Raw genomic sequence first — 71729 nt, 5'->3', positions numbered from 1 at the left:
GGTGCGTACAATATTTAATGGGTAAATCTCTGTGATATTATTATAAAACTTGTTCCGAATTCGACAAACTCAGAAGGAAAGTAAAAGAAGAAGTTAATAGTATTTCCTTTTTATTATGGCTAGTTCTTAAAAATGAAATATTTCAGTTCGAAAAGATAAAATAGAAGCTATCTAGATTTAAAATAGACCAAAGAAGCTAAGATCACCCAAAAAGCAAATAATAGTATTTAAAATCAGCGTATATGTTTTTAACAAGATCGGCACCAACTAAAATCAGCCTTATTTACAAAGTGTACTGTTGTGTTGCATAGCTTTTATGCATATAACATGAAGTGCTGCCATGGCTAAAAACAGACGAAAAGAAGAGAAAAAGACTGAGGGGCTAAAGAAGAGCCGACAACTATTACTTTCCCGAGCCATAGAACATGCATCGCATTTATTGACTTTGTCCAAATAAAGCTAGAGATTAAATTTAATTTTCTACAAAGACGGGACACGTACATTTTAGTCGCATAGGAATTTTAAACCCTTTGCCTACCATTCCACCAAAGCAGGGCACAGTCGCGCCTTAATTTGTGGCAGTGGGGGCGGCGGCGATATTGCCCCTCTTCCTCTTTCTACGCTGTAACTAAAGTTACTATGTGAACCCAAGATTTAACATAAGAAGATTGGCACATTACCGCCAGTACAATATCACACTGTTAAAGTACTTGAGAAATTTTTCATTATAAAAAGAATTTTTTTTACTTAATCAACACAAATAGAAAGTTATACATAACTCGCTATTGAGTATTGACAAATCTAAGAATTATTTTGCCACCTAATTGGAAATTGTACTAAAAGCAAACAGGAGAATTTCATAAGAATTTTATGTACCACTGAACAATTAATGAATGATTTAACTGTTTACCCTAAAAATTGAGTAACATCTAAACTAATATTGTGGTTTTAAGGATATGTGATTTAAACCAGTACCAATTGATAAACAACGAATTAAATTGACAACTTGAACAATAAAATAAATCAAATCAGTCCGCAAACAATATCTCGACCTCGATTCGAGATAGTCTTGAGGTTAGTTAATAAGAACAATGGAGTATGGAACAAACGACGATGAATAATAAGTAAAGCAAAGAAAGCAGCGTATATGTATATTCTTCTCAGTGAATCCTATCTACAAATGATTGGACCTTCTCTTTATAAAGTAGAGGAGACCTAATTATGGTATGTCTCTTATTATAGAAGGAAACCGTATAAACAACTAGTTATCCGCTTCAGATTTGGTTCGTTCCGAGATTCACGCCGTGATCTTCGACCGATTACTGATATCTCGCTATTCCGTTATTATGCTCCCTTCGAAGTCGGTCATACTTGATCTCGATTGTTGCTGGCCTCGGTCGTACACTTCGATCTCTAGGCTCGACGTCTCATCTTCGATCCCTGATCCGATTTATTACGAGCCTACCCCCCGATGCAACTCCCTTGTCTTGATCAAACAGCAAAATCGGACAGGCCCGATTTTGACTGTATACAGATAGTCCCCTCATTTCTTAAAGTGTAACGAGAAGAAACGAATTTGAGACTTCGATTTAATGACGTCAACATCGTGACGTAAGCGACAGAAGCGACTGAAGCGTCGCGTCTGCACAGTTTCCAAAGTCATTAATTAACGCCAGTTGATGGTCGGCCACTAGTGCTTTCAAACCGTCAAAGTGGCTATTATAAATAGACCACCTTCATAATCTTCTCAAACTTTAGTTTCAAACTTCTTCTAATCTTCAAAAGCTCTTCTATCTTCTTCAAGTTCATCAATTTTGCCGGTTTTCGTTTACCAATCTCTTATTAAAACACAGATTCCGCCTTCTTCTTCCTTAAACCTCATATAACAATGACAAAAACATCAAAGACCGTTCCTCAAGAAGAAAAAGCCTCCTCATCACGGTCGGCCGGTGACAAAACACCGATGGAGCCAAGTATCGAAGAGTGCATCCCCGGGCCATGTGAACTTACTTCCGACTTTAAAGTCGAAAAACCCACTTCGGTTCCCGGCCGATGCGAGCCCATGTCTAGATACATCTATTCGATATCCGAAGGCGATCTCGAGCGTATGAAAAAGGACTGCCACTGGGAGAATAAAGAGGTAGTGATTCCTACCCCTGAAGAGGACATCACCACTCATGTGAAAGGGTTCTTAAGTGTGTATACTTACTCTTTCACACTAGGCTCCGTCGATTCTGTCATAATTAATTTCTGCCGCCAATACCGGGTAATCCTAGGCCAGATCTACCCCTCTTTTTAGCACATTGTCATTTTGCTCAGATTCTTCTCGAGTAAGATCGAGGGGATGTCTTTCACCCTCAATCATCTCATTAGGTTATACAACCCCCATTTTTATCGGGGTGGACTGATAAGGCTTCAACGCTGAGCCACGAAGGTGCTATTCTCGAGCATAGACGAGGACAAGGACCGAGGATGGATGTGCCGGTTTGTCTGAGTCAGGACCACCGATTTAATCCCCGCCTAGAAGATGTCATTCCCCAAAGAATGGAACATGAAGCATAAGTAAAACTTCACCGATAACGTTTGATTACTTGTTATGTTTCCTTTAGCTCTTCTCATCTATATTCTTCTTTATGGTGTAGCTTCCCCCTGGTTTCCTGGTGCAGTCCCGGACCTTGCAGTTTGGGTTCGACAACTGGTTTCAACTTCTTCGTATGCTGAGCGCTCGTGGCATGATTTGGCCAAGGGTCGATGGGAAGCCAAAAATCATGGTAAGTTCCCCCTCCGTGTTTGATGCTTTCCTGTGAAATACTTCTTTTTAACTTGATTTCTTCTCATACAGGTCTTGGATATAACGTCGTTATGAGGCCGCTTCCCCTCGGGGAATAGGTGGTCTCGAAGCCGACCAAAGACAAGAAAAGGAAAAGGGCTTCGCCACCAGATACCCCAAGGCCCAAGAAAAGCAGGGCTCGGAAGTCGAAGACTGATCTCGTTGTTCTGTCTGCCGATGTAGTCCAAATGATACGAGATGAGGATGAGGAGGGAGAAGATACCGACTACATGCTGGTGGCTCGGAAGAGGGAAAGCATCGAAGCTTTGAAAGCTGCTGAGCCGGTGACGGTCGAAAGAGTTCAGCCGGGGAAGGGTCCGAGTAGAATCCCCGAATCATCGGGTGTTGATGATGCCTCCTGTCGTGATGAGCAACCGACGGGTATGCTCGAAGGGTTTAGTTCTAAGGCCCTTCAAAAAGAAGAGAATGCCCCAAGTGACTCGCTCGGGGTAATTAATATTGACAATTCGCCGCTCGGCCCCACGTTCTCCGGGGGCAGTTTCGGGATGCCCGATCCATGGGGACCCCTGATGTGGGGACGGTCCCCGAAGCAGATGACATATTTTGTGGATGCTTCGCGGGGGTCGATGATGTTTTTGACCTTGACGCTGCAACGATCCGACCGGTCATTTTGATCTCTAGCACGTCGTTCAGCAGTTTGAGACCATGAGCAACTTCACTTCAGGTATTATGACTGGTACGCGTGGTCAGAATTGAAATTTCAGAAGTTCAGAGTTGATTTGAAAATAAAATTCTCATTTCGGAAGCTTTAAGTTGGAAGAATTGACTAAGGTTGGATTTTTGAGTAAACGATCTCGGAATCGATATTTGAAGGTTCCAACAGGTTCGTATGATAAATTCGGACTTGGGAGTATGTCCGTATCGGGTTTTGGATGACCCGGAAGCATTTCGGCACCTATTGTTGAAGTTGGCATTTTGGAAGAATTTCATAAATTTGGGTTGAAGTGCATTTTAATGTTATCAATATCCATTTGGCTAAAGCTAGAATTTTGAAGGTTTTTGAGAAGTTTGATCGAAAGTGGACTTTTTGATATCGGGGTCGAAATCTGATTCCTGAAGTTGGAGTAGGTCCGTAATGTCAAATGTGACTTGTGTGCAAAATTTTAGGACAATCGGACGTGATTTGATAGGTTTTGGCATTGATTGTAGAAGTTGAAGTTTCAAAGTTCATTAAATTTGAATTGGGGTACGATTCATAATTTCGATGTTGTTTGATGTGATTTGAGGTCTTGAGCAAATTTGTGTTATATTATGGGACTGATTGGTATGATTGGACGGGATCCCGGGGGCCTCGGGTGTGTTTCGGGGTGGTTTCGGATCATTTTGGAGCTACTTGGGAACTATTGTTACTGGTGTCCGGTGTCCTTCTTCGCAATCGCGAAGGAAGTCCCGCGTTCGCGAAGAGGAAATTGTGGGGCTGTTGAGATTGGCCTTCGCGAATGCGAAGGTTGAGACAGGAACGCGGTGAAGAACTTGAGGAACCTGCACGAACGCGAGTGGGGAGTCGCGAACGCGTAGAAGGAAATAAGGACTAGGCCTGAGGATGTTTGGCCTATGCGAACGCGAGGCTGGGTATGCGAACGCGAAGCAGTGAGGGCGGAAAGCTTCACGAATACGAAGGAGGTTTTCTGGGCCTGGGTTGACTGAGCTTCGCGAACGCGAAGGTGTTGCCGCGTTCGCGAAGAAAGAGTCGGACTGGGCAATGAGATGTTTTAAGACGGGATTTTTGGACATTTTCACTTCATTTTCTCCATGGGAGCCGATCTTGGGGCGATTTTGGAGCTCCATCTTCATCATCTATGTCAAGGTAAATAATTCCCTGGTTTATATACGGATTTAGACATGAAAATTTGTAGAAATTGTGGGGTTTTGGTAGGAAACTTAGAAATTGGTATTCTTGGATTTTGATCACGAATTTGGGCATGAAATGGAGAATAAATTATATATTTGAGTTCGTGGGGTTATGGGTAAAGTTTTCTTCGAAATTTTTTGAAATCCGGGCACGTAGGCCCGAGGGTGATTTTATCAACTTTTCGAACGAAGTTGAAAATTGTTATAAAATAATTAATTGTGAGTATTAGAGTATATTTTGATTCGGTTGCGTTATATTTGACTAGTTTTGGAGCGACGGGCATCAGTTTGAATTGTCGGAGCGGCCTTGGAGCCGGTTATGGAATTTCGGAGTAAGGTAAGTCTCCTTTCTAATCTTGTAAGAGGGAATTAACCTCATAGATGAACTAAATTATTGTGTGCTTCTATTTGTGGGGGCTACGTACGCACGAGGTGACGAGAGTCCGTACGTAGCTACTAGCTATGCCTATGTTCGGGTAGTTTTAGGCTCACATCATGCCTTGTTGATATTGTTTATGATTTATGTTTATTGTCTGCCTTGAGAGGGGATGAGGTTGAGTTTTCTTATTAAATATTTTGAAAGGAGTTGAAATTGAAGAACGTAAGATTTAAAAGATTTCGTTTGAACTTCGAAATTTCGAAAAGGATTGAGTAAAGCTATAATAGCTTAAGAAATCTATATGTAACCGCGCCGCATGTATGTTTTGCGAGCGGAGGTAATTTCCTTAAAAGCTACAAGCTGAGTTTCCCTTATTTTGAAAAGAATCAAGAAAGAGATATGATTTTAATGTTAAATTTATATTTGACCGCATCGCAAGTATGATCCGCGAGCGGGGAGATTCCTTAAATTTATATTTGACTGTGTCGCACGTATGATTCGCGAGCGGGGTATTTCCTTCTACCACTCTTATGGGATCAGGCCGTTCGCCTCGGTAGGATTTATGTACCACACTCTCATGAGAGCGAGTCGTTCGCCTCGACAGGCTAATAGATGCATCTATGATTCGCGTCTTTCGACTCTCAGCAGTGCACAATATACTTTTATGTTGGATCGGGTCGTACGCCTCGGCATTTCCTATATATATATTATCCTCATGGAATCGTGCGTAACGTTTGGCAAGAAGCCCGTGTATCTGAGAGTTTTTTCCTGATTTGGATTATGACAACCTCTTTGATAAAATCCACTATATCTATATATATGCTTCGGTTACGGAGGGAACTTGCTAGTTGAGAGCTTGAGTAAATTATAAAGAGGACAATTGTACTACGTATTTTATACTTGGTTGTTTCATATATTTACTCTGTCTCATATTCATTCACTTCTTTACTGTACCTGATATTATTGGACCACTAGTAAGTGTCAAAGTCGACCCCTCGTTATTACTTCTTCGAGGTTGGGCGGGATACTTATTGGGTACACATTGATTTACGTACTCATACTATATTTGCTGCACATTTTTGTGCAGGTGCATATATGACTAGCAGCCTGGCGGGCGCAGAGGTATGGTTAAATGCGGAGACTTAGGTGAGCAACATTCCTATCTACGATCCGCAGCCAGTAGAGTCCCCTTCAAAGTTACTTATGTATTTTCCTGTCTAATTTGTATTTTGTACAGGTGTTGTATTTTATTTTTATCTTCCTAGTTGATGTTCATGCACTATCTTCCCTTCTTGATTTCTCATCGTGCAATTTGATTCCTTTGAGGCTTATGCCTTCATTTCCTTCCCATTCAATCTTGTGCAACGTGAAGCACTGGTTACAAATCGGGAATTGAGGAATTTTAATGGAATTATAGATGTGGTGCGGAATGTTTCTCCCTGCGTAGTTGTTTGGGCTATTGTTGTCGCCTTACAGAAGGATATTCTGTCATTTCAACTCAGTAACTGTACTTCTGAGAGCTTTGAGGCTATGCACAGGTTGCTATGATGCTCAAGAGTTATTATCGCACAATGTTGATGTGATGGTAGGATCCTTGCCTATGTGTCGGGGCAGTGAATGACTTGGAAGGAGGTTTACTTAGTGCATGGTTCCGGGATTAAGTAGCTTATTTCAGTGGAGGATACGAATGTCCAAATTTGGGTTGATGGAGTAACGAGGCTTAGTATTTTCTAGTGTAATGGAATCTTCATCCGAGGTGTGGTGTCGTCGTCCTTGATTGAATGTGTTAAGTTCGCCGGTGTTATGATTTTCTTCAATTCGCCTTTGGGGCAGGGTAGCATATGGGTTCTGTGGTAGGATGACTACACGCCTTAAGAAAGTTTAGAGTGATTTGGGATTCATGGTTGACCGTGACTAGGTCTATGAACTTAATTTGGAATATTGGCTGCTATATTGAGGAAGATTGAGTGTGACAGGAGGGAATTGCTTGATCCGAAGAAGGATACAACATGACTTTGGATTGAAATATATTGTCGCACATTTAGTTGATGTCCATGATGAGTGAACGGACCTGTACAGCTGGTGAATGAGCACGGGCTTAGGATGGGTTACTGATTTCGTAGTTATTGTACCTAGTGCAGCGACATTGGATGATGTCGGCATGGAATTTTCACATGTGGGTTATCTCATGTGAGCATGTTAGCAGTTGTGTGGTGTTGATGGGGCTGCCACGAAAGAATTCTACTGGTTATCCGGCAAGAGGTCGAATATGTGAATGTGGTTAGTAATTCAGAGTGTTCATGAAAGGTCAAATGGAAGGATTTCGAGGAATTTGACGAGTTGGTTGTGCAAGATCAGTTCAACGATGAAGAATGAATCTTGGTGGGTTCTAGAGTTATGCAATGGTATCTTCAAGCTAAGTGGGAGAGTTCCACCGCCTACAGTTGGATTGCATGGTGGTCTAATTGTGAGATTTTTGGTTATCGACATAATGGTAGGATATTATGACTAAGGAAGAGGGTCATCAGTGGTGATTTGGGCAAAGAATTTGAGGAATGTGTGCTATAATTGGCCTTATCGATTCATGTTCAGGCTTTGGGAAGACTCAAAGTTTATGTTTCGTGTAGATGTGATGTACAAGGAAAGTGATTCAGTCGAGTGCTTATTGAGAGAGTGTTCAAGGGCTAGCAGAGCCTTGAAGTTGATTATATTCGGGACCAGGCCGGAGTGAGTGACTCGCAGCAATAATTCTAGTGGGTTCAAAAAAATAATAATTCAGAGTGCGGTGCCTAAGGATTTCGAGCCAATAGTATGGTTGAGTATCGAGCTTTTGCAGATTATGAAAAGGGGCTTGGAGTGTTCTATGTTACCTTCGGTCTTCGGTGTATTATTGGAGAAATGAGAGAAAATAACTTCGGACTCATAGAGGAATTATCAGAATGGGTGTACCAGTTGAAGATGTGAATATACGCACAAGGAGGGTATGAGACAGCATGGTCTCGTGATTTAAGGCCACTCAATATGATTGCGGATTGAGTTCGTTATATGTTGACTGGAGTTATTATTATTTCTAAGACAAGTTAAAGACAAGTTAGAAGAAGTCGGATCGTATAGCCATGGTTGAATTGGCATGATGGTGGCAGTGATCAATTCCTCCAGCGTGATTAGATTATGCATGTGATTTGTGGCGGGACGTGCGAGGCTTGACGACCGCCGTAGTTGATTGTATTTTGATGCATTCGAGTATTATGGCATATTATGTATAGGCGGATCCCGGAAGGGTTATGGTGGTTTAGACCACTACTTGAGGATTTGTGTGTTCTACGGTTATAAGAATTCAGTCATGTGTTGCAATGATTCTCCTGAAACGAGTAAAGTAAAAGGTTTCTACAAAGTGAAGTGTGTATCCTATTAGTCGTTTAGAAGTTATGATGCAATTCTTGGGTCCTCGCGTATTGGTAAGATATGTGTGGTGAGCGGCATGAAATTTGAAAGATTCGGGATTGAGGTCGCAGTTCGGTATTGACAAGGATGTCACGAGCTCGGATGAGCAGGAAAAGGAATTTAGATGTTTAGAATAAGCTGGTATTGTCTCCAGCGTCACCTGAGATCAGTGTCCTGTGTAAGAGGCTTTGCGTACTGATTGCGGATTCTTGATATGTTTTACAACATTAGTTTGACCGGTGGTATGGATGTGCAGACTTGTTACCTAGTACGAAAGGTCGTGGGAGCGTGTCCCACGGAAAGATTGTGTAAGAGTGGCATGTAGTCACTTGATTGAGTAAAGATTGAAACCAAGTATGAAGATTGTGGTAATATCGCCGATTCAAGAATTTATGCGTGGAGGGCGCTCGATTCACTTGGTTATGGACTGTGGAAGTTTGTTCCGGTTATGATGGTTGTTCTTGTGTGTTATGGGAAAAAGGATTATTATGGATCCTTGAAAGGTTATTAGCCTAGTACGGTGCGATCAGAATCGGCTTGAGGTCTGTGGATGAATTTAAATATGAATATGGGCTCTATATCAGTCCGGATGGGTTCATTTCAGCATAGCGCTCCTTATGGAGGAGTATTTGGATGTTGGATGTTATTTCGTCGTCGACTATTTCATGTAATATTATATTGTGCCGTGTGCGTTGTGAAACGTCTTGATAAATTTCCTATGGGTTGAGGTTCTGCGTAGCGATGGTGTTATGTGAGCAGGATGGCTCTCGAGATTCAGATCATATATCGCACCTTAGTTGTGCTTGAGGTTTGTAGCGTATGGCGTTGTTTGTCCTCCCAGGGATGGTATTATGCACTTAGCGTGCTTGTGGCCGATATTCGGGTATTTTGTAGTAATGAGCATTCTAGCTCGGTAAGTATTTTCTTATAGATTTTATGTGTGGATCGGGTTGCACGCCGCTATGGGTGTGTTGTTTGGATCAAGTTGCGCGCCGCAACAGTGTGATGTTGAGTACAGTCCTCTATATCTATTTTCGAGTGTTTTGTTTTCCATTTTATGAGGAAGGTTCGTAACACCTTTTCGGTTGTCTAATTAGTTTTGTGGGTTGAGTAGTCCCTTCTAGAGATTCGTTTTCCTTATGCATCACGTTTGAGTTTGTAGCTTATTGACACATTGCGACATCACATGAGACTTTTGGTCATATTTGGAGTGGATTGTTGCCTGAGTAGCTTATACTGGGTGAGACTAGATTTTTAGATCCGGGATCAGTGCGATCGGATTATATGAAGTATATTAAAGAGCAAATACCATTATTTGGTTCATAATGGGGTGATGATTCTAGTCAAAGGGAGAGATGCAATGATTTGTTGACTTTGAAGTTGGTTATAGATTTCTACACATCTCTTCCGTCGTGGCGGTATTGCAAGAGTTGGAACAAGACTTATATATGTCGTGAGGTGCATTGTCAGCATCAAATTCGTGGAATTTCGGCTATTGTTATCAGAGGACATTATTATGGTCATGTGAGTTATACAGTGCATAATGTGAATTCAACAAAGGTATGCAATCATGCATCAGTGCATCGTGTAGTGATTGATACGGTATTCGTATGATGAGAACATGCCTGGCAGAGAATTTAGGATGTTGGAATTGGACTCTAAGGCTTATTTGGCTAAGTAAAAAGGGAGAATCTTCAGATTGGCTTGAGCTAGTGTGCTCAACTGAGTTGTGGCAGCACGGGTAAGTGCACGAGGTATTAAACAGTGATTTCGGATAACCCCAGAGCAGTTCTTAGCATGTTCGAGGACGAACGTATGTTTAAGTGGGAGAGAATGTAACGATCCGATCGGTCGTTTTGAGCTCTAGCGCGTCGTTCAAAAGTTTGAGGCCATGAGCAACTTCACTTCAGGTATTATGACTGGTACGCGTGGTCGGAATTGAAATTTCCAAAGTTCAGAGTTGATTTAAAAAGAAAATTCTCATTTCAGAAGCTTTAAGTTGGAAGAATTGACTAAGGTTAGATTTTTGAGTAAACGATCTCGGAATCGAGATTTGAAGGTCCCAACAGGTTCGTATGATGAATTCGGACTTGGGCGTATGTCCGTATCAGGTTTTGGATGACCTAGGAGAGTTTTGGCACCTATTGTGGAAGTTGGCATTTTGGAAGAAATTCATAAATTTGGGTTGAAGTGCATTTCAATGTTATCAATGTCTGTTTGGTATTCCGAGTCTGGAATAGCTCTGTATGGTGATTCTGGTATTGGGAGCGCGTTTGGAAGTGGATTCGGAGGTCCGTAGGTCATTTTGGAGTCATTTGGCTAAAGCTAGAAATTTGAAGGTTTTTGAGAAGTTTGACCGGAAATGGACTTTTTGATATCGTGGTCGGAATCCGATTTCGGAAGTTGGAGTAGGTCCGTAATGTCAAATGTGACTTGTGTGCAAAATTTGAGGACAATCGGACGTGATTTGATAGTTTTCGGCATCAATTGTAGAAATTGAAGTTTCGAAGTTCATTAAGTTTGAATTGGGGTGCGATTCATGATTTTGATATTGTTTGATGTGATTTGAGGTCTCGAGCAAGTTTGTGTTATGTTATGGGACTGGTTGGTATGATTGGACGGGGCCTCGGGTGTGTTTCGGATCATTTGGAGCTGCTTCGGAACTGTTGTTGCTGGTGTCTGGTGTCCTTCTTCACGAATGCAAAGGAAGTCCCGCGTTCGCGAAGAGGAAAATTGTGGGGCTGTTGAGATTGGCCTTCGCGAACGTGAAGGTTGAGACGTGAACGTGGTGAAGAACTTGAGGAACCTACGCGAACGCGAGTGGGGTGTCGCGAACGCGTAGAAGGAAATGAGGACTGGGCCTGAGGATGTTTGGCCTACTCGAATGCGAGGCTGGGTATGCGAACGCGAAGCAGTGAGGGCAGAAAGCTTCGCGAACGCGTCATGAGGAACACGAACGCGAACGCGAAGGAGATTTTCTGGGCCTGGGTTGGCTGAGCTTCGCGAACGCGAAGGTGTTGCCGCGTTCGCGAAGAAGGAGTTGGTCTGGGCAGTGAGATGTTTTAAGACGAGATTTTTGGCCATTTTCACTTCATTTTCTCCATGGGAGCCGATCTTGGAACGATTTTGGATCCCTATCTTCATAATCTATGTCAAGGTAAGTAATTCCCACCTATTTCAAGTTAAATACATGGTTTATATACAGATTTAGACATGGAAATTTGTAAAAATTGGTATTCTTGGATTTTGATCACGTATTTGGGCATGAAATGGAGAATAAATTATATATTTGAGTTCGTAGGGTTATGAGTAAAGTTTATCTTCGAAAATTTTCGGAATCCGGGCACGTGGGCCCGGGGTGGATTTTATCAACTTTTCGAACGAAGTTGAAAATTGTTATAAAATGATTAATTATGAGTATTAGAGTATATTTTGATTCGATTGCGTCATATTTGACTAGTTTTGGAGTGACGGGCATCAGTTTGAATTGTCGGAGCGGCCTTGGAGCCAGTTATGGAATTTCGGAGCAAGGTAACTCTCCTTTCTAACCTTGTAAGAGGGAATTAACCTCATAGGTAAACTAAATTATTGTGTGTTTCTATTTGTGGGGGCTACGTACGCACGAGGTGACGAGAGTCCGTACGTAGCTACTAGCTATGCCTATGTCCGGGTAGTTTTAGGCTCACATCATGCATTGCTGATATTGTTATTGATTTATGTTTATTGTTTGCCTTGAGAGGGGGAGAGATTGAGTTTGCTTATTAAATGTTTTGAAAGGAGTTGATATTGAAGAACGTAAGATTTAAAAGGTTTCGTTTGAACTTCGAAATTTCGAAAAGGATTGAGTAATGCTATAATAGCTTAAGAAATCTATGTGTAACTGCGTCGCATGTATGTTTCGCGAGCGGGATAATTTCCTTAAAAGCTACAAGCGGAGTTTCGCTTAATTTGAAAAGAATCGAGAAAGAGATATGATTTTAATGTTAAATTTATATTTGACCGCGTCGCAAGTATGATCCGCGAGTGGGGAGATTCCTTAAATTTATATTTGACCGCGTCGCACGTATGATTCGCGAACGGGGTATTTCCTTCTACCACTCTTATGGGATTGGGTCGTTCGCCTCGACAGAATTTATGTACCACACTCTCATGGGAGCGGGCTGTTCGCCTCGGCAGGTTAATAGATGTATCTATGGTTCGCGCCGTTCGACCCTCGGCAGTGCACAATTTACTTTTATGTTGGATCGGGCCGTACGCCTCGACATTTCCTATATATATATTATCCTCATGGAATCGTGCGTAATGTTTGGCAAGAAGCACGTGTATCTGAGGGTTTTTTTCTGATTTGGATTATGACAACCTCTTTGATAAAATCCACTATCTCTATATATATGCTCCGGTTACGGAGGGAACTTGCTAGTTGAGAGCTTGAGTAAAATTGTAAAAAGGGGAATTATACCACGTATTTTATACATGTTTATTTCATACATTTACTCGATTTCATAGAAGCATGGCGGGCATAGAGGTGCGGTTAAATGCAGAGACTTAGGTGAGCAGCATTCCCGTCTACGATCCGCAGCCAGTAGAGTCCCCTTCAAAGTTACTTATGTATTTTCCTGTCTAATTTGTATTCTGGACAGGTGTTGTATTTTATTTTATCTTCCTAGTTGATGCTCATGCACTTGTGATACCGGGTTTTGGGGTGATTATGGGTTGTCTTGTATTGAAATTGTTGAAAATATTATTATTTACTTTATAAACTCCATCTTTTGCTATTTAATTGAAGGAAAATATGATTTCAAAAGTAACAAAATGAGAACCTAATTAAGTATTTATTGTTGGCTTGCCTGACAGTGGAGTCCGGCGCCATCACAACCTTAATGGATTTTGTGTCGTGACAAACGCATCACTCATTTTTTATGAGGCTCAACGGCTTCTGAACTAAGTGAGTTTTAGCCCATGCTACCATGCTTGCTTTTGTTCTTATTTCTCTAAATCTGATTTCCTTTCTTTCTGTACAGGCTACAACGCTCCATCGAGAAGCGTCTTCCAAGTACCGAACTGAGCTAGCCCGATGTGAGGCCGATCTCAAAAAGCTTACGAAGGAGAGAAATGCTCTCAAACTCCTCTATGTGCACAAAGAAGAGGAGATCATGAGTATTCGAGCCGAGCTCACAAGAGCTCATCAAGATCAGACCGAGCTCATTGAGCAGATAATGTCAATTTTTGGGAGCTTGTTATGTATTAACTTGATATTGGTGACTAACACTTTGATTCTGCAGGTTCAGCAAAAGGCCGAATTGGTTGAGCAGCTTCGTGAGGAAGCCAAGATGAGAGAGGTAGAGACTTTGGGGTGGAAGCAGAGCATGGACCGTCTCGCCTCGGAGAAAGATGCGGTTCGGGCCCAACTGTCTTCGGTTGAGCGTCAACTCCAAAGTGTGAAGGTGGAGAACTTGGCCTGAGTCCAGAAGATTAAAGAGCTCGAGACTCGGTTGACCGCTGAGCTTGCAAGGGCCACATCCGAGGCAGAGGTGCTCGTGGCCTCCTACCGAGCCGACGCTAAAGCTGCTAACACTCGGGCAAAGGAAAATTCTGATGCTGCTGAGGTTAGATTGTCCCGTGTTGCTGATCATGCTAGGCACCAGTCTCGAAGATAGATTCTTGAGGAGGTACATGCTCGTGGCTTCGACCTCACAGCTGATATCGGGAGTGCGAAAGTTTTGGAGGACGAGGCCGGAGCTTTGCTTTCCGATGATAAAGACTCTGCGAGTGGATCTGAGAGCGAAGGAGATAAAGAGGAAGCTCCCGAAGATGCAGCTCCCGAGGCGGACTAGGCACTTAGGATTTTTTCTCCTTTTGTTTTTTTGTGTAATACCCTGTGTGGTCTTTGTAAATACTTTGCATATATGAAAGATTTCTTTTCTTTCCGTTTCGTCTCCGATTTCTGATTTATGATAAATTCTATTTTGCCTTTGTCTTGTGAGAACTTTGTTGTAATCGGGTTGCTGTAGCTTCTATAATCGAGTGAGCAATAGCTCGAACTCATAGTAGAATAAACCCTTAGGTTTTTTAGTTAAGCGAGGGCGAGTCCCCGAGCTCAACAATATGTTCGGGGTTTTGATTTCGGACGGCTTGATCGGAGCCGTAATTGTTCTGTTTTAAAAAAAGAAAATCGAGTTCGAGTAAGTTTCGAACTCACAGTAATGATGAATTCTCGAGCTATATTCGAGTCAATTTTATTTGAGCTTGGAATGGTGGAACCCTTAGGTCCGAATTGAGTGAGAACAAAATCTCGAACTCTAAGTGTATTGACCCTAAGGCTCTTTAGATTGGGTTGATATGGCCTCTAAAAGATGACTATTTTTTCTCTTTTTCGGCTTAGAAGACTTGGTAAAAAATTTCTTTATGTCTTAACACGTATTCTTCACCCATTGGGTTTTTGAGGGTTCGATGTCGATTGAAACCCCTTTGCTTTTTGTGCCTTAGCACGTTTGTGTTAAGATAATTTGATACCTTTAAGGTTTTTCGAGGGCTGATTTTATCAAAACCCTTTTGATTATTTGCCAAAGGTTGCCCTTTTTAACTGATTTTTCAAAGAATTCGAAGGCCTATTTTTATTACGGGATTCGGACATCTCCGAGCCGCCTTAATTTGGCTGTAACCTTTAGGTATGCCTCTTGGGCTTATTTCCCAATAACACTTCGAACTTGTTTGAAGTGTTAGTCCCCGAGAATGATGTCCTTGGCCTATAGATAGAGGGGTGCCTCTTTGAGGTCTTATAAATTCGAGTTTAGATTACTCAAATTTGTCGATCGTCTATGGCAGTCCCCGAGTATACGAGGTATATTTGCACTTGGCCCTTGAGCCATTTCTCATAAAATCATAAGTATGGAGCTTGTATAATAGAAAATTTTCTTCGAGACACAAGATGTTTAATATAAAAAGAATGCTTCTTTGTATAATTTATACATGCGTACATGTTTTTCCATCAGGGCTCGACTAATCTATACGGATACAGTTCATTCTACCGTTTGGACCATTACAAAGTTTCTCTATCAAGACCCTTTGACACAAAATATTTTCCTCAAAAGTGTAACATCCGAGGGTGATGCCCCTCGGTATTCGAGGTTGATTGTAAAGAAGCCTTGGATACTGTTGAATTGTCCTCAGGTAGCACATAATTGTTGCCTCGTTAAAAACCTCGTCGGAAAAACCCACTTGGGACAAAAACCAATCTAAGAAAAAAAGAGTGTAACACGTGCTTTAAAACCTAGGGTTTCGATGTCTTCGACCGAACACCTGCAGTGAGTTAGTGCCGAATATATGAATGAAAAAAGGGAATAAAATTGTACCTTAGCAATAGTACCGTTTGAGAAGCGATATGTTCCAATTGTTTGGCAGTAGTTCACCGTCCATCGTACCGCGCTTATAAGATCCCTTTCCGATGATGTCGAGGACTTGGTAGGGTCCCTCCCAATTTGGGCCGAGCTTCCCTTCATTAGGATCTTGAGTGTTGATGGTGACTTTCCTCAGGACTAAGTCCTCGACTCTGAAGTGGCGAAGGTTGGTTCTCCTATTGTAGTATATTTTGATTCGTTGCTTTTGTGCAGCCATTCGAACGAGTGCGGCTTCTCGTTTTTCATCTAATAATTCCAGGCTAGTATTCATAGCTTTGTGATTTGAGTCTTCTGTTATATGTTGAAACCTGACACTGGGTTCTCCGACTTCGACTGGAATCAAGGCTTCGGAGCCATATACTAAGGAGAACGGGGTTGCCCATGTACTGGACTTTGATGTTGTTCGGTATGCCCAAAGGACTTCGGGTAGAATTTCTCTCCATTTCCCCTTAGCGTCGTTTAACCTTTTCTTTAGGTTTTGAATGATAGTCTTGTTTGTCGATTCGGCCTGTCCATTCCCACTAGGGTGATACAACGTTGATAGTATCCTTTTTATTTTGTGGTCTTCGAGGAATTTTGTCACTTTGTTGCCGATAAATTGTTTTCCATTGTCACACACTATTTCGGCAGGTATCCCAAATCGACATACGATGTGATCCCAGATGAAGTCTATAACCTCTTTCTCTCTCACTTTCTCGAACGCCTGTGCTTCAACCCATTTAGAGAAATAGTCAGTCATAAATAAAATGAACTTGGCTTTAGCTGGGGCCGATGGCAGAGGACCGACGATATCCATCCCCCATTTGATGAATGGCCATGGGGATAGGACTGAATGAAGTTGTTCTCCGGGCTGATGGATCATCGGTGCAAACCTTTGACATTTATCACATTTCCGAACAAACTCCTTAGTGTCTTTTTCTATGCTATCCCAGTAGTATCCTGCTCTAATGATTTTGTGAATCAGTGATTCGGCGCCGGAGTGGTTCCCACACGTGCCGTCATGGACTTCTCGTAGAACATAATCGGTGTCCCCTGGTCCTAAGCACACTGCCAATGGTACATCGAATGTCCTTCTGTATAACGTTCCATCTTCAGCCAATGTGAATCGAGCAACTTTGGTTCGTAGGGCCCTCGACTCTTTAGGGTCCGATGGGAGCTTTTCGTTCTTCAAGTATTCAATATATTTATTTCTCCAATCCCAGGTTAATATTGTAGAGTTTATCTCGGCATGACCTTCCTCGATCACGGATCTCGAGAGTTGAACGACAGTCCCCGAGCTGATCTCATCTTCCTCGACCGATGAACCTAGATTTGCAAGTGCATCGACCTCACTGTTTTGTTCTCGAGATACATGCTGTAAAGTCCATTCCTTGAAACGATGCAAGGTTACCTACAACTTATCCAGATATCTTTGCATTCTATCCTCTCGAACTTCGAAGGTTTTGTTTACTTGGTTCACTACCAGTAAAGAGTCACACTTGGCTTCAATGACTTCTGCTCCCAAGCTTTTAGCTAGCTCGAGATCTGCAATCATGGCCTCGTACTCGACCTCATTGTTAGTAAACTTAGAAGTTTTTATAGATTGCCTAATAGTGCTACTCGTGGGCGGCTTCAAAATGATGCCTAGCCCGGACCCCTTCACATTCGAAGCACCGTCTGTGAAAAGGGTCCATACCCTTAATGATGTACTCGATTTTAACAAGAGTTCCTTTTCGACTTCGGGTATGAGGGTTGACGTGAAGTCGGCCACGAAGTCCGCTAAAATTTGAGACTTGATGGCCGTCCGGGGTTGATATTCGATATCGTACCCATTGAGTTCAACGGCCCATATGGCCAATCGGCCCGATAGTTCGGGATTGTGCAAAATATTACGAAGTGGGTAAGTGGTTAATACGCATATGAGGTGACATTGAAAGTATGGTCTTAACTTTCTAGAGGCGCTTATCAGTGCAAGTGCCAATTTCTCCAAATGTGGATATCTAGTTTCTGCTTCTCCTAAGGTTCGACTTACATAATAAACGTGAAATTGCGTACCTTGCTCTTCTCGAACTAGGACACCACTTACCGCGATTTTCGATACTACCAAGTACAAGTAAAGTTTCTCATGTGAAGCAATGGTGGGCTCGATAGGTATCGCTTTAATTCCCCTAATGCCTGTTGGCATTCCGGGGTCCAGGCGAAATCATTCTTTTTTTTAGCAGAGAGAAAAATCTGTGGCTTCGATCCGACGACCTCAAAATGAATCGGCCTAAGGCAGCTATTCGTCCAATTAGCCTCTGCACGACTTTTACACTCTCCATGACGGTGATGTCTTCGATGGCCTTGATTTTATCGGGGTTGATTTCGATCCCCCGATTCGATACCATAAAACCAAGGAATTTGCCCGAACCGACTCCGAAAGGACATTTCTCGGGTTTGAGCTTCATGTTGCATTTCCTTAAAATCTCGAACGTTTCCTGCAAATGAGCCAAATGGCTCTTTGCGCGTAGGGACTTAACTAGCATGTCATCAATATAAACTTCCATTGATTTACCTATTTGTTCTTCAAACATTTTGTTTACTAGGCATTGGTAAGTAGCTCCTGAATTTTTAGCCCGAAGGGCATTACATTATAACAATATGTTCCATACTTGGTGATAAATGAAGTCTTTTCTCGGTCCTCCGGGTTCATTTGGATTTGATTATACCCGGAATAGGCATCGAGAAAAGTAAGGATCTCGTGGCCGGCCATGGCATCGATCATGCGATCGATGTTAGGCAGTGGAAAAAAATCTTTGGGGGATGCCTTGTTTAAATCCTTATAATCTACACACATTCTAAGTTTGTTCCATTTTTTAGGGACTACAGCTACATTGACCCTATTTTGAGAATTTTAGTTACCTCGTCCTTTATGAATGCGTGTTTTACCTCGGATTGGGGTCTTCTCTTTTGCTTTACCGGTTTGAACCTAAGGTTCAGGCTTAGCCGATGCGTCGTTATCTCCGGTGGGATCCATGTCATGTCTAAATGGGACCAAGAGAAACAATTTATGTTATCAATAAGAAATTGAATAAGCTTTTTTCTGAGTTCGGGGGTTAATCTCATTCCTAGGTATACCTTTCGCTCGGGTAGGTACTCGATCAATATAACCTGTTCCAGCTCTTAGACCGTTGATTCAGTGGCTTTAGAGTCTCCGGGAACAATAAAAGTTCGAGGGATTAGAAAATCCTTCTCTTCTTTTTCTATCTCCTACTTCCCTGATTCGGTCGAGGCTGGTGGCTGTGATTGCTATTTGACTTCCTGTTTATTTTTGATGCTCGACCTGTCTGAGGTTAATAGTGTCGATATCGGCGTTAACTCATCGACCGTAAACATTTCCTTTGCAGCATGCTGCTCCCCGTATACTGTTTTTACACCAGCCGTCGTCAGGCATTTCATCATTTGGTGGAGAGTCGAAGGGACTGTCCTTATATTGTGGATCCAAGGTCCTCCGAGTAGGGCATTGCACCTCATGTCGCCCTCGATTATGTGAAACTTGGTATCTTGAATGGTTCCAACCACGTTAACCGGTAGAATAATCTCCCCTTTAGTTGTTTCACTGGCCATATTGAAGGTGTTTAAGACCCGAGCAGCGGGCACGGTTTGATTTTACAGGCCAAGATGCTCCAAGACCCTCGATCGGATGATATTCGCTGAGCTATCTGGATCTACTAAAACACATTTAACTTGAACTTTATTTAATAAGATAGAAATTACCAGAGCGTCGTTGTGGGGCTGAGAGAGGCCTTCTGCTTCTTCGTCATTTAATGATAAAGTGCCTTCGGGCATATAATCTTGGGTTCGTTTTTCCCTAGTATTGATACCATAGTGCGTTTGAATATGGGTCCCTATGGAATGTCGACCCCACCGACGATCATACGAATGACATGTTGGGGTTCCTCCTGTTCATTTATCTTGTTGGCGTCCCTTTCTCTAAAATGATTCTTGGCTCGATCGCTGAGGAACTCTCAAAGGTGGCCCTCATTGAATAGACGGGCTACCTCATCCCTTAATTGTCCGCAATCCTCGGTCTTGTGACCATGCATGCCATGATACTTGCACATCAAGTTTGAGTTTCTTTGTGAAAGATCAGTTTGTATGGGTCTAGGCCACCTAGTATCTTTGATCCTTTCGATTGCCGATATAATACCTGATGCTCGATGCTAAAGTTATATTCCGATAACCAGGGTGCCTCTGTGGGATCGACATACTTGTCAAAACCACTTTTGCTCATAAGTCCCCGAGAATTCTGTCCTTGATCACTTCTTCGATCGCTCCAGGCGGAATTACGTTTTGAACCATTGTTCCTTCGATCTGCGGTATATGGTTGATATCGGTCTCTGTTCGATCTTGGCTCCCTGTCGACATCCCTCTGGTTTTTAACTGCCGACCTGTTTGGATGTACTGAACTGGAAGGGGCTCTTAATTGGTCGTCCTCGACCCTGATCTTCGATTGATATCGATTGTGCACATCTGCCCAAGTTACTGCTGGATACTCGATCAAATTTTGTTTTAACTGACGTGATGCTATCGAACTCCGCTCATTCAACCCTTGGGTGAAAGCTTGAACGGCCCAATCATCTGTGACCGGTGGCAACTCCATGCGTTCCATTTGAAATCAGGACACGAACTCCCTCATCATTTAATTATCCCTTTGTCTTACCTTGAAGAGGTCCGATTTCCTTGTTGCGACCTTTATGGCCCCGGCATGTGCCTTTACGAAAGAATCTGCTAATATGGCAAATGAGTCGATGGAATTTGGTGGTAGGTTGTGATACCAAATCATTGCTCCCTCGAAAGGGTCTCTCCGAATTTTTTCAACAGCACTGATTTGATTTCATTATCTTCTAAATCGTTACCCTTGATAGCGCATGTATATGAAGTAACATGCTCGTTGGGATCAGTGGTCCCATTATATTTGGGTATTTCTAGCATACGAAACTTCTTTAGAATAAGCTTCGGAGTCGCACTTGGAGGAAATGACTTTTGTACAAACTTCTTCGAATCCATTCCTTTCAAGATTAGCGGTGCCCCTGGTATCCGATCAACTTGAGAGTTGTATGTTTCCACTTTTTTATCTTTAGCTTTGATTCTCTTCTCCCCTGATTCAATTCTTTTGGCGAGCTCCTCGAGCATTTTCATTACCGTAGGATTAGTCCCCGATTCGTTACCATTCGACCTTTCCTGTTCTGGCTCGGTACAACGAGTAGTTTCCGGCTCAACCCTATTCGGAGCTCTATGTTGATTTTGTAACTGAACAGTAGCAGCTTGATGAGCCTGAAGCATATGGAATATCACTTGGAGATTGACTCATTCGTCTCCTCTACCCTGTGTTCCTTGGCCACTAGATCGGCTTTCTCTGCGTACACTCTCATCGAGATTTGCGCATAGGTCTGCGTTTAGAGCAACGTGTGAACTGACGTCGACTGGGTTGGCAACCGGTGCTCCCCCGAGATTAGCCTGTGGAACCTCGACTCCTGGAGCAATCACATTTTTGTTTTCACCGTGGAATCCGAAGCCATTGTCTCCGTGAGTGGATGCGTTTTGTGAGTTGACATGTTTTAACCTGAAAGCAAAGATACTTGACAAGAACAAGCGTAAAATAGTGTGTGTTTTACCAGAATCAGTACTGAACAATCACTATTATCCTTAGCTCCACGGTGGGCGCTAAACTGTTTACCCTAAAAATTGAGTAACAATTAAACTTATATTGTGGTTTTAAGGATATGTGATTTAAACCAGCACCAATTGATAAACAACGAATTAAATAGATAACTTGGACAATAAAATAAATCAAACCGGTCCGTAAACAATGCCTCGATCTTGATTCGAGATAGTCTTGAGGTTAGTTAATAAGAACAATGGAGGATGGAACAAACGGCAATGAACAATAAGTAAAGCAAAGAAAGCAGCGTATATGTATATTCTTCTCAGTGAATCCTGTCTACAAATGATTGGACCTCCTCTTTATATAGTAGAGGAGACCTAATTATGGCATGTCTCTTATTACAGAAGGAAACCGTATAAACAGCTAGTTATCCACTTCTGATTTGGTCCGTTCCGAGATTCACGCCGTGATCTTCGACCGATTACTGATATCTCGCCATTCCGTTATTCCTTCGAAGTCGGTCATACTTGATCTCGATTGTTGTTGGTCTCGGTCTCAACGTACACTTCGATCTCTAGGCTCGATGTCTCATCTTCGAGTCCTGATCCAATTTATTATGAGGCTACCCCGATGCAACTCCCTTGTCTCCTCCACATTCATAACTGTTACCAAATCCCCTCTGCTGAGCCTTTTCTTATCTCCTCTGCAGCAAGCTCAGGCCTCGATCAAACAGCAAAATGGCCGTATACACTTCAACAATTGCACCAAATTAAACGATGGCATTTACATTAAAGATGGAGAAAATCCTATGACACAAAGTAGGTCTACCATCACTAAATTATTTACTGTTTCATTCAGAATAACCGCAAGCTCAGTCGTTAGCTCCCGTAAAAGAAAATAAAAGGGGGGTATCATGAAAAGATATATTAACCGCAAGAAATTTCACAGGGCCTCCGCTGGAGTCTTGATTTTGTAGTTGATAAAGTAAGGTGCGAAAAATTAATAAATTCCTTAGCTTTTTCGTCTATTAGCTCTAAGTATTCTTTGCGTGATTGCATTATAATATTATTTTGGAGACAATAACTTCGTACGTATAATATATTGATTCCTAAAGATTACTTGTTGAATTATACAAATGATTTGCACTTGAAGTCAGGAGTAGTAAAAGCTGGGTGTCTCTGTCGGTGGTAATAGTGAAGAGAACCGAAAATTGTTTATCTTACACTCAAACGTCAGTTACAGAGCGAAGCATGCTAATTTCGTGAGGAGCTAAATATTTTCTTTTACTTCCATTGTGTAGGTGGTAATATGTTATTGTAGGTATGAAGTCCCGTTATATTTTGGCACTTCAGGTATTTTGAACCACTTCGGGATTAATTCTGATACCGCACTCGGCTTGTACGGCGATTGAGTATACTTTTTCGAGTCCGGACCTTTCAATACTGGTGGCGCTCCCTGGATTTGGTCCATGCGGGCGTTTACTTCCCTCATAAACCTTAAAAGTTCATTCTTGAACGGGTCGTTCTTGTTGTTGAGACCGGATCCGCTCTCCCCAGCCCCGTCGGAGCCAACTTCATCCCTGGGAGTGTTGTTGTCGCCTCTCTGCGTTGTTTGGTTTGCAGAAACTCCGGGAGGAATTGGATCTCGTCTGTTTGCATTATTCAAAGCCCCCGATAGTGCCTGCTTCAGCTCCGTCATAACCTTATCTTGCCGCGTGAGATGGCCTAAAATGACCGCCTGTTGCTCTTGCAGGACCTTCACCGCATCCGCGACATGCTCCTAATCAACATCATCAGGAGTTGTCTCCCGAACCTATCGAGGGTACTGCCTGTCATGCACCGACATGATGTCATTCCCCTCATTGCGGGTGTCACTGATTGAATTCTCGAAATGAGGCCGCCCCCCTCGAATTTCAGAGTTGTACGTGTCGTTAACAGTGTTATCTGTCATTTTTTGTGATTTTTTCTAAGACAAAATAATCAAATCACGTAGTAAAAAAGGCAAAGATCAATTTAATTGCACGACTGTCTAGACCCCACGGTGGGCGCTAAACTGTTTACCCATAAAACGGTACAGTTGAATTTATACGTGGTTTCTAGACAAGTGAACTAATTTGATCCTGAAATAATGCAATAATTGAAAAAATGTACAATACTTAGCCTTAAAATGTAGATGAAATAACAGAAATGACAGTTCCGGGAACAACGTTTCTGGGTACAGCAATGATTAGATCAAAAAGTAAAAAATTTGTGTACTCTACAATTATAACCGGACTCACTATTTATAGCTACGTCTAGGGAAGGATGTCCTAGGATCGTGCCCTCCTTTAATGTCAATTATGAGGGTCATAGATGATATAATGGTGAACATAAATACCAAATTCTCTGTAACGGGCCGTCGCTCTTAATGCTGCAGAATATTCCTTATTAAATGCTACCGGCCACAGAGCATTTAATACATCTTTATGAACGTTATTCCTTCCGGTGACAAGCGAAATGGCTGTGTTCGGTATTCGGCCATCCCCGTCTTGAATTTCACTTGTCTTTTCTTTAAATGACCACGTGTCATAGCATATTTCACCCTATACATAATTATTTTGCCAAACTAATTGGAAATTGTACTAAAAGGAAACAAGAGAATTTCATAAGAATTTTCTGTACTATTGAACAATTAATGAATGATTTAAAATTTCAATAGTTAAACGACGAAATTTACATTAAAGATGGACAAAATCGTATGACACAAAGTAGGTCTACCATCACTAAATTATTTATTCTGTCCCATTTAGAATCATCTAGGAGCAGGACAACTGCAAGCTCGGGTCGTTTAGCTTCCGTAAAAGAAAAGAGAAGGGGGATATCATGAAAAGATAAATTAACCGCAAGAAAATTACTGTAGTTTTTCACAGGGCCTCCGCTGGAGTCTTGATTTGGTAGTTGATAAAGTAAGATCCGGAAGATTAATTAAATCCCTTAACTTTTTCGTCTATCAGCTCTAAGTATTCTCTGCGTGATTACTGATGGATTTACTATGCATTTGGCTTTCCTATTTATATCAATAATATATTATTTTTGGAACATTAAAAATTATTTGTTGAATTATACAAATAATTTGCCCTTGAAGTCAGGAGATGTAAAAGCTGGGTGTCTCTGTCGGTGGTAATAGTGAAGAGAACCTAAAATTGTTTATCTTACAATCAAACGTCAGTTACAGAAAGCGAAGCACCACTCTGCTAAAGAAATATACTACTAAAGAATACTATACTACCACTCTCACTTCTTCTCCATCTGCCTGCTCTGTTCTCTACTTTACAGCCATTTCTTGTTTCTAGCAATTCTCCCAATTGCTAGATTCAGTCTCCATTTCTCATCAAATGCTTCCTCCTTACTCAGCCGACGAGTCCCTAGAAGCCGATGAAACCCTGCGCAAACCTCCCAAAGCCAATAGCAACGACTTTCTCAAGAATGCACTGAGCAATTTCCAGTACCAGATTTCTACTCACCCACGTTTCTGGCTTTTCACCTTTTTCCTCTTCTTCCAACTCGTAGTTCTCATTTTCACCCGCAATTCCCCCTTCCCCTTTTCAACCCACTCCCCACCCCAATCCCTCCCCCACTTCCCTTCAGAAACCGCATTATTTGCCGACATACAGAAACCCCATCATGATCCAAATGCTATTTATCCCTTCGGAGACTCCGAATGCGAGTACGGTCGTGTTTATGTCTATAATCTACCTTCCAAATTTAACAAAGACTTAGCTTTAACTACCTGCGACGATCTAGACCCATGGAAGTGGCAGTGTGGACTTGTCACCAATGACGGATACGGAAAGAGATCAACGGACCTCGCCGGAATCTTGCCGGGTAATCTCTCTGCAGCGTGGTACCGGACAAATCAGTTCTCCTCGGAGGTAATATTTCATTACCGGCTTTTAAACTACAGATGTAGAACAAACGACCCGGATTCTGCTACTGCTTTCTACATTCCGTTCTACGCCGGACAAGCAGTGGGGAAATACCTATGGACCGATGAAATCGAAAATCGTGATTTGCTTAGCAATAAAGTACTGAAATGGGTCCAGAGGCAAAAATACTGGAAAAGATATAACGGGTCGGACCATTTCCTGACTCTGGGTCGGATAACGTGGGATTTCCGGCGATTAGGTGACCCGGAGAAACTGTGGGGGTCGACTTTTCTCAATCGGCCACAGATGCAGAACGTTTCGCGTTTCACCATCGAGAGGGCTCCATGGGATGCAAATGATATCAGTGTACCGTACCCTACTGGATTCCACCCTCACTCCGAGAAAGAACTCAGGGAATGGCAGAACTTTGTGCTTTCATATAACCGCACGAGTCTTTTCACGTTCATTGGCGCAGCGCGTGGGGATATCAACAGCGATTTCAGATCGAGGTTAATGAGTTACTGTAGAAACGAGTCGGACTCGTGCCGAGTCGTTGACTGTGCCGTGACTCAGTGCTCTAACGGTTCGTCAGAAATCCAAGAAGCACTTTTGAGCTCCGATTTTTGCTTACAGCCGAAAGGGGACAGCTTGACTCGGCGGTCGGTTTTCGATTGCATGGTGACCGGTTCAGTGCCGGTTTTTTTCTGGCGACGAACGGCTTACACACAGTACCAGTGGTTTTTACCAGAGGAACCGGGGAGTTATTCGGTTTTTATAGATCCTGAAGCAGTGAGAAATGGGACGGCTTCCATTAAGGAAATATTGAAAAGTTACAGTAAAGATCAAGTAAGGAAAATGAGGGAGAAAGTAGTAGAAACAATTCCAAGAATAGTGTACGCAAGGCCAAGTGGAGGTCTTGGGACTATCAAGGATGCATTTGAAATTGCAGTTGAAGGAGTATTGAAGAGGGTTAAGGATGAAAATGAATGGAAGGAATACGTGGATATGGGCAGTTGAAGATGATGAGTTTATAATTTGGGAGATTTGATGAATGTAATGTATATAATTCTTTCCCTTAATATTGAGCTATAAGTATAATCATATAAATACAGGGACAAGTTTGAAGCAGGACGGGTAATTCTGTGTGGCTGCTGCTGATATGATTCTCAGTTTTTAGAATCAGCTTAGGTTACTGGATTATGGCGAGCTCGGATTTTATACATGTTAACGTACCAAATATTTTTAGAGGTTTGATTTAAGATCAGACGAAAAAGTGAGGTCAAGTGTTATCTGCGGGTAAGAGTTATATATTGATCAGATTTTGGCAATTTCTTTTCTGTTTATGTCTTTCATTTCCATGTACTAAAATAAGGGTTCATTTTGAAACATGTCTTCTTGTTTCTCACATTTATAGTAGTACTAACTTTTCTACCTAGTGCAGACAATTACATTATACCTTATCGTCTGTAGCTAACAGTGTTTAGCTTCTCATCGAGAAAAGAAATCCTTAACTTTAAAAAATACTGCATTTTAATCTTTCGCATTCGCACTCAATATAATGTTGTATCTATGTATACGGAAAATACGACAGGTTAAAGCTTCATCTTGAGTTATATCAAACCAAGGTTCGAAGATACATCGTTGAGCTCGTGACCCCGGGACTGAACGAAATCGAGACCGAACAAGATCGAGGGAAATTTGCCTAGCCAAATAACAGAAGGACGAAATATCGAGGTTCGAAGATCGACAAGACCATCAGATTTGCCCTCGATTTTACCGAAGACACAACCAATCCTGCTTCTGACAGCCTCGAAGAAAAGTTTCGCCAACTCATCTGATAAGGATCCGCGATTCTCGCCATTAACATCATTATGGCAGAAATCATAGAATTAAATAAAAAAAGGGGGCCAACGATCTACATAATTTATTATAAAATGTCTTAAAAGTTTCATTTCCCTAAATATATAGAGGAAACTGAGTAATTCATGGACACATTGCAACTTACTTCAAAGAACAACATACTATTTTTCCAGCTTTGTTCATATTATTCTGGCTTGAATAAGATTACGTCTAAATTCGAAGGAAGTTAATCCTACGAGGCTTAAGTTGTTCAATATGCATAGTTTGTATTTATTTTTCTATTTATTCTTCCATATTAAATCTGATTTCGAGCTTTGTATCAAATTATATTACATATAAATTCAATTGTTATCCAATTTTGAAAGTAAACCTTAGCCTAGAATGTGATTTTAGCTAATAGAACAATTTTAGAAGGCAAAATGGCGGACTTTGAAAGTTTATCATACTTTTACCGACACAAAGGGAGAAAAATTAGAGGAAAAACTCTCGCTTAAACTTGAAGGGTGACAAGAAAATTATTGCTTAAACTCCATTAATAATTTCATATGGGAAAAGAATTGAGGTCGTTTGCTGGTACTACGTGAAAGAAAGGCTCGAGGTAATTAAGTAAAATGACATAATTCAACGTGCATAAGCTAAATGGAATTTACGGGCTCATCGGGGCCAACCTAGATGTCAGGACCCAAATTAAAAGAAAATAAAAAAGGTATAATCTCTAGCGGAAGGGAAATTAATTCGTTTGATATGTAAATCGAACTTAGGGGTATACATAGGTCGGGTGTTTGTTTGTATTTTTTTTATTATCAAATCAAACCAACAAAGTCGGGTTTTCAATCTCGGTTTTTCTCGGGTTTTCGAGTTTTTTTTTTCCAGTAAAGTCTTCATAACATAAAATATGTAACTTGTGCTCTAAATATTTCTTAAGTCTTAGTAAAATACAACTATATAATGTATGTTCCAAGAAACTAACACAATAATATGAGATAAGTCATAGCATTATACTAAAATATTCAATAACAAAAATAATAAAATTACATAAAGTAAATTTTGCTAATTAATAAGTCATAATAAAAATTAACATAATTTAAAAATACTATATATGTCATGCTAAAATAAGTATAGCTAATAAGTACTAATATTAATTACATAATTAAGCACTAAAGAAAAAGATAAACTAAGTTATGCACTTTCATTATAAACCAATGTAAAACTAAAATAATTATCCAACACTATCGTCATTCCTAGTGTTGAATTGAATTTCTTTTGTTAGCATTAGTATTGATTTGAACTTTGTTTGAGTTACTATATTTATGGGTTATAAAATTTATTTACCATTCAAGAATGTTAAGTCTAAACTTGAAATAATACGTTAAAAGATAAAACTGTGAAAAAGTTTAAGAAATATTTATAAATTACATTACAATAAATATTTATATGTATAAAATATTTTTAAAAATTATATGAATGTACTATCGGGTTGGTTTGGTTTCGGTTTGACTTTTTTAGTTAAAACCAAAACAAACCAATTATGGTCGGATTTTATTTTTCAATGTCAAACCAAACCAAATCAAACCACATCGGATTTTTTTTCCGATTTGACTAAGATTATCAATTTGGTGCGATTTATCGATTTTTTTTTTGTAAACCCCAAATCGAACTTTTCCTAAAACTCAGCAACTTCCATAGAAATTTAACGACTTCATTTGCAAGAGATACCATCACTTCCATGCGTTAAATTGATTTGAAAATTAAGTGTAGTCACCTAGTATTAAAATTGATCCGCTGATTTCTAGGTAAGACCAAACAGATATCATAGGAATAGCATAGTTCTTGTACCAAAAATAGTAAAAAACTCGTACTCTCTGTTCTCCTGTACTAGTTCAACTAATAGTGAAGGTACAAGTGCGGCAATTTCTCATATAACTTCAGAAAGCAAAGCTGTGGTAAAACGCATAAACCAGACTAAAAAAAAAGATATTGAAAAGGGAACTGCCGAAAGATGTACACCGTCAGGAGTAGTATGCATCTTTGGTGTTATTCCAGGGTCTAGAAGGTGTAGAAATTAATCTTGGCGTACAAGCAGCCAATGAATAGAGTTTGATTCTAATAATATCAAGAGCATAGCAAACTTTGACCCGACAGTTGATAGGCTAAAATAATTCTTTGAAAGGCTTAACATGTTGGAGCAGCATGCATGGAAAATCTTAGTAGCGTTGGTTACGTGAGCTTTTACTTTATCGGTCAAAGTTCTATTTCTTACCTTGTAATAATTCCCTCCCTGTTTTTTCTTCTTCTACCCCCAATTCGAAAAAAAATATTGGAGCCGCCTGAATACATAGGCGGCCCCCTAAACTTATCCATTTTTTTTCGCTTAGACACTCATAAAGGTCCATGTTTTTTTATGATTTTTGGCTCCAACAACCTCACGTTCCTTATCATGTCCAGCTTTTATTTTAATATTTAAAGGAGGACGAGAAGAACGTTTATTTAAGATGGACTGGTGGAGAACTTGGGGCACAAACAAAAGAACGATGTAGCACATAGGACCATTGAATTGAAAAGTCTTTGTTGACTCAGCAACCCATCATATATAAACCAACCAAGTGCAACAAGGTTCAGATATGTCCTAAAAAACAGAAAATGGAAGCAACTTTGTTGTATACTTCTCTCTCTATCTTCTTTCTACTTGTAGCTCTTGTTTCCTCAAGACGAAGACAACTTATTAATCTCCCACCAACCCCAGCACTTAAACTTCCTATTATAGGCCATCTCTATCTCTTAAAACCACCTCTGTATCGCACTCTTGCAAAGCTCACAACTAAATATGGTCCCATTTTCTCTCTTCAATTTGGTACCCGTCTTGTTTTGGTAGTGTCCTCCTCATCTGCTGCTGAAGAATGCTTCACCAAGAACGATATTGTTTTGGCCAATCGCCCTCGTTTAATGATCGGCAAATACATAGGCTATAATTATACTACACTCTCTGGTTCCCCTTATGGTGATCACTGGCGCAACCTTCGCCGCCTCTGCGCACTTGAAATTTTCTCCACTAACCGTCTCAACAATTTTCAGCCAATTAGACAACATGAAGTCAAGCTTCTTGTTCATAGAGTATTTCAAAACTCGGGTGGGAGTTTTGGGACCCCTGTTGAACTTAAGTCCAAGTTATTTCAGATGTCGTACAATATTATCATGAGAATGGTAGCTGGAAAGAGATATTATGGTGAAGAGGTAGATAACGAGGAGGCAAACCATTTTCGGGAGCTTGTAGAAGAGGTTATTTCATATGGGGGTGCATCAAATCCCACGGATTTCATGCCTGCAATATTTCGTTGCTTTTTCAGGAGTATGGAGAAGAATTTGGCCAGGCTTGGTAGCAAAATGGACGCGCTCTTGCAAGGCTTGATTGATGAACACCGTCGTGATAAAAGCAGAAATTCCATGATTGATCATTTGCTTTCTCTGCAAGAATCAGAACCAGAATATTACTCTGATCAAATCATCAAAGGAATAATATTGGTAAGCTCTCTTCACTACTGCATCTCCCACTCTATGTTTAAATTGAAAATCTTTGTTTAACTTAGCCGCAGGCTAATCATCCCAATTCTTGATTTAGTGAACGTTGCTCTGGATTTCCTGTTCTAGATGTACAAGATATTAGAATGTCCCCATTGGTTGAAGGATAGGATTGTTGTCTCTTTATATGGTTTGGTCAATCCTTAGCTCGTGGGTTGAAGGACTGGATTGTTGTCTCTTTATATGGTTTTATCTAATCATCATCTCATGAGCTAGCTTGTATGGTTGAGTTAGGTACCATGTCCATCTTCTTGACATGATGCATATAAAAGGCTGCATCCGTTGCTTGAATTTTTTATATTTATACTAAGCTCGAAGCAATCGTCACCAAAACATAGTATAACTGCCTTTGTATCCACTGATTTAAAGTTATAGATTGTTGCTGCATATAGAACCCTGGGAATATCAAAATATCAACTTACAAAAGCAGTTGCCGGACACTTTTCTCATTAACTAACAACTGCAGGTCATGCTGAATGCGGGGACTGAAACATCATCTGTAACAATAGAATGGGCAATGTCTCTTTTACTCAATCATCCAGAGGTGTTGGAAAAGGCCAAAGCTGAAATAGACGACCATGTGGGTAAAGATCGTTTAGTGGATGAAGCAGATTTACCCAAGCTGAAATACCTTCAAAGTATTATTTCAGAGACACTTCGATTGTACCCTGCAGGACCAATGCTAGTGCCTCATGAATCATCTGATGATTGCACTATCGCTGGGTTGCACATTCCACGTGGCACGATGCTATTGGTGAATGCTTGGGCCATCCACAGGGACCCATTACTTTGGGAGGATCCAGAGAGCTTCAAGCCAGAAAGGTTTGAAGGTGTGCAAGTGGAATCATGGAAGCTATTGCCATTTGGAATGGGAAGGAGAGCGTGTCCAGGTTCTGGACTTGCTCAACGTGTGGTTGGTTTAGCTTTAGCATCTCTAGTGCAGTGTTTTGAGTGGAAAAGGGTAAGTGAAGAGGTGGTTGATTTGACTGAAGGAAAAGGTCTCACCATGCCAAAAGCTGAGCCACTCATGGCTAGGTGCGAAGCTCGTGATATTCTTCACAAAGTTGTTTCAGAAATATCCTAACGTTTCAGAGTGTTTCTTGCATTTTTTTAGTGCTCCATACCTCTAGTTTTTAGGTTAGAAAGGTTTGAGTAATAAAGCACCATGTGTCTTCATTCTCTCATATAATATGTGCTATGTAAGTTTCTGATTTGTTACTTAGATACTTTGGATTAAATATATGAGGTGCTACTTCTTTTTAATGGTGTAAGTAGAGGCTGATGGATTCAACAGAACTCATTATTTCGACTGCACATGTGAAAAATCACTATATGTCAACAAATATTAATTCCGAACTCATAATTTTAAATGTTTAGTGGATCAGTAGTAAGAACCTTAAAGGTTGAATCCATCAAATATATATCCTGGATCCGCCTCTGAGTGTAAAAAATAGAAACAAGGTTTATTAGCCTTTGGAGTCAGTTACAACTCCCAATTGCAACAAGTACTCGGAAATGTTTGTTCTTCGGTGGAAAGGAAAATAACTTCATTTCTTACAAGGAAGGCAGGAACTGACCAAATATGTAAATCTTGCTGGTATCCTCACCGTTGAACCTCCTTCCACGCTTCACGGAGAAGCTGGTATCTGACAATATTTCTAGCAGGTTTTGCTAAATTTGGATAATCCTTGAAGCTATCAGCGAGGAACGAAGTAAACGGTGAGTCCAGCTCATCAAGCTCAACATCGCTGGTGTACGTTTTCTTGAGTACAGATGACCCCCTAATCTTTGGAGCTTGATTGCCAACCTTCTCTATAAAAATAGTGAGAGACAATGCCGGAGGAGGTGTATAGACAGGCAATGTGAAAGTGCACGGGAAGCTAGTCAGCAATTCTCCAGGAGCATCTTTTACATCCTTAATCAGGAAAAATATGGTGTAAGAAAGGGTATGTGACTTCACGTTAATAAGCTCCGTAAATAGGACAAAAATTGCTCTGAGCATTATGGATGACGAAATATTGGCTTGCATAAATCTGCTTGAGATAAACAAAATGAGAGGGAAAACTTACTTCGGAATCCAGGGCCTCAAGGACATTCATTGGAATTGGATCAGGACGGAAATCATCTGGAACAAAATTGGCGAGAACTCTTTTGATCAAAGCTGGACCAAGTATTGGGCAGACCTAGTAACAGCAAGTTCAAAAATTATGTATGGAGAAAATGGATTTGCTAGAGATTGATCTGTTGATAAATTTAAAGGGAAATTTGGACTAACTTCTTTTCTTGTGGATGCATCTATGAGCATTTCAAATGGAAGCATCATGAGGTTGCTCAATGCATTAAGGAAACGAAAAGCCTTGAACGATTCTGGTTTCTTGTCATTCCCAAATATGTTATTATACTCTGGTGAAACTTCATCTTGAAAGCCAATAAGATCTGTAAGCCATCCAGACCAGCTCCCAACCTATCAACAAACCAAAACGGTCATAATCGATAAGTAAATACTCCCTTGAACCAAAATACAGTTGAGAAAAATTTAAACTTGTCATATTTTCATGTATTTTTAGGGAAAGAACTCAAGTAGTGGAAACTAAGTATAAACAACTGTATTCTCACTTTTTCATAAAATGCTGTATATTTTTCACCAAATATTGGCCCATTTCTATTAGTGTAGCTCTGGTTAATTAGTAGAAGTATATTATATAATCTTTCAGGAATGATAAACTAGCATGAAACTAGGCACACTAAAGCTAACTTTTTCTACTCACAGCATTTTTCAACTGTGCACCAGCTCCAAAGCTTGATTTTCCAGCAGGAATTGGGAGGACCTTACGATCACTTATAGGATCAAACACTGGATCTGTTGGCATTTCTTCAGTGGATTCGCGGAGAATAGCATTGAACATTGCCACATCCAATCTACTCACCAACTGCTTCATCACCTAGAAACACAATGAATACATTTCACAATAAGTCATTGTTGAAGAAAGAACAAGATGCTGGAAAATCGTTACTAACTAGAACCTCAAATCACTCAAACAAGAAGTAGAAGTGGCTGCTTGTGTGGACAACAGAAGACACCTCATTCTGATGAATCAACTCACCAACTTTGGCAGAACAGGTAAGCAGCCACATTTATGGCCACCTGCCCGAAGTGGACAAAGCCTTTCACAGGCATCTTTCAGAGCCCTTTTCCAAAGTTTTACGGAAAATTTGCCCTGTTCTTGATCGCCCAAAGAATGTCTACTCCCATATGTTTTCTTCACCCTTGAGCCCTTAGTCTTACTAGTTTTTGCAGTCGAAAACTGCATATGTGGAGTCAGAGTCTGCAGGCAAAAATAAGTGACTGCACTGTAATTAAAGTAGCACTTGTTATGGGAGAAAAGCTCAGAAAAATTTAGGTGATCAACCTGCCACCAAAGGGACTTGGTGATTTTGGAGAAGATCCAACCTTCAAGCTTTTCCAATGCTTGAGTGAATGATTCGATGTCCTCCCAGTTATAATATTGCTTAACTAAATGACTCTTGTTCCCTTGGCTAGCAATTGATTTGATGCTTTGCTGCATATATATTTTTTCCAACGCAGACCTACCTTTGTTGCCAGTAGTTTCAGTTGGTGCCCCTTCATTAAATTGCACTCCTGCAGCAGCCTGACTGATGATTGCTCTTAACATAATGGAATTCGACAACCAGAAAGTTAGCCTGTTTGTGGGGAAAAATATTAGAGAAATCCTGTAAAGTTTCCAATTTTATCCTTAAAACATATTTGTTCCAACATATCGATAAGCTTTTTTTTTGGGTCCACTATCCACTTAATTCACGATATCAATCGAAGATTGATGCTGATCTATTAATTAGAAACTGGAAAATTAGAATTATTAAGAAAATTAAGTAGCTTATAAAACAATCAATCACAAGAGTGTACCTTGGAACATCGCTTCCACATGCTTTAGAAACCAAAGCTAATCCTGAGACAGCGGCTCTAGCAGCACTTGCCTGTTTAGCAGTGGATTTTGTTCTCCAAGCGTGGAGATAAAATCTAGCAAGGCGCCTGGCTGGAGTGTGAACTTTGTTCATTGAACTTCCATGCTCAGCAACTACAGAATAAAAGCCAACTTCAATAGCTGCAGCTTCTTTTAGTTCTTCCTCAAGCATCTGAATTCTAGATTCCGATTCAGGTTTACTCTTTGACATAACATTTGCAGGATCTCTTTTTTCAGTTGCTGAGGTACTGGTAGTATTCTTTGGTTCTTTTTTCTCCACTCCTGTACTTTTAGCAATACTACTAGTTTCTATAGGTGTGTGTTCTTTTATTTCTTTCTTAATAATCTCAGTGTTCCCCAAAAATACATTTGCACTTGCAGAGTCTCTTATCTGAACAGACTTCACTGGCTTCAATCGGCCATGTGTGATCTGAGCTCCAAGAGCTTTACGAATGGAACTCATTGTACCTTGTCTTTTCATACTTTTAGCTATTTTGTTGTCTGACAAGTCTCTTGTGTCATCAAGGAACAGTTCGTCCTGTCCAAAATCATGTTCTGTTGTTTCATCCGAACTATTTTGACTGTCGACACCTGCCTGAGTATGCATATGTGAAGTCGTAATTTTTGATATCAATCTATCAATGTATTTTTCTTTAGATATCTGAGTATTTTCTTCACTTTTGCTTGTTCCGCTGGCTGCTTCTTCATGCATGTCATTCTGCAATTTAATGTCAGTAAAATCTTAAGCAGAAAATAACACTACAATGGACAGAAAATACAATTAACCAGAGATAATCTCATATTGCATCGTGAGTCTGATGTAGATGTAACAATGGTATCCCATGATTAACCTTAACCTTAATTCATTAGGTGCTCTACTGGTACATAACTAGTGACATTCCAATCTAGATCAACTAACCACATTAAAAAGCTTAATTTGATTTCTTTTTCTTTGCCCTTTCTATTGAGGAAGAAGCTGAAATTGAAGTCAAATGTCTAGTTCTTACAAGTGGCCTATGGGAATATAAGCCAAAAGTTCCAGACCGGAGAAAAGTAGAAGCACGATATGAAATTCATACGATTCTCATGTTGCAGATGATAAATTTCAAACCAGAACCGTTCAGATTATCCAAGGAATTTAAATGAGGTTGAGCTAACTGAATGCTTGTTAACCAATGGATAATGAGTTTAACATCAATACACTATAGTGTTTTACACAATCATATAAGCAAAAAGATAACTACTGATAATCGTCCATTATAAGTGGTAGTAACAACCTGAAAAATAAGGCAGCTTTGTCAGTCAAATTATTTGCTACAATAGGTTAAAATACACTGAAAGTTAAATCCTAGATAATTTAACTCAAGTACCTTTACAACTCGAGATGGCGAGGGCCATGCCACCTTAAAAGCAGAAGAATCATATTCCAGAAGGAATGCAAGGAAGAATCATCATCAGTAAAAGAAGCACAAGCCGTTAATCATAATGATGGAATTTGATTGAACGCGAAATACCTTTACATTGTTAGATGGTGAAGCCCAAGCAGCTTCAAAAAGAGAAGAGGCAAAAGTTGAGGATGAGTGCGACGAAACATCATCATCAGTATAAGAAGCAGCATCAGAATCATCTTCAGCATCATCAATCATTAAGTCTGATTCTTGTTTATCTTTTGCTGGCTGAACCTTAACATATAGAGATGGTTGCAGCAAGCTTTTAGAACTCTTCTTGCAGTTTAAAGGAACACTAATAGCTAAAGTTTCTTTGATAACTCCATATTCTGCAAAATTTATTGAAGCTGTCCCCAATAGTTGACCTTGAGCTGCATTCTCCTTTGTATATTCATACAAGGAGAACTCCAAGTTATTCTTTAGAAATTTATCTTTGGATTTTTTCTCGCGACATAAAGTTAAGAATAGAGTGAAAGTCTTGTTAATTTCAAGATAGTCATCCTCAACAGAGGAAGTCACAAATCCAGAATTGCGATCGCCATTTTCCCACTGAAGTAATACTGACTGAACAGACCTCAATGATTCTGATGGGGGCCATGGCCTAATCAATTGGATATGTACAATGTAATCAATTTGGAAAGAAGCACCCTTTTTCTTCTTCTTCCCAAGACCCATGGCTTGATAGTAACTTGCAATGCTCCTCTGAACTTAAATAAACTAAAACAATACAAAAACCAAAAACCAATTTTTTTAGTAAACCGCAAGATGCAAACAAAGGCTTAAAATTTATAGTTCAAGTTCCGTGAATGATTAAACAGGACAACTACGTAACAGAAAAGCAATAACGTGCAAGAATAAATGAAAAGTGTACAGAAAAGTGGGAATTCTCATTTATGAAAAGTGTGGAAACGGTGAAAAGAAAAGAGAAGATTTTTACTCGATCAATACTATCTTTTGCTGGCAGAGTTTGTGAAGCCTTTAATTTGATGGCACAGTGAATTTGGCTTTCTTTTTGGGAGACTGTTTGTTGGGAGAATAATGAGTAGAGAGAAATGAAAAACAAAGATGAACAAGTTATTATGCGTGCGTCCAACTACGTGAGAAAGTCGACAGAATGACTAAACAAATGTACGTGACCTAGGACTAATGTCCTCCACCGGCCAACTTTGTTGAAAAAAGATATAACTAACGCCCTGTAATTGTACTTATTAATTTTGTGGTTTGCCACTAATATTGACTAATGCCTAACCATTAGCTATAACTTAATTAATCGGTTTGGACTAGATAATCTGTTACTTGTTCTTGTGCATTCATCTGGATTAGTGATTATTAATGTAACATTAACACTTACCTTTTGAATAAGCTTTAATCCTTTTTCCTCAAGGTATAAGAGTTACTTTACGCTATTGATATAAAGTGGATGAGCCAATCCCTTGCTGATCTAGCGGTGTTGTTACCATAAGAATAAGGTAAGACTATATTTTTGTTTTCTCCTTTTCTTCGATGAAAAAGAAATATATGGGAAGGATTAGATATTTTTCTGTTTGAGAAATTTGATTGAATGACCTTCTGAGTGTGCTATAAATAGTTAAGTAACTTTAATGTTACAAACAAAGAAAGATAATTTTACTAGGTAATTTCAAATTGTTGATTGATCATTTATTCAAATGGACTCGAAGTATAAGAGCTAAGTAGCGTACTTAGAAAGTGAATGTTGCAAGGACAAAATCACTTCGACATAATCAGTTCGCATTTTTAACTTCTGAAATTTGTTCATATCAATAACACAGTAGAAGTAAAAGAGGAGCACACGAAGCTCCTCTATGGATCCTTTCAATTCTAGACATAATTTTGATTTACAAATGTATGGAAAAGTGCAGATTGCAGAACACGAGCAACTGCCACAATAAGATGAAACCTTGCTTCTGTTCCCCGCAGGTTTTGGCATCCTCACAAACAGTTTCTTGTCTCTATTAAAACCAATTATGTTCATGGAAAAACTCCCAAAATCGTTACCTCGTTTATCGACAACGCAATATAGAGGAACCTTTCAAGATTAGAGTCCTCGCATTCACCTCAACCCCAAAAGTTTTCGGGAATATACAAAGGAAATAAAAATGAAAGTGACTCTATCTTTATTACCATCAACATTCTAGTCATCTTTCATCTTCTTTCTCTTTACTGCTGTAATTATGTTTGCCCTTGAACCGAGGAGTTCTCTATCTGCACAAGGTATGGATAAGATCTGCATATACACTACTTTCCCTAAATCTCACTTGTGGAAATACACTAGGTATGTTGTTGTTATTCTAGTCTATCTTTCTTATTCACGAAATTTTCGTAGACATCTATGAAAATCTTCCCAAAACCGAATATGGGGGCTAATTTTCTTATTAAGCATTTTCTAAATTTGCAATGTATAGCTAGTCCTAAATCTGAATAAAGCTGGAACAGAGTTGTAATATCTTGTGAAGCAAATGTAGTCAAAATATAATGAATTTTCTGATACTGAATAGAGCAAAATAAATGCAAAAGTTCATTGTATCTTATGAAATAGTTAAGGTATGCGCAATCTAGTCCATTGTCTCAACTAATATGCAACTGAGACATAGTTTATAGTTGATTGATTGATAAATAAAACCCAAAGAAAAGAAGGCAAAACCAGTCGCTCAGCTTAACAAAAGGAAATTATCGATGTCCAATGTTAATCAACACGATAGTTGGCATGCATGTGGAGCTTAGTAGTTAGTAGTGCATTTCACACACACTGATGGGCAGTCCGACCGGACCATTCAGATCCTTGAGGATTAAGAGCAGAGGCCAGTGAGATCAGTTTCTACCATGAGCAGAGTTTGCTTACAACTTTTTATTAGCCAATCACGAAAACAGCCTTGGCATCGTCCCTACTAGAAATTATATACTACATTACTATTCAGATACAAACCAGTATACAGTGGCACATCAACCTAAGGACGTGGTATCCTCTCTCATTTCTCTCTCCAATCATTCAAGATTAGCAAATTCAGGAAAATAGGAGAGACCAACTTCAGCATCTGGTTGATTCTTGACTTCTGTTCTAATCACTTTCACTCCGGTTGGGTTTTGAGGACGTGAATCCAACCTGAATAATAAGCCTTAGAGCAAAGATATGAACCTGAACATAAATTATAGTGCAAACACATGGAGATTCAATTAGCAAGCTCATTAAAATGCACCTGATAATCTTCACTGCTGGGAATCCAGTCGTTTCTCGCTGGATTAGTGTTGAACTCTCTGGCTCTGCCATTCTCATGACCACCATTCAATTGAAGATTGTAAATGTTACCATCCGTTTGATTGACCATCTTTATGAACCCACTTCCAGTCTGCCAAGAATTGAACATTAGCACAATAAAAATATGAATAACACAATTCGAGTGTCACACATTATAGTGCAAACATTACAACGAATGATGGATGTATATCTCAAATTTAAACTATATATGCAGGGCAAAGCCACATTGTCCTAAGGGTGGTCACCTTCGTCGAAAAATTACACTGTATATATAGGTAAAATATTAGGTTTTAACATATATTGAATAACATTTTGTCGGAATTTTTTTTTACTTCTTTCAACTTTGAACACTCTTGGGGAAATTCCTAGCTTCGCCAACTTTGAACACTCTTGGGGAAATTACTTCTTTCAACTTTGAACACTCTCGGGAAAATTACTAGCTTCGCCACTATACATGCGTATATAAAAACTATATGAAAAAAATTATTACATGCTAAAAAGGTACACTAACTACCTTTATAAAAATACATGTGAAAATTTACTAAACTGAATCCGTAATGTTAAAAGTGCAATAGATTCAATATAAGGAACTTAAAAGTTGAACATGTCAAGATTAATTGTTGGATCGGGATCTACCTATATATGCAGCATGACAAGTAATTAAAAATTTAAAACTCAATGGTAGAAGGAAAAGAGTAGAGAACCGTGTGATGCTGTTTGTCAATGGAAACCAACTCATTGTAGTACCGTGTTTCCACAAACTCTTCTTGTTCCGAGCAATTACTATTTTCAGAAAAGATACTACCACCCTGATCAAGATTCAAAAGAACTTATCAAAAAGATTAAAATAATTTACATTCTATTAAAGGAATGTAAGAGTAACTAGCAGAAAGCGAGGAGTAGAGTACTTGAGTCTGAAGAGATCGGAGATTGTCAAGTTCTGGAATAGGGAAATCTTCTAAAAGGGTTGTCGGCGAGACTGAATCAGGTTCACTACGGTTAGGTTTGGCGAGTCTTTTAGGTGCTTGAGCATCGAACAGGGCTTTGACTTGGTTGGTGATTTGGAGCTGCTGATGTTCGTCCAAAACCTCGTCGCTCCGGCTAGGTTTGGTCACCGTTAGATGTCGTTCCATGATGTTGGGTTGGAATGGTTACTATTTTTAGAGGGTAAAAAGCTAACCGGTGGGGGGCAACACCTACTGATTGTCAATACGAATTAAGAACATTCTAGTTTACAAACAAACCATGGGCGCCTACTACACTGTTGCTCGTTGCCACGTCCCTCTGTCTCACCAAACTTTAATGCTTTACGTTTGAATATTAAAAATGAAAAAAGGTCAATTGATCTCAAATTAAATGAAATATTTTAAATAAATTAGTATTTTAAAAATATCAAAATGCGCAGTAACTATTTTACTTGTCTTCCAATTTAACTGTAGTAGTGATGGAGGGAGTGCTTTTTCTGTAGTAGTTTTATACTACTACAATTTTAACCTCTTTAGTACTAGTAATATTTTTTTTTCTGTTTTGTTTAAACTCCTATTATTTAAACTTGATTCAATAACTTAAAGTAATTACGTATTCAATTTTTACATTTCAGACTATTCTTTTAAATAATTCAATCATTATAATTTAACAAATCAAAGGTCTTAGATATCCTTATGTTTTAGTTATCGGATCATATTAAAATGAAGGTATCATTTAATAATTTCTTCAAGATCGATTGGCATATAAACAAACTATTCCTAATCAGAGTTCAGCTACTACATTACTACATTCGTTGGAGAAAAAATAATTATAACTGTTAGATGTAGATATTAGGATTTCCAAACAAAATTTCGCTACTTTTCTTTATGCAAAACTAGGTAATATGCATGCGCTTAGTGCGTTCATGAATAACGTCATTCAACCTCACTCCTTTCACTACATTGTCATACAATCTCACCAAAATATAGAGACTCCTGTCAGCTATTGGACATGTAAAAAATAATTTTAATATAAATACGTTAGAAGCATGATCGCACATGAAAAACAAAATAATAAATAAGAATTGTATTACTACCTGAGCATTTAATAAGTGAACCTGTTAGATAATTATACATCAGTTATAGTTTTTGTAAATTCTTCCGATTCATTAAAGTAAATACAAAAATATATTAATTCGACACACATTAGTTATGTATTAATTATAGTAGAGCCTTCCAGGAAAAAGTAAATAATCTGCATTTACTAATTGAAAGGTGTTCACTATTTTTGGATGCCTTAAGCCCAACTGAACCAACACAGTTAAAATGGTCATCGGGATTGAGAGCTCATTTCATCATGAATCATTAATGGTATACTTAGTTATCCTGAAGCACAAACATTTCGAAATAATTATAATGAAGTAATTATTTGTAAAATTGTATAAAGTGCATGTAAACGGTTTGGAAAAGAGAAAGAAATACCTCGCGTGTCTTAGCAACCATATGACATATATTTTGGAATACCTCTTTGTAAATAATATTTTTAATAAATGTAGGATCTTTTGTGTCCTCGTCAACATTTAGTATGGTTAATCTTCTCTTGTTGTCACTCGGGAGACAACCACATATAATTGACCATGGGTGAATACTTGTTTCGGAAGATACAATCCGACATGGCTAAGAAATTGTCCTTGAATTTTATTGATTCTCATGGCGAAACATGGCGCCAAAGGGAGCTGCCTTCTCTTAAGCTTGAACGGCCACTTTGAATCGTTATGAGACATAATGATTCCTGGAATTGTGATTCTCGAACCGATGTTCTTACTAGACATGACGTTTGCGTTGACAAACCAATTTTCAAGATGCGTAAAAATTAATCTTGTTCCATTGCATAGGCTTTCGGTTTGGTTTAAATTTTTGAGAAGCATAACTAGGGTACCTACTTTTAAGTGTATGTCATGATTAGGGATGCCGGGGAATGTTAAGCTATTTAGAAATTCGATTGTGTACAACAACTCTTCATCATTAGTGTTCACGCTCGCTTTGCATACATTGTTAGAGCTGAAATATGTTCTTCCTTCACTTGGTATCATTTTCAGAATTCTATCGCTCAACTCATGTACCATATTATTTTTTGGCGTTAGTATTGCTCTTTCTTTCATATATGCTGGGTGATTATAATTTTGTAGGAGATGGATAAACTGCCTCAACAATCGATCCGATTGGGTCGTTAGATTTTTTTTTAAACACCCCACGATGGGAGAAGATTTCATTACTAAGGCTACAACATAGGCCATTTGCCTTCAAAAAATAGTCTGGAGGATCTATTACCTTCCCGTTAGACTATACTAATTTACATTAACCCACAATAAAGTTAGCTTTATCGTATCTAATTCTAATACTCGGAAGCTGCCATAAATCTATTTGGAAAGGTCCTTTTGCCATCCTTGGAAGCCGATGCCAGTTATAGAAAAACTGAGGTTCTGTGTTATCTGTTGCATGTTTTGCCAAGCCATCAGCCACCAGTTGGCTTCCCTATAGCAATGAATTATTGTGCAATTCACTTGGTATAAGGTCTGAGAAATATCTTCAATTGCTTCCTTCAACTTAAGGTTGTTGGTTTTCCCATCCACTAACATATTAGCAATGAGTAGTGAATCCAATTCAAGAATGCAATCCCAATATCCATGTTGCATACACCATTCTAACCCAAACTTGGCTACATAAGCTCCTGTCAGATTATTGTTGTTGCATTCAACTGGAATTGAGAAAGCCATGCTCATGTTTCCACCAGTGTCTCTGACAATGTCCCCAATTCCTGCTTTATCTTGAGAGTAACTCCCATCGGTATTTATCTTAACCTTTTGCAAAGGAGGTTTAAGCCATTAGATGACTTCATTCATACATCAGGAGGAAATTTTATGAGCTCCTTGTTAATATCATCGTAAAGGATCCATTTTCAATCTGTAACAACCATTTGTCAAAAGTAAAAATTTTAGCAACCTCGTCGTAATCACTTACTTTTCTATTGCAGAGTCTCATATTTTGCTTCAATTCATATATTGTGAAAAATGGCTACAAATAAGAGGAGTTTAGTGATATATCAACAATATCAACTCAGTACTCTTTGGAATAACAAGTAATGCTGATGAAAATCACCATCACATACGATTGTAAGGCCTCCAAAAGGTTTGTCAGAGCTATTTTCAACCAGACTCTAAGGATATATCTCAACATCTTATCTAAGACTTCAAATCAGAAGTTGTTCGCCATTGGGGCTTCATCCCAAATAATTAAAGAAGTGTTGTTGAGAATTCAGCTAACTGGGTGCCTTATTTTATTTTACAAGTAGACTCTGTAGTAACGTCCAAAGATATATGGAAGCGTAAATGAGGCGTCCTACCATTTGATAATAACAAAGCTAATATTCCAGAAGTAGCAACAGGAAGAACTATTTTTGATTGTGATATGATCTTTGGAATTATTATATTCCATAGAAATGTCTTGCTAGTACCACCATGTCTATTCATAAAAAATAATCGTCCTTGTTTATTCTCAACTGATATTATTATTGCATCATAAGCTGACTTTTGGCAATTATTTAAGAGAGAAAATGATTTGTCATGCAGTATATTTAGCTCCTTTTCGTCATAGTCTAGCTCCTCATTAAGTAGGCGATTTCCCACATCTCGCAGTTGTATAAGGTGAAATTGATTAGTGACAGTTGGACATATAAGAAGGTAACACGTGGAATTGAAGACAGGCAAGATGTGAGTCAGCAAATAATTAATACCGATTACAAGCGTGTGACCGGTGCTGGATGAATTTCGATGGCAGGGTAACTGATAACAAAGGTTTGAAGAATTGATATCGAATAACATTCAATGAATAATCGTTACAGAGAATATTTACATTTATATCCAACTATTATGCAACCATCAATGACGGTTTTATTCTCATTCAAGAGGAGTTATGAGGAATATTAAAGAAGCTGGGTTCCCGAAACCTATCCGATCGGATCCTAGCCAAAGAGATCCTAATTTATGGTGTGAGTTCCATGGAACTCATGGTCACAGGACTGGGGACTGCCGACACATTCGAGAAGAGATAGCAACATTATTGGAGAATGGTCATCTCAGAGAGTTTTTAAGTGACCGGGCCAGGAACAACTATGGAAAAAACTGGGATGTTACAGAACCATCAAAACCGGCTAAAGGGTCACCTCGTATGACGATAAACATAATTTTTGGTGGAGACGAAGTAAATGGGGTGACATTTTCGGTAGCAAAGAAGACTAAGATATCGGTAACTCATGGCAAGAGGATCTGAGAATTCTCAGAAGATGATATCACCTTTACAGAAGAGGATATTGATGGACTTCTTTTACCACATAACGATGCTTTGGTAATTTATCTTAATGTTTTAGATTTCAAAATTAAGCGTGTTTTGGTTGATCCAGGAAGTTCAGTGATTGCGTCCAATTGCACATCTCTAAAAAGGTATGAAACAGTCGTTTGCAATAATAAAACCCAACTAAGAGTCGGGGTCGAATCCACAAGGAGCTAAGATGGAAGTTAGGGGTATATATTTCAATGCGCGTGATTGAATTATCTTGATTTGCACTTCCACAAAAAGGTTTGTATGCTATTTCTAATTTAACACTAAAGATTGCAGAATAAAGAAATAAGACTAGGATAATTGTTTTTGAGGTTTTTCAAATTGATAAAAAGCCTAGTGCTGTGACCATTACCTAAGTGTTTGCCTAATGTGATAAAGACCTTAATGCTTATTTTATTGATCGGGGTGTATTATAGCTATCAACTCTTAATTACCCACTCAATACCTCTCGGTCAGAGAGTGATTTTGCCCAATTTGACTTTCTCAAGACCAAATGAGTATCACACAAAATAGTTAATAAAATCTCAAGTCGGGTTATTACTATATCTAGGTTGAACCCTTTAATTGGGTTAATCAATCTCTCGATTGACCCAATTCCTTGTTAGCCAAGTTTTCCTAGACTAAGTCTCTCTTTCTCAAGTAGAGACTAAGTCAAATAGGCATGAACTAAGTTTGCAACCATTAATTCCTCAAATTAAAGCATGAACTAGGCTAAATAATAAACACCCAATAATAAACAAGCACTAAATTAGATATCCATAAGGTTTATACACTAGGGTTGGGTCATAATCTTAGTAAAACTCTAGCTACTTATGCTTGGATTTGAAGAAAAAGAAAAAAAAGTCTAATTAAACTCATAATTTAAGCTTAAAATGATCAAATCTATTGTAAGATACACCAAAATAAAGTAAACTTCCAAAATAGGTAAAGAAAAATGGCTACAGTAATTACTGATGTCAAAACTTGACCTAATTTTGTGACACTCGTCTATTTATACAAGGATAAAAATTTCGGATAAAAATACCCCTCGGGAGGTTCTGCGGCCGCACAATTCCATGTGCGGTCCATAGACTTCTTCATCTGGCAGGAGCTGGGATTCTGCGGCCGTACAATTCTGAACTGCGACTGCGAGGCAACATTTTTGCGGTCCGCAGATTTAGAACTGCGGCCGCAAGGAACTCTTCTGCGGTCTGCAATAGTATGATTACGGCGCAAGACAATCTTCTGCGGCCGTACAAATCTTGTGTGGTCCGCAATTCAATAAAGCTCTGTACTTGGTCTTTTTGTCATCTCTCTGAACTTGATCTTAAGACCATCTCTTGCGGCCGCACAATTCATGAGCGGTACGCAATTTGCACGAATGCCTGCTGAATTTTACTTCTTTGGTTGCAATCGCAGATGGAATTCTGCGGACCGCAAATTTTTGAGTCGAATTTCATCTCGGGAGTCCAATTTCCAGCATTCCTGCAATTTTACACATTTTATTAGTTTTGGGAACACAATTTAATGCTTTTAGACTAAAACAAAAGCTAAAAGACGCTAATAAATACTCAAAATCCCCACTTATCATTCAGCCAACATCATACAATGGAGAGTTTTGTAGCAATCGAAGTTAACCGAAAATATAGTTCCGGCAACAAAGCTTCTAGCTAGGTTCAACTTAACAAGTGTTACAACCTTAGGAGAAATTTTGCTACCCATGCATGCCGAAGGAGTAACAAAGACCACCCTTTTCGAAGTGATAGATGGTGACATATGTTATAATGTTATCCTTAGAAGACCATGGATATATGAAATGAATGTTGAACCTTCAACATACCATCAGTTGTTGAAATTCCCCACACCAGAAGGGATCGAGCAGATTAGAAGTGATCAACCGGATGCAAGGGAGATGAACGCAATGACCGTTTCCAGTACCAAGGGCAAAGAAATGAGCAAATAGTAATTATAGGAACGGTGCCTTCCTCCACCGAGATTGAAGATGATAAAGAAGAAGAGTCATCAGAATTTTATCAGGTACCGAGGTCTTTTCAGGTACCGAAGGAAACGAACGCGACCAAATCAACCGCAAAAGATCTCGAACAAGTGGCTTTGTTCGAAGAGCTCTTAGACAGGAAATTTCACTTAGGAACGAGTTTGAGTCCAGAACTCAGGTTAAAAATTATGAATTTTCTAAAATCTAAAATTGATTGTTTTGCATGGTCGCATTCAAATATGACAAGTATTCCATTGGAGGTTTGAGTTAGGATTCTAACTTTCCTTCGGTAAGGCAGAAGAAACGACCAATAGCAAAGATCAGAAACAGGTTTGTCAAGGAAGAGATAACCTGATTACTAATTATAGGTTCAATGCGAGAGGTAACTTATCCCGATTGGTTAGCTAACGTAGTGGTAGTGCCTAAAAAGAATAATAAAGTTAGAATGTGTGTAGATTATAAAGATTTAAATAAGGCATGCCCTAAATACTCTTTTCCGTTGCCAAACATTGATCAAATAATTGATGCTACGGTCGGGCATGAGTTAAATGAGTTTTCTTGATACTTATTCCTGGTATAATCAAATTTAATAGACCTGAAAGATCAAGAGAAGACTCTTTTATCACAAAATTTGGCACATATTGCTATAATGTGATGCCTTTTGGCGACATGTTAAGTTAAGTATCTTTATGCAGGAGATCATCTGAATCATCTCCAAGAGACATTTGATATTCTGAGAAAATACAACAAGAAGCTCAACTCGGAGAAGTGTGCCTTCGGAGTTAGTTCTGGTAAGTTCTTGGGGTTTCTCGTCTCTCAAAGAGGAATCAAAGTTAATCCCGATAAAATCAAAGCTATCAAGGATATCCAAGACCAGTTAACAAGTGTGAAGGAAGTATAGAGGTTGACCGGTAGATTGGCGGCTCTAAGAAGGTTCATCTCGAGGTTTTCAGAGAAGTGTCATCACTTATTTTCACTTTTGAAAAAGAAGAACGATTTTGTGTGAACTTCAGAATTCCAACAGACACTGAAAGATCTAAAAAGGTACGTGTCTAGTCCTTCGTTGTTGTCAAAATCGAAAGAAGGTGAGAAGTTGTTGATTTATCTGGCGGTCTCGGAAGTAGCGGTAAGTACTGTTTTGGTCCGAAAAGAAGAAGGTACACAATTTTCCGTTTATTATGTTAGTAAAGTGTTATTGAGAGCAGAGACACAGTATCCGCACCTTGAAAAGTTGGCCTTAGCTCTCGTAGTTTCCTCTCAAAATCTTATGACTTATTTCAATGCCATCCTATAGCCATTGTGACAACCTTTCCCTTGAGGAATGTCCTTCATAAGCCTAAATTATTGGGTCGTTTGGCTAAATGGACAGTCGAAGTTAGTGAATTAGACATTGAATCAAGCTCAGGACTGCAATTAAGTCACAAGTTTTGGCCGACTTCGTGGTTGACTTTAGTCCGAGGTTACTACCTTTAGCTGCTAAAGAAGCAGTGTTGGTATCGTGAATGGTATCAAGTGTTTGGACCTTGTTTGCTGATGGAGCTTCCAACGTAAAAGGGTCCGATAGTATTAATCACTCCTTCGGGAGAAACCCTGAGGCATGCCATTAGAATTGTGCCATTAACTAACAATGAAGCCGAGTACGAGGCTTTGGTTGTAGGACTTAAAATAGCTCGGGGTCTAGGTTCCGAAGTCATCGAAATAAAATGTGACTCCCAGCTGGTGGTAAACCAAGTATACAGAATTTTTGACAGCAAAGAGGAGCGCATGCAACAGTACTTGAACAAGGTTCAAGTATTACTTTCCCGGTAAAGGGGATGGTCAATCATCCACATTCCAAGGGAAGAAAATATGGAGGCAGAGCTGTCACACCTCCTTTTTTCCGAGGGGATAAGGGAGTTTTTCTAATTAAAGTGACATTAATCGAAATGAGATTATTTATTTAATTCAGAGTCGCCACTTGAAATAATTTATGGTGTCCCAAGTCACCGATTTATTTTAAATCCCAAATCGAGGAAATTGACTCTATTTTTGGTCCGCAAATACAGAAGGTCGGGTAAGAAATTCTGTTAATCTGGGAGAAGGTGTGAGGCACTCCTGAATTTCGTGGTTTTAGCACGGTCGCTTAACAATTAATACTTGGCGTAATTATCTGATTTATTACATATTTTAAACCTATTGTGCATTTTGTCTTTTACCGCTTTTAATATTTATAGAATTTATTTGAAAAAGTCGCGATGTCGCGCACTCGTTATTTTTGTACATATTGTAAATGCGCCACGTGAAACGCACAACGATTTACAACATGTTTATTTTAATTATTTGAAGTTGTGGTTAAGTTGCGTGAAACGCGCACTTGAGTTGAGATTTACGTATCATGACTATGCCACGGGAACCGTACCCATAGTCACAATAATTTATTAATCGCGCCTAAAGTAAGCTACGATGTTTGTTTATAAGTGTTTTATTTTTCTAAGTTTTGAAATTGTTGTAAGGCCACAAATAATGAAGATAATTGTGACATATGGGTAAGCCAAAAACTAATCCAAACATAATCAAACATCTCCTAAAATCCAACAAATCTCAGTCACGTCAAAATAAACTAAAACAAATGCTAACTAGCACTAAAAGTAACGCAGCTTAATATTACTAAAAGAAATACAAAGATACTACATGAAACACTTTAATCATTTAAACAAACAAACTTTCCATGAAACAGTTGGCCATTAACTCCATATGTGTTCAAACTCTTCATTCCATATGATTGAAACATATCATATTGTGCACCTTCTTCTTTTTGTCTTATCTTTCATAATTTTTTCCAAACATCGATGATATATCTAGACCGCGTAGCTACTAAAATCTTGGTTTTGGAAGTTAGAACAATTTAGGTATACACAAAGTGAAGAAACGCCAGTAATTGTACCATTTTAAGACTGTGTTACACGACAATTCTTCACAAAATGTAGAACTCTACTTATTTTGACATTGTTGGATATTAATCAAAAGTTTAAGCTGTCAAGATAATATTAATTATATATTCAACACATCTCATCTCACATTAACATAATTAAACGAGTAAATCCATGAAGCACCGCTAAAGCTAGCCAAAGTGCAAAATTTATTTAAAAAGTAGAAGAGAATGGACCTTTATATTGATGAATAGAGCTGAAAATTTATAACTTAATCGGAATACTAAAGCAGCAATTATTGGACTGAAACGCCGAAATCGCAAACAGGAACCTCGACTCGGCACCGGAAAACTCGAAACCTAAATTGACTTCTGCTTTTCATTCTTCTATTCCCGTCGTCCTCCGTCCTCGTGACTGTGTGTGCGTCTGTCTATTTTCTCTTTTTGAAAGGTTAGTCTCTTAGCTTAGAAAAATCTCTTGGAGATTAGAGGTTAGATGGAAGAAGCTCTTTTTAGGAATTAGGTACTTTTTTTATATATCTATGTGTGTGTAGATATATAGGCATGTGTGTGTACAGTTGTATTTGGAATTGGGATAAGAATTAGGGAAGTTTCTTGAAAGGCCACCTTTCCTAACTGTCATTGAAGAATTAATTTACTATGTGAGTGTGTGCATCTGTAGCTGAGATGGCTAAGAGATAAAAGAGTGATATTTGTATATTATCCCTAAAGGAGTGAGTGATAAAATAAATAATAAAGTCAATCAAAGTGCAGGTGTGTGCACTGTGATAACGTGAAATCCAATGGTAAGGGCAAAATTTGTGAAATGGAAACAATATGGAATATTTCCTTTTTTTAGTTAAGTGAAAGAGATTATTATTCCTACTAAATTAAAATAGTAAGATAAAATATTAACTAACTACTTCTAGTATAAGAATATGCATATTTTAAAAGAATTTTCTTTCTTTTGCAAAAACAAAAATAAAAAAAATAAAAAAACTACTACTCAAAGAATATAAATAATTTTTGTGGTTTCAATTTTATCAATTAAACCTAATAAAAAGTAAAATAAAGGCTAAAATTTTAAGATTAAACTTAGCAAGTATTTACATACTAAAAAGTGATGAAAAACTCAAATATAGTAAAAAATTAGGTGCTCACAGTTGCCCCTCTTTGCTTGGAAACATGAAGAATTTTCTGGCAAAGACAAAGTGAGCCGTGTGACTAATTTTTGACCATATCGTTATCCAAAATAGGAATAAAATAAAAGAAAAAGGTGCAACCGAGTACTGGTTTTGGACAACCTACATATCCCGGGTTATAAGGAAATCAGGTCACGTGTAGTTCAGAAGTGAATGAAGTGATGGAGTATGTGGAGAGGATGAGAGAGTCGAGTGAGGTACCGTTCGAGGTTCCGGTCCGTGGTCCTGTTATTACATCAAAATCAAAATCTAAAAGAACTAAACAAGCCTATCAGCTCTGAATTACAAGATTCCTATCTATAAGTCTTCTGAAGCTTGATCTTGAGTCTTGAATGGTTCTTCATGCAAACTTTTGATTTGAACCTTGATGCTTGCTAGCTGCAGGTGGTAGTTCATTTTTCTACGGTCTCTTTTGATAAAAACGGGACTCCAATACTCGTGGCTTCAATCATGTCTTGAGCATTCCACATCTTTTTAACTACTTTTGTATTTTGGATTCATTTATTTTTTCTTTTCTTTTATTCTAAATTGAGACTTCTTCTTTTGGTCATCTCGAACCTTGTGCCTCGAGGTAAAACCTACTCAGACACCAAAACAAACAAACGAACAAAATTTTTCTGCCCCAGTTTGTACTAGAAAAATTTTGTTAGTTATTGTAACACAATTCTAAACTACTTCTTTATTAAAATTAATAAAAGTCGGGATTGGTGCACCCCAAGAAAATAGAGACTAGGGATTGAAGACCCTATATCAAAAATGAAATCAACTAGGGAGTGTGGACCCTATGTTGGAAAAAGGCGACTAAGGAGTGGATACCCTATATCTAAAATAAAATCAACTAGGGAGTGAAGAGCCTATGCTGGAAAATCAACTAGGGAGTGGAGACCCTTATGTCTAAAATAAAATCAACTAGGGAGTGGAGATCATATGTTGAAAAGGGCGACTAGGGATTGGAGACCCTATGTCTAAAAATGTCAACTAGGGAGTGGAGACCCTATATTGAAAAAGAAGACTAGGGAGTGGAGACCCTATATCTAAAATAAAATCAACTAGGGAGTGAAGACCCTATGTTGGAAAAGAGACTAGGGAGTGGAGACCCTATGTCTAAAATAAAATCAACTAGGGAGTGGAGACCCTATGTTGAAAAGGGCGACTAGGGATTGGAGACCCTATGTCTAAAAATGTCAACTAGGGAGTGGAGACTGTATGGTAGAAAAACAGACTAGGGAGTGGAGACCTTATGTCTAAAATTTAAATCAACTAGGGAGTGGGGACCCTATGTTGGAAAAGCGACTAGGGAGTGGAGACCTTATGTCTAAAAATCATCAACTAGGGAGTGGAGACCCTATGTTGAAAAAACGACTAGGGAGTGGAGACCATATGTCTAAAAAATCATCAACTAGGGAGTGGAGACCCTATGTTGGAAAATCGACTAGGGAGTGAAGACCCTATGTCTAAAAACATCAACTAAGGAGTGGAGACCCTATATTGGAAAATCATCAACTAGGGAGTGGAGACCCTATGTTGAAAAAGAGACTATGGAGTGCAGACCCTATGTCTAAATATCATCAACTAGGGAGTGGAGACCTTATGTAGGAAAAGAAACTAGGGAATGGAGACCCTATATCCAAAAATAAAATCAACTAGGGAGTGGAAACCCTATGTCCAAAAATAAAATCAACTAGGGAGTGGAGACCCTATGTTGAAAAATCATCAACTAGGGAGTTGAGACCCTATGTCTAAAATATCATCAACTAGGGAGTGGAGACCCTATGCTAAAAAAATGACTAGGGAGTGGAGACCCTATGTCTAAAACATCAACTAGGGAGTGGAGACCCTATGTTGGAAAATCATCAACTAGGCAGTGGAGACCCTATGTTAGAAAAGATACTAGGGAGTGGAGACCCTATGTCTAAAATATCATCAACTAGGGAGTGGAGACCCTATATTGGAAAAGCGACTAGGGAGTGGAGACCCTATGTCTAAAAATCATCAACTAAGGAGTGGAGACCCTATGTTGGAAAATCATCAACTAGGGAGTGGAGACCCTATGTTGGAAAAGAGATTAGGGAGTGGAGACCCTATGTCTAAAATATCATCAACTAGGGAGTGGATACCCTATGTTGGAAAAACGACTAGGGAGTGGAGACCCTATGTCTAAAAATCATCAACTAGGGAGTGGAGACCCTATGTTGGAAAATCATCAACTAGGGACTGAAGACCCTATGTTGGAAAAGAGACTAGGGAGTGGAGACCCTATGTCTAAAATATCATCAACTAGGGAGTGGAGACCCTATATTGGAAAATCATCAACTAGGGGGTGGAGACCCTATGTTGGAAAAGAGACTAGGGAGTGGAGACCCTATGTTAGAAAAGAGACTAGGGAGTGGAGACCCTATGTCTAAAAAAATATCAACTAGGGAGTGAAGACCCTATGTTGGAAAATCATCAACTAGGGAGTGGAGACCCTATGTTGGGAAAGAGACTAGGGAGGGGAGACCCTATGTCTATAATAAAATCAACTAGGGAGTGGAAACCCTATGTTGGAAAAACGCAGCTAGGGATTGGAGACCCTATACTACCATGATTTTGAACTCTCTTTTTTTTCTTCCTTTTTTTTTAAAATCATTTTCATCATCATTTTTTTTATTTCTGAGAATGAGTAAATGCGGGAAAGAATTTTTTGGAGGAGACTTCCCTTTTGGAGTGGTTGCTGCAAAACTGTTTCTAGCCTTTGCGCAATTTCTTTTTGGTTGCACGTGCTTTCTTGCAAAGTTTTCTTTTGGATTGCACCTGTTTCCTATTTTTTTTCAAATAAAGAACAATTTGTCAGTTTGAAACTGTGGTTGGTTTGTGGCCTTGATTGTTTCAGTCACTTGGTCTCGGCCCTTTCAGCTGCAACTAGTTATTTCCTGAATATCGATTGCATTTCTAACCTCAGAGAACCTCTGGCTTTTTCGGACTTTGCCATGATGGTTAGTCACATGGGACTTAACCTTTTCAACTTTTATTTTGCCCTTGTGGGCATTTTACTTTGAATTTCTTCTTTCAACAGTTTTTGATTTCCAAACATCGGCCAACATGGCCAGTTGGAGTCGACTTGATGCCCCTGCCGAGATTGGGTGCCTTTTCTTTTGCATACTGGCTTGTATCAAGTGAGAACCCTGTAAATCAGTCTTGCCTTCCCTTCTTTGTCTTAGTTTTGTAACAGAGTTAAACCGAAAAGGATTCAAAGAAAAGCAAACAATGGAATGGACAAATGAATTTAGACGAGAGGTATCCCTTTCGGGGAAAAGAAATAAAGACTTATCTAGAGTGTATACGAACTTCAATGAACATGACATGCCTCTTGGACTGGATGCATGATCTGTATAAACCATCCAACTCTCAAAAATTCATGACAACTCTTGCCTCGAGACTGAGAAACTTTGCCCACGACTGTGTCGATGCCAGTGACTGTGAGGATCCTCTTTTCGATCAGTGGTGCCCTTTGCGGGTTTTCACCAGCTGGCCTCTCTCATTTCTCTTCTCACCATCGCCTTATAGTGCTCTTTGCGAGTTTTCACTAACAAGACTCTCTCATTTTTGAATTTCTCTACTTACCATCGCCTTACAGTGCCCGTGAGAGTTTTCACTGATAAGACTCTCATTTTATTTCTCTCATTTTATTGTATCATATCCAAGTAACTGTATCCTTCCATTTTGAATCTCTTTGCCGATTGATCGGAAGGACTTGAAAAGGATTTGGGTAAAAAGGATTTGGATTGAATTACAACTTTAGAACCTTGCGAAACCATCGCCGAATCATTGTAACTTCTACCCCAGTTTCAACTTTGGGGAAATATGAATTTTTGTTTTGGTGTGACTGAACCCCAGAGAGCTGTTGCCTACGTATCCTTTCGGAATCAAGTCGAACGTAGTTCAAGAAACTTTTTTTTTTGATTTTCTTTTGTTTTGCCTTTTATTTTTTTTTCTTTTTTTCATTTTTTTTACATGACTTTCAGGTTCCAAAGAGGGTAATCAAAGAAAAAGAGAACCGACTCAAAGGTTTTACAAAAGTTAATAGTGTTTGGGTAGCAAGAATGAAAGCCTTCGTCATCCCAACCGGACAACATTAATATTTTATGGAGGATCAAACATAGTACCTTTTGACTACACGTGCATTGACAGTTGTTTCAGGGACATTTCCTTTGATGTTTCCTAGGTACGACGCTCTCTTTTGGCAGTACATCTTGTTATAATGTATGGACCATTCCAATCCGGAGCCAATTTTCTTTATTTCTTTATTTTATTTCCTTTAACCTATCTTGATTGCATTCTGATTCTTGATTCATTATTTCGGAGTCTAATATCGTTTTAGGGTCTGGGCATGAAGTATGCAAGCATGTCATGTTATTGAAATCTGCATTTAACAGAACTGAAAAAAGAATAAGAGAAGTGACAAAATTAAGAAAAGAGACATTCATGGACAATGAAATATTAATTTCATTTGATTTTTTTGTTTTGATTTTTGTTTTTGTTTTGATTTTTTTTTTTTAAATTTTAAAGACAGAAGGGTTTACATTGGAAAGTAAGACAATAAAGTAAAACATCCGGATCACACTCTGAGATAATCCAGACGCAGAAAGGATAGCAAGACTAGCTACCGAGACTCCCATCTGATGGGGAACTTTTAGGCTTGGCGACCATTTTTTGGCTTTTCTTCTGTCTCGGCAATGGTTGTAAGGTCCTTCAATACAGTATCAAATTCCTCATCTCTCCAATTTCTGTTCATCAAAACCTCCGAACCACTCTGAACGGCCTGTGATGTGGCCTTAAAGGCAGCATGACTCAAGATTTGGCTCGTTTTTAACCCATTTTCTACCGACTCCCCAATTTTGATAACCTCAGTAAATGGCCTACCCATAGCGGACATCATGTTCTGGAAGTAGTCCGCCTCTTAGGCATGTAAAAAGACTACAACCATTTTAGCTTCGTCCATCGGAGGCTTTACCCTGGCAGCTTGCTCACGCCATTTGACAGCATATTCGCGGAAGCTTTCCGCGGTTTTCTTTTTCAAAATGGACAAAGAGTTCCTGTCGGGAGCGATGTCCACATTATATTGGAATTGGCGGACAAAATCTCGAGCCATATCGTATCGTCCCACACATGCCAATGGGTAATATCTTGATCCATATACCACTCAAAAGCGATTCCAGTGAGGCTTTCTCCAAAATAGGCCATTACCAGCTCATGTTTTCCACCAGCACCCCTCAACTGGTTACAATATCATTTCAGATGAGAGACCGGGTCTCCGTGCCCGTTGTACTTTTCAAATTTTGGTGTTTTGAAACCAGCCGACAAGTGAACATAGGGAAACATACACAGGTCAGAGTAAGAGACACTCTTTTGGCCACTCAGACCTTGCATGTTTTTCAGGCTCTGTTCCAGGCTATTTATCTTCCGAGTCATTTTCTCTTGCTCGGGATTCTTGACAACCTTTTCTTGCCTCACCGAGAAGTCACATTGCGGAGGTTGAGTAAATGAGTATGGGGTCACATATGTTATTTCTGGTTGAAACTGTGGACCGTGAAAGGTGAACATTGGAGGCTCAACATACGACCGTGGTAAAGTTGGTTGTGCTGTGGTGCAGACTGGTGCTACAGAGAACATTGTTGGCGGTAACTTTGAAGCCGGCGCCTGGGGGAGAACCATAGAAGGCATTCCGGGACCGTTAAATAGCATTGGAGGGTACTCGCACGGGATGAATGGGTTGGGCACAGGGGTGTTGGTAGTCTCCCCTGACCTGGGGATCAAATCAGGGAACCCAGGGATTGCACTTGACGATTCCATACTACTGGACCAGGCGTCCCACATTTTCAATATGCGGAGATGCAACATCCTATTCTCTCCAGCAACTGCTGATTCTGGTTGTAGAATAGCCGGTGCTGGGCTATCCTTAGGATCGATAATTGGTAGATGACTTTCGAAGACCATAGGAACCCTGTCTTTGAATATTGTGAAGTAAGGATGGGAAGCCAGATTACCAACAAAACCAACCACCTGAACATAACCTGGCTAATTTGCACACCCAACAATCTTGTTAGTTTTGAGACATTTAACAGATAGGAAATCGCACGTTAGGATGCAATGCACCTAACAGTTAAACGCTTCTACCCTGTGTTTGAACGGTTGCGTGTTTCATCTAGGCCTTTAAATGTCTCTTTCCATTCTATACCTCTATCATTTCAATTTCCGGCTCTCTATTTTCTTTTTTTTTTTTTGCTCTTTGTTTTTCTGTTATTTTTGCCACTCTTTTCTTTCCTTTTCACTCAATTTTTCTTTTTTTTTCCAGTTTATTTATTTACTCAATTTGTTTACGGCTATGATCGAATCTGATGGGGATTGCCTACGTATCAGGACGTCGCATGAATCAGATCTCGGGTAGTTCGAAAATATCAGGAATGGAGTAAATAAGCTAACTTTTTTTACTTACTTTTTATAACACTTAGACTATGGAAGCGTTTAGAAAAAGAATATAAATTATTATTATTATTAGTATTTTTTTTTTGCATTTCATTTTTTTTTTTGGAATTTTTGAAGGAAAGGCTTTTAAAGAGGAAAGAAAGCATTTTTGAATTTTTGGTTTTGATTTATTTTTTTGAAATTTTCGAATTATAGACTTCTAAAGAAGAAATAAAATATTTTTGGGTTTTTGATTTTTGATTTGTTTTTGAATTTCTGGGCAAAAGACTTCTAAAAATGGTGAAAAATATTTTTTTGGATTTTGATTTGATTTGTTTTTTTTTTCGAATGAAAGACTTCTACAAAGAAAAAATAGTTTTGGGTTAAAAATTTTCTTATCTTTTATTTGTTTGGATTTTTCTAAGAAAAGACTCCTAAAGAATGAGTTAAAGGAAAATATTTTTTGGATTTTTAAAATTTTGGGCCGGAACCGATGAGGTTTGCCTACATATCTCATATCCGGTGAGAATGATACCTGCGTAGTTCGGTCAGTTTTGACGGAAAAGGGGAAGCATGACTTTTGAAAATATTGGCTTATTTTCTTTCTCTTTTTTTTTTTAAAATTTCGGCAGAGTTTCAGATTTTTTTTTAAATACCTATCTCTCACTCTTGGTTTTTTGATTTTTTTTTTGATTTTCTTTCCCTATTCTAGAAGCCGGTCAACATACAAGCCAACACAAACAAATGCGCAAGTAGCACGTAAGATGCATCACGATGGTCTTTTTAAATTGGGTACACCTGTCCTAGACGGACTCAATCTCTGTGTTAAGTCCCCAAAGTCAAATGCACGTGATGCAAACAAACGTTCATACTATAGATCCGACATAAGGCTATGTTATTCTAAGTTTAAATCCTAGGGTGTATTGTTCTAGACCTGGCTTATCCGAGCGGACAACTCGAGCAGAGGGGAGGCAGCGTACCGGGAATACAGAAGCTTCACGGGCTTTGCAACTTGTTCGTACCTCATTCTAAAATTAGGATATGACTCTAACAGAAAAGAAGCCACGCGAAGCGCACGCTTCTGAGAAGATTCAGAAGACTCAGAGAGAAGAGGATTTCGTAACAGTTTATATACAATTCAATCAATATCAAAGCGGTAAAAAATGACATTTAGCATATTAGGCTCAAACACGTAAAAATCAGATAATAAACAAAAGCCAAGTATAACAGTTATTCTAAGCTTGAATTTTGAACCCTGAACCAGAGATTCTGGGTTCTTTTCCCCAGCAGAGTCGCCAAAGCTGTCACACCTCCTTTTTTCCGAGGGGATAGGGGAGTTTTTCCAATTAAAGTGACATTAATAGAAATAAAATTATTTATTTAATTCAGAGTCGCCACTTGAAATAATTTATGGTGTCCCAAGTCACCGATTTATTTTAAATACCAAATCGAGTAAATTGACTCTATTTCTGGTCCGCGAATACAGAAGACCGGGTAAGAAAGTTTATTAACTTGGGAGAAGGTATGAGGCACTCCCGAGTTCCGTGGTTTTAGCACGGTCACTTAACAATAAATACTTGGCGTAATTATCTGATTTATTACATGTTTTAAACCTATTGTGCATTTTGTCTTTTATCGCTTTTAATATTTATGGAATTTATTTAAAAAAGTCGCGATGTCGCGCACTTGTTATTTTTGTACATATTGCAAATTGCGCCACGTGAAACACACCCGCGATTTACAACATATTTATTTTAATTATTTGAAGTTGTGGTCAAGTTGCGTGAAACACGCACTTGAGTTGGGATTTACGTATCATGAATATGCCACGGGAACCGTACCCATAGTCACAATGATTTATTAATCGCGCTTAAAGTAAGCTACGATGTTTGTTTATAAGCGTTTTATTTTTCTAAGTTTTGAAATTGTTGTAAGGCCACAAATTATGGAGATAATTGTGACATATGAGTAAGCCTCAAACTAATCCAAACATAATCAAACATCTCCTAAAATCCAACAAATCTCAGTCACGTCACAATAAATAAACTAAAACAAATGCTAACTAGCACTAAAAGTAACACAACTTAATATTACTAAAAGAAATATAAAGATACTACATGAAACACTTTAATCATTTAAACAAACAAACTTTCTATGAAACAGTTGGCCATTAACTCCATATGTGTTCAAACTCTTCATTCCATATGATTGAAACATATCATTTTGTGCCCCTTCCTCTTTTTGTTTTATCTTTCATAATTTCTTCCAAACACCGATGATATATCTAGACCACGTAGCTACTAAAATCTTGATTTTGGAAGTTAGAACAATTTTGGTATACACAAAGTGAAGAAACGCCAGTAATTGTACCATTTTAAGACTTGTGTTACACGACTATTCTTCATAAAATGTAGAACTCCACTTGTTTTGACATTGTTGGATATTAATCAAAAGTTAAAGTTGTCAAGATAATATTAGTTATATATTCAACACATCTCATCTCATATTAACATAATTAAACGAGTAAATCCATGAAGCACCGCTAAAGCTAGCCAAAATGCAAAATTTATTTAAAAAGTAGAAGCGAATGGACCTTTATATTGACGAACAAAGTTGAAAATTTACAACTCAATCGGAATACCAAAGCAGCAGTTATTGGAATGAAGCGCCGAAATCGCGAACCGGAACCTCGACTCGGCACCGAAAAACTCGACACCCAAATTGACTTCTGCTTTTCGTTCTTCTTTTCTCGTCGTCCTCGTGACTGTGTATGGGTCTATCTATTTTCTCTTTTTGGGGGGTTAGGTCTCTTAGCTTAGAAAAATCTCTTGGAGATTAGAGGTTAGAGGGCAGAAGCTCTTTTTAGGAATTAGGTCTTTTTTTTTATGTCTATGTGTGTGTAGATATATAGGCATGTGTGTGCAGTTGTATTTGGAATTGGGATAAGAATTAGGGAAGTTTCTTGGAAGGCCACCTTTCCTAGCTGTCATTGAAGAATTAATTTACTATGTGAGTGTGTGCATCAGTAGCTGAGATGGCTAAGGGACAAAAGAGTGATATTTATATATTATCCCTAAAGGAGTGAGTGATAAAATAAATAATAAAGTCAATCAAAGTGCAGGTGTGTGCACTGTGATCACGTGAAATCCAATGGTAAGGGCAAAATTTGTGAAATGGAAACAATATGGAATCTTCCCTTTTTTTAGTTAAGTGAAAGAGATTATTATTCCTACTAAATTGAAATAGTAAGATAAAATATTAACTAACTACTTCTAGTATAAGAATATACATATTTTAAAAGAATTTTCTTTCTTTTGCAAAAACAAAAATAAAAAACTACTACTATAAGAATATAAAATATTTTTGTGGTTTCAATTTTATCAATTAAACCTAATAAAAAGTAAATAAAGGCTAAAATATTAAGATTAAACTTAGCAAGTATTTACATACTAAAAAATAATGAAAAACTCAAATATAGTCAAAAATTAAGTGCTCATAGACACATTGACCAATTTGGATTCATCCATGAAAATAAAAGGGTCTAATTCTGGAGCGGTAGTTCAGTTGTCACATTCGGTGTTGGATGTGGACGGCTACTATGAAGCTAACTCAACCAACTTAATTCGGGATTGGAGAAATGAGTTTTTAGAATATCTAAGGCATGACAAATTGCCTGAAGACCCAAAAGTATCCCGGGCACTACATACCAAGGCAGGTCTTTACTGTCTTGTTGATAGTCAATTATACAGAAGGTCGTTCCAAGGACCATTGGCTTGGTGTTTAGGGACATTGGAGGCTGACCATGAAGGAGTATGCATTAACCATTCCGGTACAAATTCATTGGTTCATAAATTAGTAAGGGCTGGTTACTATTGGCCCAGATGGAGCAAGACATAAATATATTTGTACAAAAAATGTGATAAATGTCAACGCCATGCACAATTAGTGCATCAAACAATGAAACGTTTGAATTTGGTAGTGTCACCGTGGCCATTCATAAAATGGGAGACGGACATAGTCGGTCCCTTACTACAAGGACCCGGTAAGGTAGATTTTTTTATTTTAACTAATTATTTTACTAAATGGGTTGAAGCATGTGCTTACCAAAATATCGAAAAACGAGAAGTGATCGATTTTATATGGGATCACATCGTCTGCCGGTTTGGAATACCAAAAGAAATTGCTTGTGACAATGGGCCACAATTTATAAGTTCCAAAGTCACAAAGTTTTTGGAAGGATGGAAGATCAAACAAACTACATCTTCACCATACCAACCAAGTGCTAACGGATAGGCAGAGTCAACGAACAAGGTAATAATCCAAAACCTTAAGAAAAAGTTTGAAGATGCTAAAGGTAAGTGGCCAGATGAGCTACCGGGTGTATTGTGGGAATATTGAATTATGGTGAAGTCGAGCACGGGTGAAACGCCTTTCTCACTTGTATACGGTTCAGAGGCTTTGATCCCGGTGGAGTGGGAGAACCGACTCTAAGGTTTTCCGGAGCAAACGAGGAGACAAATAATGAAGAATTGCTGGTGAAGCTGGATTAGCTTGAAGAACACCAGAACCTGGCATATGTGAGGATGGTGGCACAAAAGCAAAGGATGAAAAAATATTACAACCACAAAGAAAATCTCCGATATTTCAAAGTTGGGAATTTGGTTCCGAGAAAGGTAACTCAAAATTCTCGAGAAGTTAACGCCAGAAAACTGGGACCAACATGGGGAGGACCTTATTTCAGCTATAACCAGTAAAGGATCATATGAATTAGAAAATCAAGATGGAGTTAAATTTTCAAGCAATTGGAACGTGACTAGTCTCAAACGTAAGTTTAAAAAAGGTAAAAATCTTCTTTTTCCGGTAATTATTGACCCATAATCGATATCGAATAAGATTCACACCGTGATATCCGGTTGAGGGCGAGTATTACGGCCCTCTATCCATCATGCATAAACCTTCACTGTGTCTCCCGTGTTCTAGGAGTTATACTCGGTCCGAGGTGCGTCGCTTTACCATGTTCGATGTCGGATATATCGTTCATTATTCCTGGGTCCCCGAGGGCTGCTCTATCAAGAACGACTTCAACGTCGAGAATGCCTCCAGTCAACAAGACCAAGGCGAGGGAGCATGTAGGTACATATGCTCCATTACCAAGGAGACACTCCCCACAGTTCAGGTATAATGTAACTGCGAGGGTAAGGAGGTCGTCATCCCCGGGTCCAATGAATACATAACCACTCATGTGGAGGGGTACCTAAGTGTTTACACTTACCCCTTCACGCTCGCCTCGGTGGACCCCATAGTCCCCGACTTCTACAAAAGGTACGAGGTATGCCTTGGGCAGATTCACCCATCCTTTTGGAGGATCGTAATCTTCTTCCATCACTTCGTAAACAACACCGAAGCACCTCGATTCACACTCAACCATTAGGGGTGGGCATCGGTCAGTTCGGTTCGATTTTATAGAATTTTTGGTTCGGTTAATTCAGTTTTTGGTTTGTGATTTTAATAACCAAAACCGAACCATAATAACTTCGGTTCGGTTCAATTTTTTCATGTTCGGTTCGGTTTAATCGGTTCAAATTCATATAATTCCTTTTATGATAATTCTTGACTGAGCTAAGACAAAGCATAAGTAGCAGCAGTGGCAGTGGAAGCACTATAGGAGAAGCATTGGGTGTTCATTTGCTCCAGAACCAACTCATTATCTCTTAATCTTTCATTAAGAGAACTATTCCAATAAGCTCTTGCGGTCATTAATTGTGTTGGAACACATAGCAAATATGTTTTTGCTTTGGTACAACCTGGATGATAAAATTCGAACGTTCAGCAATGCAGACGAAAAACTGTTTGATGTTGTCTATTTCCTATACACGGTACACATATTGCTACAAAGAATATCCAACATGTACTATTAGCTAATAAACTATATTAGTGATGGTGGAAATAATAATATTATAATGTGATTTTGTTCCAAGGCTAATGTACAAATACATTGACTATTTTAACACTTGGTTTCTTTATCGGTTCTTCGATTTTTTGGTTTAACCGAAAACCGAACCATAAAAACCGACCACAGAATCGAACACCGAAAATTTTAAAATAATAAACCGCAAACCGACCAAATAAATAAAAAAACCAAAATCGAATAAACCGAAATTTTTGATTCGGTCGGTTTTTTCGGTTTGGTCGGTATTATGCCCACCCATATCAACCATACTTCGTCTATACAGTTTCTGAATTATCCGAGGGGGGTTGATCAAGCTCGTTCACCGAGCAAGTAAAGCTCCATTCTCTAGCATTGACGAGGACCGAGATCCAGGTTGGCAGAGGAGGTTCATTCGGGTTAAAACCGAAGACCTCATTCCCTCTGAATTTCTACTATTCTCCGAAAAGTGGAATGCATCACGTAAGTCTTTTCCTCTCGAGTATTTGGCACTTCCTTTTATTCTTTACCTAACTATATGTGTTTATCGTTGTGCAACGATTGTCCAGGTTCCTAATGCAGTCCCCCGCTTTAAGGAGTGGATCGAGGGGATCTGCAAACAGATGTCCTACTTCGAGCACGCATGGTGCAAGCTCTCGAATGGTAAGTGGGAGGACCGTTCCCATGGTGAGGCTCTCTCCCGAATAATTATATTCATACACTTGACTTATATTTCGCTAAGTCTTTTTCCTTCTCACATGTTTGCCCAAGACCACTGAGCTCAGACCTTTGGATGATGATGAGGATCCATCCTTACTCGCCGAACCCTTCGCTTCGGGACAGACCGGGGCTACTGCAAAGGAGGAAAAAAAGAAAAAGAAAAGGAATCCCTCGAGCTACCCGGATACCGAGTTGTTCGGGCCCGAAAAAGCAACAAAAAGAGCACCAAGTCCAGGGTACCAAACTCTGATTCCCTCTACCAACTCAGGTATTACCCGAATGATGCAGACCTTGATTTCACTACTCATGAGTTGACCATCAACGAGGGGGAGAAGGCGACAACCGGAAAAAGGTGACCAAGAGGTCGATCCCCCTCTAACTCGGGAACTAGTGGGAGAGTTAGAGGCCACGACCTCCCAAGGAGCTGCTCCTGCCCCGAAGGAGATAGCTAGTGTCATCAATTACGGAGACGCCGTCCCACACTGAGTCTATGTTCGAAGAGGCTCAAGATGACAAAGAGAAATCAATCAAGATGACACCGGGCCCATATGATGCCCTCAACATGTTCTTTAACGGCATGGACATGACCGCATTGGAGGACTACTCCGAGCTTGGTCACCTGGAGGTCCCAAAAAAGGATGTGCCATCGGGGGCGGGTGAGCCAAGCTTGAGCCCGAAACTAGTGAGGCAGTTCCCTACCCCAAGTGTGGATCCCGACCGTAAGAGAAAAATTGTTCTTACTATCCCAGCGGACGCCCGAGCGTTGTCCGCTCCAGTGGGCGTGGCCAGTTACCTTCGTTGCCTGGTGAACGAGGAGGATCAGGCAAATATGAAAGAAGTAGGCACATCAAGCCTCTTTAACAAGGCACAACATGCACTGAACCGAGTACTACAACTATCCTTTGTATCCCTTGCGGATTTTTGCTTAGTATGTCTAATGACCTTATTATTTTTGAGGCTTCGGTGCTTCATCATGAAAGCTTCCTTCGGTATCGCTTGGAAATCAGTCAGCTCGAGTTCGAGCTTAAAGAGCAGATCCGGAAGAAGGACATGTATAAGGCTCTCAATGAGCAAAACGATGAGGCTCTTAAGGATCTCTCAACTCTCTGAGCCGAGCCGAGCTAGAAATGGCTCAGAAGGAGGCCTCGTATGTGAAATAGGAGCATGCAGATCTGGTCTAGAAGGTTAGGATCTTTGAGGCTAAAAATGAGAAGCTACTCGTGATGACTAACAATGCAACTTCGCAGGTCCAAGAGAATATAGACTTGATCGACCAACTTCGGACTGAGATGGACGAGGTCAAGGCCACGGCCAAATCATTGAGGGGCAGGATGGACCTGTTGGCTTCGGAAAAAAAGGCTACAAAAGAGGAGCTAGAATAAGTCAAGGACTAGCTTCGGGTGGCAAAAGACAAGGTCGACAAGTGGTCTCGGCTAAATGATGAACTCCGGGCACAACTGAACTCAGCCATCATAGAACGGGATGCCCTCGGCCAAGAATACACAATGCTGAGGTCCAAATTGGAGGCAACTATGATTGATTCCTTCGATTGAGGAAATACTGGCCCAGTATAAGGCTGACGTGGAGATAGCCGAGGCCCACCTAAAGAAGAAGACCGAGTATGTGAAGCGGCTATCCCAGAGAGAGACCCTCGAGGAGATTCGCGCCCGAGGTTTTGACTTGTCGGCTGAGATCGAAGAAGCCAAGAGACTCGAGCCTGAGGGTCCCGAAGGCTCCGAGGGTTCCGACGATTCTGGTGACGAGTCGAGCCTCGGTGAAGACGAGGCGTAGATGCCTTAGTTCGTTTTTAGTTTTTCCTTGTATATTTTGTTTATTTTGCAGTCATTTTATCGTGCCTTTGTATATATTATTTTAACTATATAAAATTTCCCCCTTTGGCAATACCGTATCTTTACCTTTCAGCATCTATTTGCAATTTTTTGCTTGCATATCGTTTTTAATGCCTTAGCATAAAATCAAATATAGTCTAGAGCATCCATTCTTCAGAGGCCTGAATGGGCCCGATTTCGATGGCAACTCCCGATTACTCGTGGCTTCGAGTCTTCGATAAAACTGAAGGCCTTTAAGATGCTTAAGTGTTTTAGTCATGTACGATGATGTTTTTGCTGAGGGTAACCTTTTAATAAGTTTTGATTATACGTAAGGGCCTTACTTTTTGGGTACGGACTTCGGATGTTTCCGAACTATTTTTAGGGTGGTCGTAGCCTTTCGTATTTGGGCACTGCCTAATAGGCTTGGTGCCTCCGGGAATCGATAGCCCAGGCCATCCGAATGTTTTATCGGATGACAGTCCCTAAGTAGGGGTAGCCCGTGGTCTTTAGGATCTAGGATCGAAGAAGAAAAATGTGTAGTAATAAAGTACAAGGGAAGCAGAGATTTCTTTCATTGCTTTATATGTAGGGTACATGATCGGAGGCACATAAGCCTCGTGCCGTGGCAAGAGTGGGCTACATGGGCACAGTTCGCATGACCGTTTTACCCTTACAATGAATACTAACCACCAAGCCTTGGTTTTCAACATATTCAATTTTCTTTTCCGTTGCTAAAGGTCTTAATTTAGGGGTAATGGCCCCCAGTATTCGAGGTCGAACTAGTGAGGGCTCAGATACTGTTGATTTGGTGCAAACGATAATCAATTACGATTTAAGGCCGGTCTCTTAAACTAAGGTAGCACATTTTACTGTTGCCTCATTAAAAACCATTCTGAAAAACCCGCTTCGGGATATAATCAGTTCAAGGGAAAAAGAGTACACCACGTGCTTTCAAACCTAATAGTCATATTCGCCCCAAGCCGAGTACCTGCATACGTTAGTCCGTAATGTAACTAAATTAAAAAGAAATTAAGTTCGTACCTTAACATTAGTACCACTTTAAGTGTGCCATATTCCAGTTGTTTGGTAGTTGTACACCGTTTCCCGATTCGATTTTATACGGGCCTTTGCCGATTATTCTGACAACTCGATACGGTCCTTCCCAATTCGGGCCCAGTTTTTCTTCATTTGGGTTTTTGGTCTGTAGTGTTACATTTCTCAATACTAAGTCCTCGACTTGAAAATATCAGAGGTTGGCTCTTCGGTTTAGTACCTCTCTACTCGTTACTTATAGGCGGCCAACCGGACCAGGACTGCCTCCCGTCTTTCGTCCAATAATTCCAGGCTCGTGGTCATGGCCCCGCCATTTGACTCTTATATAGAATACTGGAACCTAAGGCTCAGTTCTCCTACCTCGACTGGTATTAAGGCTCCCGCTCCGTAGACCAGAAAGAACAGGGTCGCCCCGGTACTCGACTTTGAAGTCGTATAGTATGCCCATAGGACTTCAGGCAAGATTTCCTTCCACTTTCCTTTCGAACCGGTCAATCATTTTTGGAGGTTTTGCAATATAGTTTTGTTCGTCGATTCCGCTTGCTGATCTCGTCCAATTTCACACCTCAATTCAAGATTATGAAACGGTCTAATGCAATAATAGTACCCAACAAGAGTCGGGATCGAATTCCACAGGAAGCTATATATGGGAGTTAGGATTATATATTGTAGTATGTGAATTTGACTATCTCAATTTACACTTCCACAAATTTGAGTTTTTATTAAGTCAAATTTAAAACTAAGAGTGCAAGTTGAGAAATAAAACTAGGAAATTGGTTTTGTTGTTTTTCAAGTTTTGTAAAAAGCCTAGGGCTATGACCATCGCCTAAGATATAAACCTTAATACTTGTTTTATTGATCGAGGTGTATTATAGCTATCAACACTCAATTACCCAATCAATATCTCTCGGTCAGAGAGTGATTTTGCCTAATTTGTCTTTTTCAAGTCCAAATGGGTATTGCACAAAACAGTTAATAAAAGCTCAAGTCGGGTTATTTCTATCTCTAGGTTGACACCTTTAATTGGGATTATTAATCTCTCGATTGACCCAATTTCTTGTTAGCCAAGTTTTCCTAGACTAAGTCTCTCTTTCTCAAGTAGAGACCAAGTCAAATAGGCATGAACTAATGTTTGCAACCATTAATTCCATAAATTAAAGCATGAACAAGGCTAAATAATAAATACCCAACTATAAACAAGCATTAAATTAAACACCCATAAGGTTTACACACTAGGGTTGGGTCACAACCCTAGTGAAAATCTAGCTACTCATGCTTGAAATTGAAGAAAACAAAAGAAGAAATGATAATTAAACTCATATTGCAAGATTAAAATGATAAAATCTATGTTAAAATAGCTCAAAATATGAAAAACTACTAAAAGAAGTAAAGAGAAACGACTATTGTAGTTGCTGATTTCAAAAGTTAACCTAAAATTGTGAAACTTGTCTATTTATATAAGGCTGGAAATTTCGGACAAAAATGCCCTTCGGAAGGTTTTGCGGCCGCACAATTCAATGTGCATTCCGCAGATTTCTTCAACCTGTAGGAACTGGAGGTTTGCTGCCGCATAATGCTGATCTGCGGCCTCAAGGCCTTCTTTATGTGATTCGTAGACTTGTAACTGCGGTCGCATCCTGCTTTTCTCCGGTCCGCATAATTACTTCTGCGACCGCGTAGCACTTCTTCTGGGGACTCACAATTCCTTTGCGGACAGCACTTCTGGGAGACTTGGAATGCACATTCTCTGAACTTTTGTTCCTAGCCATCGTCTGTAGCCGCACAGTTCATATGCGGACCGCACTTTGCACAAAGATCTGTTGCCCTTACCTTCATCATCTGCGGCCGTAGATGATATTCTGCGGTCCGCACTTCTGAGCTTCTATGTATTTTATGGCCTTGAGTTTAGATTACTCCTTTTTGAGTTGGATTTCATCTCGGGAGTCTATGTTCCAATATTCCTGCAATTTAGCATATTTTATCAGTTTTTGGGAACACAATTAAACACTTTTGGACTAAAATAAAAGCTAAAAGGCGCTAATAAGTAGTCAAAATCCCCACTTATCAACTCCCCCAAACTTAAGTTTTTGCTTGTCCTCAAGCAAATAAATTATTTCCCACCTCCACAAGTTAAGGGCCATTCTAGCTAATCAAAGGTGAGTCATTCACACATCAATTAGGACCAACAATTATCCACACCACTTATGAATTATCTACAAGGCAACAATTTAAATATTTATGCACAAATAGGTCTAATGTGACACTTGAGCATCAAGAGTTAACTTTACTCATCAAAGAAGCTCGCTCTTTCATGTATGTCATTGTGGATCCCAAACTCCTCCTCCTCCTCTACTCTCCGTTTGACTAACTCACTTAAGAATTTTAGCACTCATCTCTCTCAAAAGAATGTCGCAAGTAGTCCTTTAAGTACCATAGGCTTGCCCCTCATGTAGATCACTACTAATGTAAGCTCACTCGACTTGAAATCACGTAGGGTTTTTTCGGAATGCAATGAAGGCTTTTGGACTAAGCTTGGATATGCTATGATAGAGCGGGTTCATCTTTCCTTAAGCACTCCATTTTCTGTTCTTGGCTCATGCTCTGCCAATTCTTTGACGCATTTTTCTTTTCCTTAGGGGAAACTAGAGAGACTTAACATCACTCTTTCTTGATTATGACATTCATTTTCCCCCCCTTTGATTTCTCCATGCTTTGCAATATTACTTTTCTTTGAATCCATTCACCTTTTCCACTTATTCACTTTCTTTTTGTATTTTGTTTTTGCTCTTTCCTCGTCTCTCCCCCAACTTACGTTTTTAAGCTAATTATTTCACAAGAGTGTTAAGGAAAGCTCGGGTGCCAATAGAGGGTCACAATAAAATGGGTAAAGGCTTGTGACATGGTTATCAAATGAGAAAGGTTTGAGGCTCAAATGGGTTGACAAGGGATAACAACATTGGTGGGCAATGAAAAACTTCAAGTGAGTCAAGGAAAGCCTACAATCACTTCTCAAGCCAAGTAAAACTTAAGATTTCACCTTGAAACACATTCGGGGCAAGCTCTAGACCATTCACACGGGTACTTGGACTTGCAACAAAAATATCTCACCTCTCACACAGCTGGATTGTTAAAGAGGATAGAGTCGAGGGCCCACAACGACCATATTCAAGATTGAAAATCACTATGGTTCAACTAAACCACTCGATGATTGCCTAAGTCAACACAAGAGTCACAAGGTCACTAACTAGAGCTATTTATTTCCAAAAACCTTATTTTTAACCATAAGCGTGTAGTTAAGTGCGTTGGTACCAAGTGAAGTGACTCTTCGAGCATGACTCAATTAGGTCTTTTTATTCATTACTACTACTATTATTACCTAAACACCAAAAACGGACTCAATCCCTTAAGAAGGTTGTCACGTTATTCATCGCTGGGAAGAGTCACCCGGTTCACACAAAAACTATCTTTGGAAAGAACCGTGGCATTAAGAAAATCAAAGGCTTATTATCTACTAAAACATGAAAAGTAGCTATTAAATAAAAAATAAGCTACTTAGTTAAACACTAACTAATAAGAAAACAAACATAAAAGAAGCTACAAAACAAAAACTATTAAAAGCGTAACGAATATACATAATGAGAGAGTAGAGAGAATATATACATAATGAGAAAGAAGAAGAAAATAGTATTAAGTTAATTACATGCCAAATGTCTCGGAATCATCAAAATATATCAAATAAACTCCACCCCCGAATAAAAATAAGCATTGTCCCCAATGCTTAACAAAATAAGAGTAAAGGAAGGGTCAGAGTGAAGAAACTCCCTATGGCTTTGTGGCCATCTTTGTGTCCCCAGCAGTGGCACCGACCTCGGCCTCATCCAATTGTATCTCATCACCCTCAACTCTGGGAGTGGTTGGGTTGGTGATCATCTGACATACTGCCTCGGCAGTGTCAACAACAATGTCTGGCTCCTCAGAATGGCCAGTTGGTGCTGAAGGTGCTGCAGGATCTGGGCTCGGGTGGTGCGGGTCAATCAACATATCAAATGGAATGTCTCCGACTGCTGCAAGCTTGGTAACCTATCTCCGGAGCTTGTCCACTGACTTTTTGGAGGCCTGGGACTTCCGCATCTTCTTCACTTCCTTTCCCAGCTCTTCTATTACTGGCCCATGCTGTACCAGAGTGGCAATAATTGTGTTCTGATTCTCCAAGAGCTTCTTCAAGGTTTCTTCAACTGTGGGGGGAATCTTGGGTGCTAGAATGGATGACTATGCTAAAACATGTCCGTATATGTCAGACAACATTTTAGTAGTTTTTTACATCCAGTTATTGAGGCCCGCTAGTGTCTGGGAGACTCGCAGTGCAGAAAGTGGAGCAATGGGAATAGGCACCGACTTCAAAGCCGATATGGAAGGCACAAAGGCTGAAGGTAGGGGCATGGTTGATGCACTGGCTGAAGTGGAGGGCATGTCGGCTGTCTCTGCAGCTACCACCGATGATTCATCAGATGGGCCTATGGTGGTAGTCGGCTGACCCTTTCTCTTAGGGTTGTGTGCATCCACCAGGGAATACCATGAGAAGGACTTCTTATCCCAAACCTTCGTATCAAAATCTCTCGGCTCCACCCGTGCATCCGTAAGGTACTCAGTAATGGTGTTGGGATACGGGTAGGAGGTATCATCTTGCCTGGCAACCACATACATGTTGGCCGA

General features: G+C 39.4%; 4 protein-coding genes across 7 annotated transcripts; 2 read left to right on the top strand and 2 right to left on the bottom strand.

The window, feature by feature from the left end:
• Positions 1-24748: 24748 nt before the first annotated feature.
• LOC107782931 (xyloglucan galactosyltransferase XLT2) lies at positions 24749-27615 on the top strand. Its single transcript, XM_016603880.2, has 2 exons — positions 24749-26748; positions 27044-27615. Exon 1 carries the CDS (start codon positions 24922-24924, stop codon positions 26467-26469), a length of 1548 nt encoding a protein of 515 aa, XP_016459366.2. The 5' UTR covers positions 24749-24921; the 3' UTR covers positions 26470-26748; positions 27044-27615.
• Positions 27616-29871: 2256 nt separating this feature from the next.
• On the top strand, positions 29872-32201 carry LOC107782936 (cytochrome P450 81Q32-like). Its single transcript, XM_016603885.2, has 2 exons — positions 29872-30831; positions 31355-32201. Exons 1-2 carry the CDS (start codon positions 29953-29955, stop codon positions 31970-31972), a joined length of 1497 nt encoding a protein of 498 aa, XP_016459371.1. The 5' UTR covers positions 29872-29952; the 3' UTR covers positions 31973-32201.
• Positions 32202-32276: 75 nt separating this feature from the next.
• On the bottom strand, positions 32277-37412 carry LOC107782934 (uncharacterized). Of its 3 annotated transcripts, XM_016603883.1 has the most exons (10): positions 37257-37412; positions 36386-37036; positions 36242-36274; positions 34814-35589; positions 34299-34590; positions 33993-34214; positions 33657-33830; positions 33164-33352; positions 32958-33071; positions 32277-32803 (listed from the first exon to the last, which is right to left on the bottom strand). In XM_016603883.1, the coding sequence occupies exons 2-10, from the start codon at positions 36992-36994 to the stop codon at positions 32492-32494; spliced, it is 2721 nt and encodes a 906-aa protein (XP_016459369.1). In that variant the 5' UTR covers positions 36995-37036; positions 37257-37412; the 3' UTR covers positions 32277-32491. The 3 variants fall into 3 exon arrangements, with proteins under 3 accessions (XP_016459369.1, XP_075090630.1, XP_016459370.1); XM_075234529.1 differs by lacking the exon at positions 36242-36274; XM_016603884.2 differs by lacking the exon at positions 37257-37412 and having other exon boundaries at positions 36386-37234.
• Positions 37413-38970: 1558 nt separating this feature from the next.
• On the bottom strand, positions 38971-40862 carry LOC107782933 (uncharacterized). 2 transcript variants are annotated; one of them, XM_016603881.2, is made up of 4 exons: positions 40502-40862; positions 40298-40402; positions 39535-39684; positions 38971-39453 (listed from the first exon to the last, which is right to left on the bottom strand). In XM_016603881.2, exons 1-4 carry the CDS (start codon positions 40724-40726, stop codon positions 39406-39408), a joined length of 528 nt encoding a protein of 175 aa, XP_016459367.1. In that variant the 5' UTR covers positions 40727-40862; the 3' UTR covers positions 38971-39405. The 2 variants fall into 2 exon arrangements, with proteins under 2 accessions (XP_016459367.1, XP_016459368.1); XM_016603882.2 differs by having other exon boundaries at positions 38971-39440; positions 40502-40856.
• Between the last annotated feature and the right edge of the window lie 30867 nt (positions 40863-71729).

This window comes from Nicotiana tabacum, chromosome 17, assembly GCF_000715075.1.
Source record: "Nicotiana tabacum cultivar K326 chromosome 17, ASM71507v2, whole genome shotgun sequence".
Lineage (NCBI taxonomy): Eukaryota > Viridiplantae > Streptophyta > Magnoliopsida > Solanales > Solanaceae > Nicotiana > Nicotiana tabacum.
This window is presented reverse-complemented; position numbering and strand designations above follow the sequence as displayed.

Excerpts from the sequence above, each read along its gene's own strand:
- LOC107782931 (XM_016603880.2), top strand. The coding sequence starts at position 24,922 with ATGCTTCCTCCTTACTCAGCCGACGAGTCCCTAGAAGCCGATGAAACC.
- LOC107782936 (XM_016603885.2), top strand. The coding sequence starts at position 29,953 with ATGGAAGCAACTTTGTTGTATACTTCTCTCTCTATCTTCTTTCTACTT. Across the intron at positions 30,832-31,354 it reads TCATCAAAGGAATAATATTG|GTCATGCTGAATGCGGGGAC; the intron begins GTAAGCTCTCTT and ends TAACAACTGCAG.
- LOC107782934 (XM_016603883.1), bottom strand. The coding sequence starts at position 36,994 with ATGGGTCTTGGGAAGAAGAAGAAAAAGGGTGCTTCTTTCCAAATTGAT. Across the intron at positions 35,590-36,241 it reads CGCCATCTCGAGTTGTAAAG|AATGACATGCATGAAGAAGC; the intron begins GTACTTGAGTTA and ends ATTAAATTGCAG. Across the intron at positions 33,831-33,992 it reads TACCTGTTCTGCCAAAGTTG|GTGATGAAGCAGTTGGTGAG; the intron begins GTGAGTTGATTC and ends TTGTGTTTCTAG.
- LOC107782933 (XM_016603881.2), bottom strand. The coding sequence starts at position 40,726 with ATGGAACGACATCTAACGGTGACCAAACCTAGCCGGAGCGACGAGGTT. Across the intron at positions 40,403-40,501 it reads TCCGATCTCTTCAGACTCAA|GGTGGTAGTATCTTTTCTGA; the intron begins GTACTCTACTCC and ends AATCTTGATCAG. Across the intron at positions 39,454-39,534 it reads CCAGCAGTGAAGATTATCAG|GCTTATTATTCAGGTTGGAT; the intron begins GTGCATTTTAAT and ends CTTTGCTCTAAG.